General features: G+C 32.8%; 4 protein-coding genes, 1 non-coding gene and 1 pseudogene across 5 annotated transcripts in view; 5 read left to right on the top strand and 1 right to left on the bottom strand.

Annotated features, from left to right (window-relative positions):
* The window catches only part of LOC113865862 (proline-rich protein 4-like), a 689-nt gene extending 423 nt beyond the window's left edge, over positions 1-266 (top strand). Inside the window, exon 1 of the mRNA XM_027500641.1 lies at positions 1-266. This exon is cut by the window's left edge and continues 423 nt beyond it. Within this exon, the coding sequence (XP_027356442.1) occupies positions 1-143 (143 nt within the window). The 3' untranslated portion in view covers positions 144-266.
* Positions 267-5331: 5065 nt separating this feature from the next.
* On the bottom strand, positions 5332-8573 carry LOC113866143 (probable inactive serine/threonine-protein kinase fnkC). The gene is made up of 6 exons (XM_027501032.1): positions 8558-8573; positions 7774-7903; positions 7140-7309; positions 6147-6435; positions 5902-6071; positions 5332-5489 (listed from the first exon to the last, which is right to left on the bottom strand). Exons 1-6 carry the CDS (start codon positions 8571-8573, stop codon positions 5332-5334), a joined length of 933 nt encoding a protein of 310 aa, XP_027356833.1.
* Positions 8574-13988: 5415 nt separating this feature from the next.
* Positions 13989-14747, top strand: LOC113866144 (uncharacterized mitochondrial protein AtMg00810-like). Its single transcript, XM_027501033.1, has 2 exons — positions 13989-14373; positions 14593-14747. Exons 1-2 carry the CDS (start codon positions 13989-13991, stop codon positions 14745-14747), a joined length of 540 nt encoding a protein of 179 aa, XP_027356834.1.
* Positions 14748-23178: 8431 nt separating this feature from the next.
* LOC113866145 (cytosolic sulfotransferase 15-like) lies at positions 23179-24156 on the top strand. Its single transcript, XM_027501034.1, has one exon. It carries the CDS (start codon positions 23179-23181, stop codon positions 24154-24156), a length of 978 nt encoding a protein of 325 aa, XP_027356835.1.
* Positions 24157-44158: 20002 nt separating this feature from the next.
* Positions 44159-44265, top strand: LOC113866437. The gene has a single exon (XR_003505077.1). It is a non-coding gene; the product is annotated as a small nucleolar RNA R71 (small nucleolar RNA).
* Positions 44266-58206: 13941 nt separating this feature from the next.
* On the top strand, positions 58207-59188 carry LOC113866146 (annotated as a pseudogene).
* The last annotated feature ends 12901 nt before the right edge of the window (positions 59189-72089 follow it).

Below are 72089 nucleotides of genomic sequence, written 5' to 3' on the forward strand. Positions count from 1 at the left end.
TACGACCAAGAAAGCCAACCATACCCCCAGCCACCAACACATACGATGACCCATTGAAAAGTCAATTCTCCAAACAAGACAACACAGTGGTAGATAACTATCCACCAAAAATCCCACGTTCCAGGCCCCCGGGTACCAACTGACGAGTACGTGCTCAGTTACTCCAAGTGTTTTAAGTTGTGGTTGCTATTATCACTATCGTTAATATTGCTCAAAATTATGAATAAATAATGCAGTTGATGCCACCGCAATTGCAATCCCGATTATATTGCATCTACAGATCGCAATTTAAAACACTGGCTACCTCAATATCAAGCATCGGTGCTATGTATAATAAGCCAGTATGCCTAGATAAAGTTGGTAGTTTGAAGTGAAATGATGTGTAATTCTACATATTGTGAAAATTTTTAGTGTTTGTGTGCTTTGCATGATGGTTTGAGTATGTTTATTATGTTATCTCTGCTAGTTGCACTTTTAGCTTAAAGAAACAAATATATTATATATACTCTATTCTCAAGCCTCTATATAAATGTTTGAAAATTAAATCACTTCTATACATGCATACATGAATCGAATCAATCGGAAGTTTGACTAAAGCCAATTAAATTTTATGCTGCCAGTACCAGAATGGAATTTATATAGATATCAATACATGGATGTATACATCGGGAGAGTTTATAATTAACTTAATAGTGAGTCCGTTGGTCTCACTACAAAAAATTTGGGCTAAAAGCATGGCGTACTCTTTCTAAATAAATAAAATAAAATTTAAGGCAAACATAAATTTATCTATTTTGAGAATTTTATTGTTAAAACAAGACTGAGAAATAAAATAATTATATTTTTTTAGAAAAACTTAGATATCCCATTTAATATTCATAACCTATAATCTAAAGTTAAGCCAATATATATAATTAAAGTGTTTAATTTATACTAACTTACGAACTTTTATAAAATTAGTTTCACTTTTTTTTAACGTATTCTCTAATCAAATGAAATATGTTATATTTATATGTTTTCTTCTTTATTCATCGAAAATTAATTTCTTGACAAGTTCTTGTGTATATATAAATCTTTGTACTTATCTATTGTAAGTCAAGTTCTTTCAATAACCTTTTAATGCAAGTATCACAACACGTGCAAGAAGTTATGATCATATTTTTAGCTAACAAGTAGAAAGTTTAACAATAGTTTATTAGAATTACATTTAAAAGTATAATTGATATCATCCATAAAAAATTAATTTTGATAGTATTTTTTTTATTATTAATGTCGTTTACAACGTTATTGTTATAGGATTCTACAAGTTTGAAATCATTAAAAAGAGAATAAAATAATTTAAAATTAATTTTATCTTTTAAATAACGAAGAATTATTTTTACAACTTTTAAATGAATAAAAGTAGAAACTTTCATAAAGTTATTGATCACAGTCCTACCGTATACAAAACATCGAACCTTATACTTTTTTTAAGTATTTCAACCTTCTCATTTGGCTTTTGAAAAATGTGGGATATCTACCTTCTTTTTGTCATTAAACTTTAAAAATTTTAACTTACCATCCATGTGTGTTCTAATGAGGTAGTATTATAAACTTTATAATATTTCTTTTATTCACCTTTCTTGTGAGACTAAAAAACGTTTCTTCATTTGCTTCACTTTTAATCTCAAGCAGTAAGGTGTGATTCTCACATATATTTTTTCAATGAATTATGGTCTTTAATTCATAATCCTTTATCTTTGTAACTTATGCAATCTTTTATTTTTCTACTTTTATTTATATTATCTAGTCCGTTCATCTTGTTGAGAATTAATCGGTAGCCATAGTTTCACAAATATGAACAGATAACAACTATCATCCTAAGGCAAGATCAATGGAAATTAAGTGTGTTAATTTTTAAGAATAAATTTTGATTTCTAGACGGTTTTATTTCCTTTCCATATAGCTTTATCCATGCTTTAAGGAATGGGAATGTCATAACAACTTGATTCATTCTTGGTTGATTATTTTTATTTATGAATCAACAACTCAAAATAATGCTATCAATGTATGGTAGGATTTAAGTGAGAGATTTTTGCAAAGGGACTTGATTAGGGTTTGAATTTTGATAAGAGATATTCAACAATAAATATGCTCATCAATGGTAACAAATTTATTCTACATATATGCCCAGAGAGATTCTAGATAATTTTTTTTTCTTCCAAGAACAAAATAAAACTTAGATATTTTGTTGTTAGTACAAGGATGTAGACATCAGGTGGAGAATAAGATTAACTAAATGGTGAGTTGGTTTATCTGGTTGAGCTAAAAATAGAGTGGCATGAACTGGGTTGGCACCAAATTAATCCAACTTCATTTAAAATCTAATTATGATTTTTTTTAAAATTGATTGAAAATTAATTTTAAAATTCAAAATTAGTTTAAAATTAATTTTAATTCAATTTTAGTTGAAATTAGTTTTTAATCTAATTTTATATACTTGCTCTCTCTACAAAAGTAACTTCAACTAAAACATCTTGAAACAGACACATGAGTCCTTAAATCTAAGAGCAAAAACTCTCAACTAATTATCGGTTTCTTAAGAAACCATTTACTTCATATTTTTGTTACTCTAAAAATGAATCTTAATAAAATTTTACAAAGTTCAAATAATAAAAATAATATTAAATTGGTAACAGAAAAATGATAAAAATATTTATTACTCTAAAAATGAATTTTAATAGAATTTTACTAAGTTCAAATAATAAAAATAATATTAAATTAGTAACAGAAGAAATGATAAAAACATTCCGGTCACGATAGCTGCAAGTTCGTGACAAAGAGGAGAAGAAATTAGTATTTAATTTTAGTAAATAAAATCATGTTTACTGAAAGTTTCAAAAGAAATTATTATTTAACTTTTTTCCAACTTCTACGAGATTAACTAATTACATATAAATTATAACATAATAAAAACCAGTGAAGGGACATCTTTTTGTTGTAAAACACAATCATGAACTAACTCATTTTCAATTACGTAGTAAATGGGTTTCAATAGTTATGCTATAAATATTAAAGAAGCGACAATGTAACTAGGCCCTTTACTCATAGCGACAAATTGAATTCCGTGATGTATTTTCTTATTGGTAACACTGACAATATCTCAGCTTCCTCTCAATGCTCGAGTTACTGCAACAAATCCTTTGATGAGATTGAGGATACTCTATCATCGATCATGACATCATTCGCTGAATGTAGAAATTATTATTTGGTCTTCTAGTAAAAAGTAATGTAGTGTTGTGCAGTTGGCGATGAATAAAAAGACGTCGAAAGATGTAATAAAATAAAATTTTTGTCTGGGGTCGTGTGAAGTTTTGGTTAGTAGAGAAGAAAGAAGCTAAATACAAAGCCATAACACCTCTCTTTTGTTGAGATCATCAGCTTGAACTTGGCAACCTGAATCGATTTATATTAAAGCTTAAATCTCTAGTGGTAAGTTTCAGGTAAGCAATTCGAGTCGGATTCAAATTAAATCAAATCGGAAATAATAATAAAAAAAAGAGAATAGGATGATTATTGTTTGCTTGTAACAAAATTTCATCAGGCCTAGGTGAGGATACATATGGATCAAAGTAGTAAATTTTCTCATGCATTTGATCCTTCTTCCTAGTTTAGTTTTTGATATATTAACTGATCAAGAAAAAATAACATATTAGTGACATATATTATAATTTTATCGCATTCGGCTATTGTTTTGTGTTTCAATAAAATATTGTTAAATAACCTTTTGCAGGTTTAAAAATTATATTAACATTATATGCGTATGACACCCGTGAGTAAGTTAAGAAAGAGAATAGTAATAGTCAGATCCTTTTCCCATTTAACTCTATGGTTTTTCTTTTTAAATATTTTCTTAAATTAATACATTTAATATGATAAGTTTATAATGATTTAATTTGTGTATTCATGTGTGACGCACTTCTTTGAATTGTTTCTCTAAACCCAACAATTTTAACATAATTTTTTTTCTATACTTATATAAAGAACACGCAAGTATAATTAATAAATGATGAGTTTATATTTTAATATATTTTATAACTTATATTTTTATAATTAAAACTTATTTTATGGAAATTTTTCATTAATTTTAATGTTAATTTTCAAACATAAAAGAACTAGTGATTTTCAGAATATACTAAGTAAAAATTTAGATAATTTTAGCTCGTCTCATACTTATGTACGACCATGCTTTGCACTTGACATGGAGGTGCTTTGTTGTCTAGCATGGCTGTGCTGGATGAAGGTGCACAATCATGTTTAATGAATCTACATTCAAAAGTTTAAATTTAAAAGTCAAACTTTGTAAGAGTTCTTATCTAAATTCAGATTTAGAATTCAGATAAAGATTTCGATTGAAGTTGTGATTGAGGCAAAAAAAGTTGATTCTAAAAGATAGAGTTTAACCGACTGGAAACTTAGGGCACATCCTGTATAAAGAAGTCTTACGCTCTTAATAGGAGATCCTTCTACACATTTTTCTACACTTTGGCTACACACCTTCTTTCCTTTTTTAGTTTTAACTTAATTTACTTTTGACAGTTACTAGAGACCATTGACAAAGACAACGAGCTTATTTTTAGAGTTCGAGCGAGTGATTGAGCTCCTTTGTTTTTATGAATTTGTTCTTCACATTTTTTGTTATTTATTTTTATTATAAATAATTAAATTCATAACTAAGGTTATATCTTAAGCTCTTCTCATTTAATTAGTGCCAAAAATTACTTTAATTCCTTTTAAACTATTTTTGGATTTAAACTCTTTGTGATATTTAATTCGTTATGTACCTTTTTTATTTAAATAATTAAATTGAGGTATTATTGGTACTTGAAAATAATTTTCTTATAATAATAACTTAATAACTTAATTCTAAAACTTTTTATTACTTTTCTACGAGTACACTTGCCACAAAAAAATAACTTATATCGATAAAAAAAATTAATTGATAAATCTCTTATTAAATTAGAATGTAATATTATTTTATAAAAATATAGTAATACCACATTAGTATGACAATTGTGATTTTTTTTTGTTTTATATCTAATATATTTATCATTTTATGTTTCAATAAAATATTATTAAGCAACTTTGTGAATATTTAAAATTTATATATACATGTAATATATGACAACTGTGCATTTCACGTTCCATATCGAATATACATTACTTGAAATGTTGGTTATACATAAAATTATCCAGATAAATGTTGACTTAAGATGCTAGTGTCCTTTTAGAACACACATATATATACACCAAAGTTGGCTTTTCATGCCAAATACTTCACTGTTAACAATTTCAGGACAAACGATGAACCGTTCCAAGAATTGTAACCTCGGCTTCCACTACGCAAGTGTCGTTCACGACGTAACCATAATAAGTATTTAAGATACTACTTAACGAAGCAAACCTTGAATAACCAATTTCATGGCTCGAGGCACTAATCCAATAATTAGCTGCAACAAGAAGATGAGGAAAAAGAATCATGGTCAATTTAATTAAATCATGCCTTTTTGTCAATTATTCCTTCAACTATCTATAAATAACGTTTGGCAGAGAAATTATTTTCAACAGTTTTATCCTAAATCATATGTTAAAAATATTAAGTTTTTACAAATGTGGAAAAGTTTTAGATATTCCTTCAATTATTGCTTTTTTAAAAAAAAATTAGACATATTTAATTTATAGTATTTTGAAAAAGCATGGTTAAAGAAAAAAAAAATTATATATACCAAATTATAACATTTTATTAAAACAATGATAAAAAATACTTTAAAATATAAATTCTAAAAATGAAAAAAAAAATCTGGATACTAAATATCTATTTAAAGAATTACAGTACCCCATACAAGAGGATTCAACCTATACCTTTTCCATAGTAATGGTTGCTTTGCTTTTGGTCAAGGATGCGTAAAGTTATATATGTATATATTTTAGAACCAGGAAGAAAAGTTGATGGATCAGCTAAGGCCATATACAGAGAAAGATTATTAGTGCCTAATCCAGCACCTTTTGCATTGGGATATAATTTTAAAATCCTGCAAAAATTAACAAGGCAAAATTGAGCACCAAACAAGCTAGTTTAGAAACGAAACGGGGTTGATTCTTGATACCATTTATAGTTTCCAGTGTTGAACGGTTTGGAGACCAAGCATTCTGAACCCAATTTGGAGAAGTTGCCAATCCTCCAAACGTGTTTGTAGGTAATTGCATCCTTCATTGCTAAAGATTCTCCTTTACCTTGGTTTCTTTCCCTACAAACAAAGACTTCTGCTCCAAATGTGCATTCATCATCCACAAGATAACCATTGGAACCATCTTTGAAATCTTTGAGAGAAATAAATTGATCAAATCCCCATTCAACCTTTATTTTTGTAAATCTCCTTTCCTTTCCAAATGTATCTATCAATCATCAAATGCAATGTTCCAAAAATTGTGAGAGTAAAGATCATTGGAAAATTTATTTGAGAAACATATACCACTCTTGATGAAGAAAAAAGCAATAAATAAAAATGTTGTGCTACAAAATATGTTGAGATATACAAACAAAATTACACATTAATTAGAATTAAAGAGAATTAAAAGTATATAAATATGATAAATATCTCCATTAGTACGAGACTTTTTGGTAGATATTTATAAAAATTTAGTCTCAAAGTGAACAATATCATATTAGTATAGAAATATAATAAAAAAAATCTATATTTATTATAACAAAGTGATATGAAAGACAACTTTGTCATTGCAATAAAATTAAGGATACATTTTACTTTAGCTTTTACATTTTCATGTTTTCTCAATTTACTATCATTACTTTTTTTGGTCAATAAACTTTTCTTACATAATAAAGTGATGAAAAAATGACATTACATGAAAGTTTAGTGACATAAAAGAGAAATTATAAGAGTTCAATCATTTAAAAATTTAAGAAATAAAATGAAAAGGCATAAAACTACAAGTAAATAAAGTGTATTTTATCCTGAAAATATTTTCTTTTTCTATGAAATTGCAACACTTACATGCCGGGTGACGGGTTTTATACATACTTCGCAACTGATTATTACCCAAATGGACTCAAAAGAAAGGGTTAAATTTAAAAGAAATACCTTGGATCACTAAGTAATTGTCATTGTTCTGATCTAGCAAAAATAATCGAAAATTGACGTAGATTTCTATATCAGAATGAAGTGCACTTGCTCCTTGCAAAGTTAAGTATAGGGAAATATGGTCCGTCACATTCTTACTTTTGTTTCCGCTCGGATACAGAACCAACTTCCTGAGAGGTGCGAGCACATACAAGACACAGTAATTGACATACAAGTAAAGACAATAATTATATCCATGGAATCATGGTTGCTAATTAAGATGCATTGACTGAGGTTTATATAGTTAGACAAAAGGAAGAATATATCACTAAAAAAATCCATATACTTATAGAAAAATTATTATATGTTAGAATAACCTTTTGTTAGTATAGTTTCATCAAATAAAAACTAAATTGCTAAGAAACGCTTTAGAGTTCAGGAATAACAAATGCAATATATATTAATGTTTGTCTGTATAGTATATATTATTGTTTTGTACCAATAGAATTGTTTATTGGGATAATATATGATACTCTTAGTACAAATTTAAAATTCTCTAAGAATCTTTTTTCTTTGTTAAAAAAGTTATACTAATAAAGACTAATCAAATATTAAGTGACTATTAAATTAAAATTATTTTGTAGTGTACGCATACCACTTGTAGCCTCCAGCATCGAATTCTCCTGATTCGTATCTCTCTATTGAGTGTTTTGCAAGGAGTGAAAATAGTTGTACTTTAACTATGTAATGAGTTGGTGGGGCATTGGATATAAGTCGTGAAATTCCTACGATATATGGACATCACATATAATTAGCACAAAAGAGACCCCATTTTTTTCTACAACACTTAGGCTTGGTTTGACCTTATTCTAGCAACTGGAAGCCTAACGAAGGGCATTTCAATAACTACTAGAGGAGGAGATGGGAGGATCTCCTGGTTTGGTTAGTAAGGAAAGTGGAGAATTAATTTAAATGATATATTGTTATATATTTTTTTTATATTTATTAATAAAGAGGATGAAGGAAAGATAAATATATCACAAGATAATTTAGTCACCATAATCTAAAATATATGAAACATTTTTTCTTTCCTTGAGGCAAAAACCCCATAAAAAGTTAAAATAATTCCTCCCCTCCCCTCTCTATTTCCCTCAATCTAATTGTATTGTAACAAAAATAAATATTTAAAAAATATTAATTAGGATTATCCATCACTTTTTTTTTTTCATTTTTTTATGGGTAATTTGTTAATCCTATAGGAGATATGACCAAATATTAAACGTGAATAATTTTCCCTATCATTTTATATTCATTGGACTAAGTTTATTCAATATACGTTTGAATGTTTCAAGCATAAAAGGCCTAAATATAGACACACATCGACACAGATTTTTCAAAAGACATTACCCCAAAGGAAAAAAAGTTAGAGACAACGTTACCTTCTTGGATATCCATAGTGGCAGAGGTTAATTATAGATATGTGATAAGACGATTTTGTGACTTATATGAATTTTGTAGCATTTGTTTCCATATACTTTCCTTGAAGAATATTGAAAACGGTTCAATGAAGAAGACACATATTCTCTACTCTTAGCATGATACCAGGGCAAAAAAAGGTTCTATGGACTTTTATGAATGAGTTTTAAGATTTACTTTATTATGACGATTGCATTCTTGTCAATGAATATTCTCTGCTTCATGTTATATACCAAGAAAGCTTGTAAAATAATTACATGGAATTTTCCAATTTGGTGCACGCACGCCACACCCTCGTTAAACTTTCAGTCTCTTTCTTTCTTAATTGCTTTTCAAGTGAATTTTTTTTGTGTGTCGGTGTTTTGACGTGCACTAAGTTTGCTTCTAACTTCATTTTTTTAATTCTCTTGACTTATTTGAACTTGAATTCCTTTTCAAAGATTTTATAAAAAAATAAAAATATATAAATTAATTTGATTATCATATAATTTAAAATAAATTATTTTAAATATCTATATACTTATATTGCAAATAAAAGTACTTAATAAATGATAATTTTGTATACAAAACACTTATTTAAGAAAAATAATATTTATAATAAAATAAATTTCTATCAAAATATAGTATAAATGTGACTTTATCATTAATCAATCCTAATTGTGTTATATCTACTTTCATGAAGCAGTGTGCCTATGACATTATATATATATATATATATATATATATATATATATATTTATATATAACATTAACAAAATGTCTAGCATATAAAGACTTCCAACGAGGAAACTCATAGAAATGGACATTTTCTTTCACCTATTTGTAACAAGGTATTTTGCTAAAGGTGATGCTTATATCCTTATATCCTTTTGCTATTGAAACAATTGTTAGCCATTAATGACAAAAGAGTCCTACCTTCTTTTGTGTTCCCAACAAAATCCTTTTTCTAACCCTACTTACGTTAATTTGTAGGTAAAATTTTACGATTTCTTGAGAATTGTAACGCCTCGAATTTTGATAATATTAATTATTATTATTCTTATATATATATATATATATATATTCATATGTGTGTTGATTTATTTGAAAATGATGTTTTATGTGTATTAAGTACATGGATGTGTGTATATATGTGTATGTATGACTGTATAGGCTGAAAATGGGCTAAGTGCGGGGCGTAACACTAGGCTGTTCTCACTGCAGCGAGAGGATTCTCGCTGTAGCGAGAAGGCCCAGGGAGAAAGGACCAGAACTGTCGCCTTTTCGTTGTAGCAAGAGACATCTCGCTGTAGCGACAGAGCGACAGTTTGGGGTGCATTTCTGGGTGCAGTCTCGCTGTAGCGAGAGGGTCTTGCTGTAGCGAAATTCTGCAGAAACTAGAGTGCAGTTTTCTCTGGTTTTTTCGCTGTAGCGAGAGGGCGTGTCGCTGCAGCGAGGTCTAGAATATCTCACTGTAGCGAGAGTGTCGAGACCAGAAAAGGATTTAAAGGGGGTTAGGGTTCGGGGGGAGTTATTTCTTCCTCTCCCTTCAATCCTCTCATTCCCCAAAGTCCTATTTCACCGATTAATTGCCTCCAAAGCCGTTCGGGAGCTTGATTGAAGGTTGAATCTGTGTGGGAAACGCTTGGAGGTAAGTTTTAATGGTTAAGATTTTGGTTTTTAATTCCCTTTCTCTATTTTCGTGTTTCCCCTGGGTTCTCATGGAGTTTCTCCATGTGTTTAGGACGAAATCCGTGAGAGGAAACACTTCTTGGTGGATTTAGCGCGTGAGACATCAATCCAAGGTAAGGGGAGACTTTATCCTATCCCAATGTATTATAATTCTTGTGTGTTTGATGGAAATTGATATGCAATGTGATGTGTTGTAGAATAATTAGACCCCGTGAGGGTGATTGTGTGTGATGAAATGTCATTGATTGGTGAATTAATGATATTGTGAATAAATGAATGTGGGCCTAGTGCTGTGTATTTGAATACAATGTGGGCTGTGTGCCGTGTGTAAGCATGATTATTGCATGCGTGAATGGAATATGTGTGAATAGGCATGTTAGCGCCGTTGTAATGTGCTGGTTCAGCGATACACTGGGGATGTGGAAGATAAGGACAGTAGAAATACCTTGGGGAAGAGGGAGTGGTGATGACACCGACTGTGGAACGGGTGCACCACGGGCCACATACTCTCTTTCTGAGTAGACCTCTGACCATTACCTTTGTTGAGCGACCCGTGACTGCCCACGTAGTATCTGTGAGGCAGAGGTAAACGGCGACCATTCATGGTGTAAATCTGTGATCACAGTACTATAGTGAGTGTGGCTGGTATGCGTATGCATGGATTTGTGTTTTGTACTTATGGATGTGAATTGCTGCCTATGATTGTGTTTGTTGAATGTACTAGGAAGGTTCTGGAAGTGAGACTCTACGTTGAATGTGTGTTTTGGGTAATGTAGAGTACTCACCCTTACATTCATTTTTCAGGTAATTAAGACGATCAGCACCGGACTTAGTGAAGGGATGGATGGATTGCTATAAGACTTAGTTTTTATTTTAAAATTTGTTGTAACTAAACTAGTCTTGTAGCAGTCATTTGATATTAATTTGCTTTGTTATTTGAATTTGCGAAATTTTTATTAAATTGAAATTAAATTTAAGGTGTTACAATTTTGGTATCAGAGCAGGTCTCTCTCCCAGTACGTGTGGTTCGAGGATGAACCAAGCGGAAGCTGGTAGGCATGTGACACCCAGGTGCTAGGCGAGGGCGGGGAGTGATCGTCGCTGCAATGTGGCACGGACAATGAGCGGCTACCTGGCAGGCTTCCAGCAGTAAAGGGCACATGAATGAATCGAACTTACATCGGAATGAGAGGGAGATCCAGAGACTGTATACAGTTGAGGATACTTTAAAGGAATTGATTAAGACTACCTATAACAACAAAATGCATTTACTTTTCGGTGGCCTATTACTTAAGAACTCCAATATTATGGAATGGGTGACCTTCTGGGAAGTTCCTGGGAAGTATGCGAGTGAGGACAAACCACACTGAAAAATCTCGTATTAGTTTGTGGAGACAATCGTCAGTCTCGAATAAGTTGCCGGGCTATTACAAGAATAAATTCTTTTAACAGTTTTCAATCGTATAACATTTGTACTCTCTTCACGTATTGGACATGCATGTTATCCCATGATATTGTATTTTGACAAATTACTATTAGTTATAAAATTATTTATTCTTCAACTTGAATTTTTTACTCTTATATCCATTATATAACTCAACATATATCTGTCACATATCTTTCAAATTTTCAATTATAGGAGTCTAGTAAACATCTATAACATTTCCTAGTTGATCAACATAGATAACATCAAATACTTACGTTTCATGCATAGTCATAGAGTGAAGCTATAGATTACCAAAATTATCAGTCATGTACTCTATGAGGAGCTTTGCATACCATGCAAATTAATACCATTTGTAAACGACGCAAGATGAAGATTTGGTCTTTTCCCAAAGTTATAATCATAATTACTTTTACTCCATTGTGGAGCATCTTTCGGAGTGTCAATGCTTTTCATCTTGAATCCTCTCATTTACATGTCATGTCATATGTTCTGTGTCATTTGCATTAGAATACAGGCACCTAAATCTTGGTTTTATAAAAAAATATAACACAACCATGTCAAAACTTTTTTTTTTCTTATTTCGTGAGGCATTATACTTACTTAGGATATACATTTAAAATTTCATATTTATTTTAAAATAATATGCAACTATTAGGATATCTACGTATCCTCTTGTATCTCACATCAATAATCATAACATTTATTTAGCGTCACACATGGAGCAAGTTATCCTTTGGTAACATTTCTTTGAGAAGAATGTGTAACTGTATGAATCTTTTATCCTGATCCAAAAAAAAAAATTTAATGACATTTCTCCTTAGTTCTCCGAGTGCATAATTTAATTTCAGTGGCATTATTTGTCACTTAGGTTAATTATGTACCAAGCGAAAAATAAAAAATATAAACTAATTAATATTATTTTTTTAACATAAAAAATATTATAATTTATCCTAAATACAAATCAGTATTGTCAGTTATAATTTAGATTTGTAGAAGTTTGTCAAAGTTTCCTTTTATGGAGAGATTAATTATTGTCCAACTTGTAGTTTTAATCCCTAGTATCCTGAACTAGCTCATGTATAAATAAGTTACTGCCATTCAAAATAATTCATACTATCATCTTTGATTTTCAATAACTTTTATTACAACTCTCTATCTCTCATTTCTCTTGTGTATGTGAGTATAAGAGCACAAGAACTTATAGGTTCTAACAATAGTATCAGAGTTGGATCAATCTATAGATTGAAAGGAGTTGCACCAGAAAAAGCTTAGTCAGATACCAAGCCAGATGTTAGTCATTTCAAAATTTTTGGCTCATTGTGTTATAGGCACATTCCTAATCAATTAAGACATAAGCTTGATGACAAGAGTGAACAGATGATCCTGCTTAGATATCATGCAACTGGAGGTTACATAAGTAGGAATGTTGTATTTGATAAGTCAAGAAGCTGAAAGTTGGAAGAAGTTTTTGTAAGTAAGACAACTAGGTTACAAGTTGAACATGACAGTAAAGAAGGTGATGTTGTAACTATTGATGATAGAATTGAGTTCAGAAGATCTCATAGGGTCAAGCAGGCTTCACACAACTTAAATGACTATGAAACTTATACTGATAATGAGATCACAAATGAAGATGACTTAGTACACTTGGCTTTGTTTGCAAGCACTGAACTAGTGAAAATTAATAAAGCACTAAAAGATCCAAAATGGATTTGTGCTACGAAACAAGAATTGAGGTCTATTGACAAGAACCATACATGAGATTTGGTATCTTTGCCACAGGAAAAGGCTTATAGCTTTGAAGTGGGTCTTCAAAGTGAAAAAAAGTCTTAATGGTGAGGTTATCATGTACAAAGCTAGATTGGTTACAAAAGTCTTACTGCAGAGAGAAGGTGTTGATTTTGGAAAATCTTTGCACTAGTAGCAAGGATTGAAACTATTGGCTTTGTGCTTGCTTGCTAGTCTCAAAGGCTGGTCTATGCACCAGCTTGATGTGAAATCTACATTCCTTAATGGACCTCTTAGAGAAAAGGTTTATGTTGGGCTGCCACCAGGTTTTATAATCTATGGCCTTATATGGTCTTAGACAAGCTCCTCGAGCCTGAAAAAAGAAGATTAATAGTATTCTCATTCAGCTAGGCTTCACTAAATGTATCTCAAAACATGATGTTTATGTTAAAAGGAAATTTGAGCTTGATTTAATAATTTTATGCCTCTATGTTGATGATTTGCTTATCACAAACAGCAACAAGCAATAAATAGATAAGGTGAAGAACATGCTAATGAAGCAGTTGGAGATGACTGATCTGGGCCCCTTATCCTACTTCCTTGGCATTGAGTTCAAGGAAATAGAAGCTAGAATTTTTATGCATCAAGGCAAGTATGTTGAAGACTTGTTGAAGAAGTTCAACATGTTTGAATTCAACATGGCAGTCACACCAGCTAAGACAAGATTGGTTATGAGTCTGAAGAGTGAAGGTGAACATGTTGATGCTACACTCTACAAGCAGATTGTAGGGTCCTTGAGGTACTTGTGTAATACAAGACCTAATCTAGCCTTTAGTGTTGGCTTAACTAGTAGGTACATGGAGGCTCCAAAGACACCACATATGATGGTTGCTAAGAGAATTTTGAGATACATCAGGGGCACCATGAATTATGGTATTTAGCTTCCCAAAAACAATAGCATAATTTATGCAGAGTTGTTTGGCTATACTGACTCAGATTGAAGAAGAGATAATGATGACAGAAAGAGTATAGCAAGGTACATCTCAATGTTTAGTGAAGCACCAATCTCTTGGTGCTCTAAGAAAGAATCTCCAGTGGCCTTATGAACCTATTAGGCATAATACATTGCTGTTTCAATGGGTTCTTGTCAAGGTTTATGGCTTGGAAAACTTCTTAAAGAGTTGAAGATCCAAGAAGCAAATCCAATGAACCTATTTGTGGACAACAATTCTATAATAAACCTTGCAAAACATCCAGTTAACCATGGAAACAGCAAGCATATTGAGACAAGATATCACTGTATATGAGACAAAGTGTGTAACACCTTATATTTCTTTTTTCAATATATGATAAATTTTCATAAAAATTTAAATGGTAAAGTAAATTTTCTTTTAGAAACTTTCTAATGAGAAAGAAACAATGAAATGATATAAGGTTCATAGAGTAAAATTTCATTAATTCATAAGTACTTTAGAAAAACAAAGATTCTAGAATTTTCATCAGTAACAAAAAGAAATAGTAGTTTTACAATTGTTTCAAAAGAATGATATAGAACTGAAAATATCCATTACATAACTCAAAATAACTAAGTCCTATAGCAGTTCTCATCCATCCATGCACTATGAGCCTGGTACTATTTGTCTTGGTTTCCTAAAAATGTTGTGTAAGGGTGAGTCTCTACCCTACCACTCATACATAACACATATTCACCATAAAACACATCTTATCACGATTAAAGAAAACATCATGGCATTACATATCATAGTGTCATATAAAGCATGTTCTTATCTCAACACACGAACACATATTATATTCCACAGATTCACAATTTCTTTTACTTTTATCTGCGCTTACCGCACCCTGTGGCCACAGTTATCCGATGCCTCTATCCCGAGGTCTTACACATCCATGTAAATAGTCACTGAATGACTCAATGCAATACGGATACAACACATGCAATAGACAACCCCTTAGCAAAGGTAATGGTCAGGAGTCAAGTCGAGAAACAAGTATGTGGCCATGTGGTGCATTCTAACACAATATTTCGTGCACAATCCCAAATGTCACTCACCACCCTGCATTTCCCCAAGATATCCCATATCGTCTCCATCTTCCACTCCTCAGTGTATCTCTGTAACTATTTACATCATGTCTTTTTCCATCTCATACTCTTTCAAGTATATTCACATGTTCACATATGTCATTTCTCATGTTCATACATATTTTTCATCATATTTCCACATACTTTTCAACATATACATCAAACCATGGTATATTCACAATACACATCATTTTTACATGAAACACAATATATTCAAACATAAAACATCCATCTCTTTGTATATTTCATATCACAAAATCATAAAATCATATCATTCATCCTCAATATACCTTATCATGCCTTATTTGAACATAATATCACATTTTCACCATGTATTCATCATAAAATCACATAAACAACCAATTATTCTCACTTTTCACCAATTATTTATCATAAAACAAGGATTATTCCACATATAATCACATACATGACAAGATCTATGAGAATATAAGTAATAAACATAAAAAAATGATAAAGTAGAGCCCCCTTACCTCAAAATAGAGCTTTTACAAAGATTTAGCCAAAGATTTTAACTCTATAACGGAGTTTTTCCTAAGAACATCATAAGCATCTATAAGAAAAAGAATAAGAAGAGAAACAAACGGTAAATCTAACTTCAAACTTAGAGAAACTTACTTGAAATACTTTAGAACGGACGTAAAATCACAGATCTGAAGAGAAATCTAAGTTTAGAAGCGTTTAGTATGAGAGAAAATGGTGAGATATAGCCTTAGAACCTTTGAGAACATTGGATAGGAGTAAAGAAATGAAAATTTCGTGTGAAACCCCCTTTTTATAGAAAATTTTTGAAATTTACTATTCACCACCGGAATTACTGTTCATCGCAGGAAACATTGTTCACTGCCTTACTGTTCACGCCGAAAATACTGTGCAAGCGTACTGTACATGTACTGTACGCGTATGTGACGTCAGTCATGATGTCACTAATGATATCATCGGTCACTGTACATAGGCAGTTTCACTGTTCATAGGTAGTTTTACTGTTCACCGACACTGTTCATAGGCAATTTTACTGTTCACATTTTTTTTTTAAAAAAAATATAAATTCTATCCAAATCTATTTCAATTATACTGCAGGTCAGACGATAATCTTGCTGACATTCTTACCAAACCTTGAAAGAAGAGCAGGCTTAAAGAACCGAGGGACAAGCTGTTGTTTCAAGGTGTTTAAGGATCTAAATTATGAGGGAGTGTTAGGTATATTTCAGATTTTTAAAAGTTTGTTTAAGTTTCCTTTTATGGAGATATCAATTATTGTCTAGCTTGTATTTTTAGTCCCTCGTATCCTGAATCTCGTGTATAAATAGGTTACTGCCATTTAAAGTAATTCATTCATTCTTCTTTAATTTTTAATAACTTTTATTACAACTCTCTGTCTCTCGTTTCTCTTATGTGTTTGAGTGCAAGAACTCATAGCTAGGTTCTAACAACACAATGTACAAATTCTTCTTGAATAGGAAACTAAGTTAAATGTTTCTTGAATAATGTAATAAAAATAAATGTTCAAATATAGCAAAATCTATAATAAATTATATTTTTGTCTCTATTTTTTATATTTGTTTGATTTAAGTCTCTCAATTTTTAATTGCGCAATTTTAGTTATCATATTTTTTAATTAAGCAAATTTCATCATTTTGATAAGTTGTCATCCAATTTTTAATGACAACTGTACAATTTTTTTTATTTTTTTTTATTTTTGGTCAAAATTCACCATTGTCGATTAAGTTCTTCATTCTTCCCTCCTCCTAGCCAGACTCCACCATTTTGACGAAACTCTTCTTCCTCCTTTCTTTCTAGTCAAACTTTACCATTGTCAACAAAGTTTTTTTTCCCTCCTTTCCTCTAAGTCGAAGCTCAGCCATGAATAGTTCTCTATCCTTGCAACATCGTTTCTCTCTACCACCTCTTCCCATACTATTTATGTTTAAAAGACGGAAAGAGAAGAAAATACAGAAAGGTTAGAGGAAGAGAAAAATGAAAAAAAGTTGTAGGAAAGAAAAATGTGAATAATAATTTTTAATGGAGTTAACTTTTTTTACATATAAATAAAAACTTATTTGAAATAGTTTTGAAAGATGGAAGACAAAATAAAACATAAAAAGGAACAAATGAAACAAAATTGGAAAATCAATCTATTGATTAGCCTAAATTTAATTTTTTAAAATAATGTTTGTAAAATATTTCTTGAATAAATATCATTTTAGGATTTGAAATAAATAGGAAAACAAACGAAGAATATTCAATTAATTAACTTTTTTAGATAAATATTTTTCTTAAACAAACAAATTAATAAAAAAAAAAAAGTAGTGAAACAAGTATGCGTTGATTTATGTTGATTCACTCTTAACTATGGAGGACTATATTTAGTCCTTGTTACAAGTAAAACAATTTTTTTTTTTTATAACAAAATGTTTCTTACACTAAAAAAATGCATATAAATATTATTGGCAAGTCAAGTGTCTCTAGACTTATATAGAAACCAAGTATTTTTTTTGTAGAATAGCCTCTTCATGCTATCTTTCTTGAAAGAACATAAAGATAAATTTAAGGCAATCTAAGATAAGCTTTTAAGGTCAATACATAGACAAATTGAACAAAGAGTTCAATATATCACTAAGAGGAAGAGTGTTATAGATTGATCGTTGTAAACTTATTGATTTCTACTTTTCTATTTCATTTATATAGTCTTTAGAAGATGATAGTTAAGAAATATGAATGCCACGTTTAATGATTGCAAGCCATGCAACTGGTAAGCAAATCGTAATCCAGAAAATTTTTCCTATCATGTCTTCTAATGATCTATAAACTTTTAATATGATTTATCTAGTGTACGTGATGTGTATCTTAGAAGAGGATATTGATAACTTCTACTTTAGTACAATGCTTTGTTACTTCTTTCAGGCAATCTTTCGTGTAGTTCTTCAAACAAACCTTTAAATGATTCTGTAGATGGTCATTCAACTTGTATGCTTTTCTAATATAGGTTTTACTAACCATAAATGATATTTTATATTTAAATATTATGTAACCATCTTTTAGAGAGTACCATCTTTCAGATAGTATTGGTTGGTTCTAACAAGTTTTCCTTAGAGGTAAGTGCCTTCAATTTTCATTTTACATTTAGGGAGACGTAAGGGTGAGGATATCAATATGTTAGGCCCAAACAATATTTTTTAATTTTTCTTTTCCTTTATTTCAGAATAGATCCAAAATATAAAAAATATATTTTAAGATATTACATTCTTTTCTGTAAAATAAAAAATATTTTGAGTGAAATAAAAAAATGCTAATTTTAATTTAACACAATTTAATTTAAAAAAAAAACAAATACTTTTATGGATATTATAATTTACTAATACTTCCTTACATCTGAAAGACGCCCAAATTTCAAACTAGTTACAAAAAACTCCTTTTGTTTTTTTCTTTTACTTTTATAAGTTTTTTTAATTCTTTTTTAGAAGACTTGCAAAAGTGTTCTTTCTTTTATTTTTTGAAAAAAATTATTATTTCAAGCCAACTTATTTATTTATTTGTTGTTAGAAATAAATCAAAATATGGTTGACAAAAGTTTGATTCATTTGGATACATTAGAATGCTATTAGGGCGGCATATCTTAATTTGATTGGTACTATAGATCTCACTCGTGTCTAATCATGGAGTTGGGTCTCAGTACAACAATATGAAGTCTTTTGATTGTACCAAGCTTGAGTAACTGTGTGTTAAGCAAGGTAAAGATAAGTGTGTAATTTTGTCTAGCCAAATATTGTAGGTGAAAGGGTATGAATACTAAATTTTATCTTACTTCTTTTATCTTATTTTATTTTAAAATTAGAGTCTAATTTAAGGTAATTTTATGTATGAAAATCATTAAAAATATGATTAATAAAATATTTTTTTATTATAATCTTTCTTTAATTTTTGGTTTAAAATAGAATCTCTTTAGATTTGTTTTATTTTATAACAAAATCTGACTTTATTTATTAAAATCCCAAATAAATTTTATTTAATTTGTTTGTTTCAATTTATTTTTCTTTTGTATTTACTTTTGATTACTGTAACTGATATTAGAAAATTAAAAAAAAAGAAGAAGAAATGCAGAGAATAAGAGTACAAAATGGTCAGCCCCGAATCAGGTTCATTCTGATTCATGTTGAAAAGGGGCAAGCTTAATTAATTGAATACAGTAAAAGTAAGCTTGATTTGAAAGATAAGAAAATATGAAAATTGAAAGTTTTTATTATCAAACATCACAAGTAAACAGTCAAAGATCTGCTCTTAAAAACAGACTTTAAAATCAATCACAAAAGTAAAATAAAATAAAAAACAAATACTAACAGGAGAGAAAGGAACAAGGAAGGCTAGCTCAAAATTTTTCTTAAAACAAAAAAGAAAACACAAAAAAAGGGGGGCATAAAAAAAAGAGTAAGACAACAGAAAAAGATAAGAGAGAAAAAAAAAAAAAAACACGGAGGAGAAGCAAAATGAGGGGATCAGAGAATAAACAAGAAAAACAAAAATAGAAAAAAAAGGAAGAAAAGAGAAAGAGAAAGGCAAACCAAGGGAAAAGAAGAACATCTAAGAACAAGTGAACAACCACTGAGTACAAAAATATAAGTTTGGTTTCCAACTATCAACCTCTGAAAGTCCTCTAACCCACTGTGAATGTGAATCATCAAAACTCGTGCCAACGTCGTATCTTGTTTACCAATGCTGTAAAGTTTTATCTTCAAATGAGTTCTTCAAAATTTGATTGCAAAATAGGAAGCTTCCACACTGTTTCATTTTATTATATGCCTTCTTTTATTAGTTTATAATGATAGTAATGGTTTGCATTGTAGGATAGTAGATATTATTATTATTATTATTATTATGGGTCGTTAGGTGTGTGAACCCGATTTAGGATAATGGTAAAAAAAGAGTCTGAAATTAAACATGTTGCTTGATTTAATTAATTGAGCCCACTACCCATTTTTTTTAGAAAAGAAAAAGAAAACTGAGGTTAATAAGATTGGGTTAGTTTACTTACTTGAGCATAAAAAGGAGGCTTCATTTCTTTTACTCATTTTTATTATCTTATTTACTTTTAGTTTATTTTAGTGAAAATATTTTTCTTCTCATTTTAAATCCAGTCCTTTTAATTTTTATTTATTGATTATTTGAAGATGGTAGTGATATTAAAATAGAAAATTTAAATGGTATTGTATTTTGTATAGTAAAAATATCTTCTTTTTCATGTGAGTGCACAAGACTTAACCCTTTTTCAAAATAGTGGTATGGTCATTGACTTAGATGAATAACAACAGTCTTCATAGCAATATAGAAATCGAGCACATTTTGTTGATGACAACTAATGATATAAGTTTAAAGGAACATTATTGATCAATGATTCTCATATTCTTATTCTCATGTCTGGTAGATACTTGTTGAGAAAAAAAATTAAATGGGATTTGTTGAAGAAGAGTGTACTTAATGAAAGAAACTTATACTTGAAGGAGAGCTTAGTGAGATATCAAGTATAAATGAATAAGTCTCACAATTAGGTGTCAATAAAGAAATTGAGCAGCATATAACTGACAAAAACTTAAAATTTATAAGTGATAAGGACCAACAACCTTAAAAATTTTGATTGGGTGTGGTATTCAAATTTACTTGTATAATTTACTAATTACCTGTAGATAAGAGATTTCTCCAGTGTTTTAAGTAACTTCATATGCCTCAATAGTGATATTAGAGTGAGATTTTGACATTAGTGAAAAAAAAGTTTTTTACAACCGACAACCAATATATAAAAGTTTGCATAAATTTCAAAATTGTTATCACATGTTTTTTATTTCAATTATTTTTATAAATGATGTAAAAAGTATTTTTTACATTAATTTTTTTAACAACCAATATAAAAAAGTTTGCAAAAATTTTAAAAATGTTACTGCATCTTTTTCTACCTCATTTTACAAAAAATAAAAAAATAATGTAAAATTCTGTTATAAAAAATGTTTTTTTGTACTAGTGTGATAAAAAAGAAAAAAAAATAGTTGAATGGTTATTGTAATATATAATTTTTCTTAACATGCATGTATCACGAGTTAGGTTTTCTTACACTTTTAATTAATTAATAATTTTTTTTATAAAAATAAATTAAAATTATTGTACTTTGTTTACCGAATGCATACCTAGGTTGCACATGACATTATAATATACATAAACTAGATTTCATTTGAACGAAATAAACAAATACAAATGGGGAGAAAAGAAAAATATTCCATCTTGATGCATGGGATTAATAAACAAAACAAACGAAAGATTGAAAACATCCGTAAGAAAGTCACGGGAAAAGGTTCACTGAAACCTCCATTATTGCATGTAACGATGAAATCTACGGAGAAGAAGAAAAAAAGGAAAAAAGGGAAATTGAACTTTTACTTTATATGATTGTAGTATAATATAAAATACAGAATCCTGTTTATCATTAAAAGAAATTTTTTAAAAAAGTAGTTAGTATGAACCCAAATAATAAATTATATTCTGAACGAGGAAGAATCAGAATAAACTGAATAGTATAAGGTAGAAAGATGGAAATATGAATTCTACACATATATGAATAAAATTTTTGTAATTAATCTTAAAAAATTCTGTTATTTTTAAAAATAATATCATATTTTTATTAAATCAATTAATTATTAACTGATATAAGAAATATATAAAAAAATTTATGTTGAAAATTGTTCTCGACAAAATTCTCATATATATATATATATATATATATATATATATATATATATATATAGGTAGACGAAGCAATAATAGGAATTTAAAAAGAAAACATGAAATGAAAAAAAATTTGATAAAAGATATGATAAAAAAGAATAAGCAGAAATAAAAAAGGAGAGATTAAAAAACATAGAGAATAGATTTAAAAGTGTAAAAATATAAAATTTGCACCCACAACATGTCTGTCACTCTTTGAAATTTGTCAACATAACAATTAAAAAATATTAATATTAATTTTTATTATGGATTTTAATAATTAAAATTTTTTTTTATTAAAAATAAAAAGTATAAAATTATTTTATACAGTAAAATGATTATGTTATTAATAAAAATATACTACTTTAATCTTTAAATTAACCATGAAAGACTGATTTTAACAAAATCAGAAGAATAAATAGTTAATATGCACCACCGATGGATTGCTATAGAAAAATACTCCACGATAAAAAAGGGAAATGCTTTGTGCCCACTACATGTTTGCCATTGTTTGGAATTTTTCAAAGTAATAATTAAGAAAAATATTAATATTAATCCTTAATGTTCCTTTTATATAACAAAAATTATTGAAAAATATTTATTACATTAAAAATAAAAATATACTAATTTTTTATAATATAACAAATACTTCCCAATAAAAATTTATTTTTATATACTTAAAATTGACATAAACACTGATTTTAACAAAATCAAAAGAATAATGTGTAAAGGCCTCACGCATGCAAATATACAAATAACACATGATTTTCTTCAACTTGCACCACTGGTTGATGCTATAAAAGTATCATCCAACGACTATATTCTCATCCAATTCCTATTAGTAAATTACCATTCATATTCAACATAATCCAATGGCTTCCATGGGTGGACAAAAAGCAAATGAAGATCACAAGCTAACTCTCTCCCTTCCGAGAGAGAAAGGTTGGGCATCTCCATGTCTCTATTTATTTCAAGATTTTTGGTGCCCATCAGTTCATATTCATGGTGTAAACAATTGTCAAATATACTTTCAAGCAAAAGACAATGATGTTGTAGTTGCTAGCGTACCAAAATCAGGCACCACTTGGTTGAAAGCCCTTACTTTTTCCGTTGTAAATCGCCAACGCTTCTCTTCTGAGAACCATCCATTACTTACTTCCAATCCTCATGAACTCGTGCCTTTCCTTGAGTTTGTCTTTCGTGAAGGTATCAATGACCAAATTTCTCAGTACCTATCAAACATGACCGAGCCAAGACATTTTGGTACTCACATTCCATTTCCTTCATTGCCTAAATCAATCAAGGAATCTAATTGTAAGATCATTTATATTTGTAGAAACCCATTTGATACTTTTATTTCAGCGTGGACTTTCTTCAATAAAATTAGGCCAGAGTCTTCACCCAAATTAACAATAGAGGATGCTTTTGAAAGGTACTACAAGGGAATAATTGGGTTTGGTCCATATTCGAACCACATGCTAGGTTACTGGAAGGAGAGCATAGATCAACCAAACAAGGTTCTATTCTTGAAGTATGAGGATCTTAAAGATGATGCTAATTTTCAAGTGAAAAGAATTGCCGAATTCTTGGGTTGTCCTTTTACCCAGGAGGAGGAAAGTAGCGGAGTGATTGAAAGCATAATTAAGCTATGTAGCTTTGAAAAGATGAAGGATTTGGAAGTCAATAAATCTGGAGTTGTGGGTAGGAACATTCAGAAAAAGAACTATTTTCGGAAAGGTGAAATCGGAGATTGGGTACATTACTTTTCCCCTTCTATGATCGAAAAACTATCCAAAAGCATCCAAGAAAAATTAACTGGATCAGGTCTATCGTTTAAACTGTGTCCTTAAAGCCAGTGATCGACATATTTTGTGGTTAGTTTATATAATAAGCTTCTACAAGAAACAAGCATGTAGCAATAATGTGCAAGACAAAAGCTATTGTAGCTTTTGTTATAAGCTATTGTAATTATTTTCTCTTTCCTTTTCTTTCTCTATTTTAATTTAGTTGATAGCTATGGGAGTTAGTAAATCAAGTGACTTACCAATAAGTTAGCAAAATGATTTGTTATAACAAGTATAACATGTTTTAAAAATTATAATATTTATAATTTAATCCTTAATAAGTTTTGCATATTTAAGATTTTAATTTTTTAGATATTTAAAATAGATCCTTTAACACCTTGATATTGAAAGTAGTTATTATTTAAGAAGAACATAATTATTCATTGATATAAAATCCAATTATATTCTCTCAAACTCACTCTCATCTTTTTTTTGAAGCAAGTTCAATAATTTTTTTGGTGTTTTTAACAATTAGTTCAATAATAGATTGAGTGGTTGTAGTTGAATTTTACTTGATAGAAGTTTAAAAAGAGATACACAAGGTACTCTATTAGAATATTGTCGTAGAAGTTTTGTTCAATTTCTCCTTATTTCTCCCTCTTTAATAGTATGTAAGCTTGTTTCCCAAATCCATCCTAAACTTAAATAACCATGACTTCTTTGGATTGTTATGCTTTGATCTATGATCTTTGTAAGTGGAACCAATTAAATTTAAAATCATCATATATTCATTCCAACTATCTTAGATATTAACACTTTGGTTTAATCAAAATAGGGTTAATGAATAAAGAGATTTTGTTGAATGAGCAAAAAAAAAATAAAAATTGCAGAGAGTCAATTCATTCTAATTTTCGCTTAAGCCAATATTTATTCGCTTAAGCCAATAATAGATAGCAATGAATTTAAAATTTTTTTACACAATTTGCTTAAGTCTATAATCATTAGCTTAAGCAAATAATAGACCGTGATGAATTTAAAATATTTTTTAAAATTCATTTAAGCCAATATTGATACAAATAAGCTAGTTTTAGACAATGATGAATATAAACATTTTGGCAAAATTTGCTTAAGTCAATATGATTTCGCTTAACCTAATAATATCCTATAGGTGATTGTTTTCTTAGAACGTGACATGTTACAACTTAATGACAGTTTCTTTGGTGAGTGAGTTGGGTGTATGGTTTTATTACCCAAAAATATCAGGGTTGTTACTGACTAAGTGGAGAACGTGTGTGCAGTTTCATACACAACCATTACATTTTTGCTTAAGCCCTTCAGTCTCCTCTTAAGCAAATATAATACTGGGAGATTTTTTTTTGTAAAATGAATTGCAGGAGTAAACAAGATTAAATTATTATTATTTTTTTACTATTTTAACGTTTCTAAAAGTGTTCCACTCTAAATGCTATTATTGCATATTTCTTAAATAAAAAAACATATAAATTTGTGTCATTCTCTTGAGTTTGTGCTCAAAACGTCCATAATCCTGTATATTCTTGAACACATTCAGCTACAACAAATAATAAAGAAGTTAATCTAAAAATCCATTCAAATCAAGAATAAATGCATATGAATATGCTGAAAAAGTGTGTCAAAATACAAACTTATCAACTTTTTCATATTTAAGTATTGTTTCCCCTCAAGGAAATAAATCATGAAAAAGCATAATTAGACAATTTATAAACCTTATATCATAAAATACTTTTCATCAAGGAAGAGTGAAAAGAATATGGAAATATCATTGAATCTAAGTAATTAAATAGGTACTTAGTTAAACTCTTATGCTCCTTAGTTTTACCATCTACACACCAACTGAGATACTCTCCTCACCCTTTCTCTCAAAGTGTTTATGGGACATAAGATTTACTATCATATCCTTGACAATAAACCAACTCTCTACTGTATAGATTGAGTGCACGTAAAAATCATGAGGAATTACCAAGGTTATAATTAGACTAGGAGATTAACACATGGATGAGATATATGAAATAAAAGGATATACAAAGGGAAATAATCATCATAAAAATAGTTCATAAGTTTAAAATTGAAGCTTTAGAAATAATTTCACATTTATTCAGTCTCTTATTCAAGTTTTCCTCTCATTTGTTTTGTGACCACAATTGTTCTTCTTCTTCTTCTTTTTTACATTCAAAATACTTTCTTTCTACATGTTTAGGGGAGAGCAGAGACATATTTATATCATAACATTAGTTGCATAATTGCTCTAATCATAAACTTAAGGTCTCAAATAATTTATTCAATGTAAGGGACCAAGAAATATCAATCAAGCTCAAAGTAGGCAACTAAGTCAATTACAAATATGCTAAAAGTCAGGAATAAAATAATCTTAATTTTCCTCAATCATATTAAAACATGCAAACAATTAAAGTATTCTCAAGAAGGAAAGTGAATAAACTAAATAGTAAAATAAAAGTAGTAAGAGAACAATGAAAGATAAAAAAATCAAATCATTGGGAGGGGAAAGTGGTGCTAGAACAGGAGGAGGAGCTTTGCTAAGCTGAATAGTTGGCTAGCTAGATCTCAAAACAGTCCATCCGTTGGTTAAAGTGCTGCCCGAGCTAATGTCAATCTGGACAGGTGGGAGCAGGTGGTGAAGGGGGTTCCATGTGCGCATCATGGAACTCACCATCCTCATCTACTACAACGAATGGGATGGTTGCTGGCTTTGCTAGTGCTGCTAGCTCCTCCTGCTCCTAGCCATTAGGGGGCCAACATGCACTCCCCATTTCCGGCTTTAATGAGGACACCCATCCTATAAAAGGTGTCTATGGTCAACAACGTCATCTCAATGATCCTAGTGTCTCAGCCAAGGACTCGCTAAAGGCTGAAGGCGAGCCATGAGATGAAAGACCCAACACAGATGTAGTTGATTTTCAAGACACTCAATCTGGCTCCTAAGCCCATACATGAGAGGAGGAGGAAATGCCCAACATTGGCATGGCGCTGATGAAGCATACACTAGAGCATGAGCAGGTAATGAGAGCTGATGTTACCTGTGCTCTGGTTGCGTACAAAGATGGATTGGATGAGCCGTATTTGGACCACTCAAAGAGCAGGGTCACAGATGGTTGTGCTCTTGGCAAACCTAGCCTGATAGATGTCCCTGTACTTGTGATCTCTTGCCACGCTGCATCCTTAGAATAGTCAGCTGGCATCTCCACCAAGGCATCTTTGTATGTTGGGGTCTAGATGGAAGCCTTGGTCTCGAATTGGCAGTGGACGTTGAACTGTGCCAACATCATTTCCCGCTGGGTGGTCATGTGAAATATCACCCACAAGTTGTCAGGGAGCAAGCTTCTCTAGGTGGTGCTATAAGCTAGTGATCTAACTGTCTGGATTCCTTCCCAACTAATAGCAGCAATAAAGTGTGAAACATCCTCCTAAAGGCCATATTCTTATAGTACAGCCTCATCTAAGTAGTAGGTAGGGAGAAACTCAAACCTAAGAAGTTTGCCAAACCTTTTGCAGTTCCCTCTCATGCTTTTTACAAAGGCATTCTCTGCAAAATATAGAAAAATAGAAATCAGGTAAGGGTGGGAGTATATGGCCATAAAGCATGGCCTTGCTCAACAAAGGTACGCCTAAGCTAAGGGTGCTTGAAAGCGCAACACGACCATACTTATATGAAGCACGGTCGTGCTATATTTCAATGGTTGACCTAACCCGCAGCACAACCATACGATCAAGGTGCATGATCTTGCTTATAGACCTTAGTTCATAGGTATGATCGTGTTGTTCATGTGCACGACCTTGCAAATCAATTTGCAGCCCAGATTCGATCATGCATAGCCGTGCTATTCAAAGGCACGACCGTGCTCTTCGCACAAAAAACAAACAAATAAGAATTTTAAGATGAAGAGCAGTTCCTAGGATTTCTAAGCATGTAGACAGATGAAAATAAACAAGAGTTTTGTACCTTAAGCAGTAAAAAGTCAAAACTTGAGAGATGATAAAGTTAGGGTTTCAGAGATTTTAGGAGTGCTTCAAAGAGAAAGGGCTGTGTAACCCTTCTCTGAGCATTTCATCTCTTTTTATTTTCAAAATTCGTGACTAAGCATAACCATGCATGGACTCAGTACAGTCTCAGTCGCTTATGAGCACAGTGGTGCTCCTTTGAAAGCACAGACATGTATTAATTATTAGTATGACTTTGCATATGTGGAGCACAATTGTGCATTATGCGTCATTAGTTAGTGCCTCCTCATACTAAAAAAATCAGGCATTTCCTTAGTTTGCTTTAGACAAAAACAACGAATACAATGACAAATTGAAATAAGATGAAAAATCAAGCAAGTAACATAACACAGGGTTCCTCTTGGAAGCACTTGTGTAACGTCTCGAGCCTGACGTCCTGCTTAGGCTAACAAAGTCTCATGGTGTGACCTGGAAAAGTCACATTCTCGATGTACAACTTTAATCTTAGCCCATTGATTTGGAATTGTTCCTTTCCCTGTTTAGATACCTCAAGTACTCCATATGGCAGAACTTTGATTACATTGTATGGTTCATACCACCTTGATTTTAGCTTCCTAGGAAACAACTTCAATCAAAAGTTGTAGATTAAAACCTTGTCTCATACTTGAAATCCACTATAGGAGATGTGCTTGTCATGCCACTTCTTTGTGCATTCCTTATAAAGTTTGTCATTTTCAAATGCCTTAAGATACATCTCATCCAATTCATTGAGTTGTAGCAACCTCTTCTCACTTGTAATTTGTGAATCAAAATTTAATTCCCTATTGGATATCTTAGCTTGACTACTAGTTTGAGGGTGATAAGGAGTAACTACCTTATGGGTGACACCATATTAGTTTCAAATTGTTTATTGTAAAAATGAGTACAATTATTGTTAATAATAGCTTTAAGGGTTCCAAATCTTGAGAAAATATTTTTATTTAAGAACTTAAATATTGCTTTAGCATCATTTGTGGGTAGCACTATGGCCTCTACTCATTTTGAAACATAATCCATAGCCATAAGAATATATTCATTATTTAGGGACTTGGGAAAACCATGAAATCTATACCCTAAATATCAAATAATTCACAATTCATAGATTAAAAAAATATTATTAAGAGGAAATTATGTTTCCTAGATATGCTCCCATTTTTTTTTTACTTTTATCACATGATTTAGAAATGAATGAGCATTTTTAAAAAGAGTATGCCGATAAAAATCACTCTGTAAATTTTTGTGAGTAGTTTTTGAAAAGCCACAGTAGCCTTATACTTCTCTAGCATGTCAATGGTCAAGAATATAAATAACCTTAGTTTTTGGAACACACCTCCTAGTCATTTTATCCCCACAAATTTTAAAAAGATAAGGCTCATCCCAAATATAATGCCTAACATTAGACCAAGATTTTCTCAGCCTATGCTTCTCAAGCCCTTCGAGGAGATGTTACCTGCCAAGTAGTTAACAAAATTAGCATACCAGGGTGTATTGGAGATGGCGAGGAGTCTTTCATCAGGAAAAGATTCCTTAATTTCCTCCTTGATAGGTTCCCTTACTGAGGGGTTCGATGACTGATAAATCTACATTTTACTATATTTTTAGCCTAGTTTTTGTTAGTAGGGGAATTGAGCTTAAAAGATGAAGAATCAAGTGTTATTTGTTGGGCGTAGCCTGTAACATCCTGCATTTTGATTTAAATAAAATGAGGTTTGTTAAAGTATAATTGGAATAGATTTGAATAGAATTTATATTTTAAAAAAAAAATGAACAGTAAAACCGCCTATGAACAATGTCGATGAACAGTAAAACTGCCTATGTACAGTGATGATGACATCATCAATGACATCAGCATGACGTCATGGTTGACGTCACATCCGCGTACAGTCCGTATACAGTACGTGTGCACAGTGTTTCCGGTGTGAACAGTAAGGTAGTGAACAATGTTTCCGGCGATGAACAGTAATTCCGGCGGTGAACAGTAACTTTCAAAAAATTTCTATAAAAAGGGGTTTTCACATGAAATTTTCATTTCTTCACTCCTATCCAAGGTTCTCAAAGGTTCTAAGGCTATATATCACCATTTTCTCCCACACTAAACCTCCTAAACTTAGATTTCTCTTTAGATCTGTGATTCTACGTCCGTTCTAAAGGATTTCAAGTAAGTTTCTTTAAGTTTGAAGTTAGATTTACCGTTCATTTATCTTCTTCTTTTTCTTATAGATGTTTATGATATTCTTAGGAAAAACTCTGTTTTAGAGTTCAAATCTTCGGTTAAATCTTTGTAAAAGCTCTGTTTAGAGGTAAGGGGGACTCTACTTTATCATTTTGTTATGTTTATTACTTGTATTCTCATAGATCTTGTCATGTATGTGATTATATGTGGAATAATCCTTGTTTTATGAAAAATAATCAGTGAAAAGTGAAAATAATTGGTTGTTTATGTGATTTTATGATGAATACACAGTGAAAATGTGATATTATGTTCAAATAAGGCATGATAAGGTATATTGAGGATGGTTGATATGATTTTATGATTTTTTGATATGAAATATACAAAGAGATGGATGTTTTATGTTTGAATATATTGTGTTTCATGTAAAAATGATGTGTATTGTGAATATACCATGGTTTGATGTATATGATGAAAAGTATGTGGAAATATGACGAAAAATATGTGTGAACATGAGAAATGGCATATGTGAACATGTGAATATACTTGAAAGAGTATAAGATGGAAAAGGATATGATGTAAATAGTTACAGAGATACACTAGGGGAGTGGAAGATGGAGACGATATGGTATATCTTGGAGAAATTTAGGGTGGTGAGTGACATTCGGGATTGTGCACGAAATATTGTGTCGAATGCACCACATGGCCATACACTCATTTCTCGACTTAACTCTTGACCATTACCTTTGCTAAGGGGCTGTCTATTGCATGCGTTGTATCCGTATTGCATTGGGCCATCCGGCGACTATTTACATGGATGTGTAAGACCTCGAAATAGAGGCATCGGATAACTGTGGTCACATGGCGCGGTAAGCGCGGATAAAAGTAAAAGAAATTGTGAATCTGTGGAATATAATATGCGTTGAGATGAGAATACGCTTTATATGACACTGTGATATGTAATGCCATGATGTTTTCTTTAATCGTGATAAGATATGTTTTGTGATGAATATGTGTAATGTATGAGTGGTAGGGTAGAGACTCACCCTTACACAATATTTTTCAGGAAACCAGGATGAATAGTACCAGACTCACAGTGCATGGATGGATGAGAACTGCTATAGGACTTAGTTATTTTGAGTTATGTAATGAATATTTTCAGTTCTATAGCATTCTTTTGAAACATTTGTAAAACTACTATTTCTCTTTGTTGCTAATGAAATCAATCCTAATTTCATTTACATATCATTTCCTTTCTAAATTCGTAGCTTTATTTTGTTGTATTTTTCATATTTCTGCACTTTATTGTTTTTGTTCTCAAATGATTCAAAACATCTCCAAATTCGTTTGGTTCAACTAGTTATTGATTTGTGAAGTGGTAATTGATAGACCTAATCCCTGAGGACGATACTTGGGACTCATACTTGATTTCTAAAATTTTATTACTTTCTAGTTAGTTCTCCAATTTGTGTGACAGTGACGCCCTATATTTTGTAATAATATTTTGTTTATTAATATGAATATGTGAATTGATATTTGGATATGCATTTAACTGTGTGATTATGTGAATATATATATATATATATATATATAACGGATGTGTATAAATGAATTAGTATATGATGGTTAAAATGAGAATATTGACTTATGCTTGGTTTAGGTTGATTGGAAAATAGGCTAAGTGTGTGTCGCAGGGACATTCTCGCTGTAGCGAGAAGGCCTTGGGTGAGCTGGGTGATTCTGTTGCGTTTTCCCTGTAGTGAGAAGGCCTTGGGTGAGTTGGGTGATTTTGTTGCGTTCTTGCTCCTCGCTGCAGTGAGAAGGCCATAGAAGTGGATGCATTTCTGGGTACAATCTCGTTGTAGCGAGAAAGTCTACCTGTAGCGAGATTCTGCAAAGACCTGAGTGCAATTTTGTCTGATATTTTTGCTGTAGTGAGAGAGTGTGTCGTTGTAGTGAGGCGAAGGACATCTCTCTGTAACGAGAATACCGCGACAAAAGGGGTATTTGAAGGTTTAGGATTCGAGAATTGCATTTTCCACTCTTTCTCTTCATCCCTTCTTCGATTATCTCGATTCCTAACCCATTTACATCCATTAAACTGCCTCAAAGCCATTTGAGAGTAAGATTGAAGGCTGAGGTTATGTTTGGAGCGTTTGGAGGGACACAGCATTGTGTGGAGAATGTTTTCTGCTATTATTTTGTGTTAAGTCTTCATTTTGAAGTAAGGTGGGACTCTACCCTATCTCATTATACTTAGAAATTGATTATTGTGTGATGTATTGCAAGGTAATTAGGGTAAAGCGTAGAAATATGCATATTTGATGAGAATGGATTGATTATGATTGAATTGCGATGGAAACTTTATGTGGAATGCAATGTGAATGATAGTGAGCATTATATGTGTGATGTAGTAATTTGATTGTGATGGAGTTTTGATGAGAATTTAATGCTTAAGTGTAATGTGATTGAAGGTGGGCATATATGCCATATGTGAAATTAAATATTATGATGTGATTGAGAATGTGGGTGAAGTGTGTGTAGACATGCCATTGATTGATGTTGAATAATATGAAATAATGGAAAGTGTGTGGAATGGCATGTTGAATGTGAATATGGTGGTGTTTGAAATGTTAGAAAGCTATGAATCGTTCAGCGATACACTGGGGGTGTGAAAGATGAGGGCGGTAGAAATACCTTGGGGAAGAGAGGGTGGAGGTGACACCAACAATGAGCGTGGGTGCACCACAGGCCACACATTCTCCCCCTGCCTTGGTCTATAACTAACACCTTTGCTTGGGGGCTCAGTACCACACACGTTGTATCCGTGGAGCGGGAGCTATCTGACAACTAACCATGGTGTGACCTGAGTAAGTCCCTGAGGTTGAGGGCATCAGGAATCTATGATCACAGTGCCACAATGAGCGTGGCTACGTGCAGTGAGTGCATGTGTGGGTGTGAACTGATTGAGGGTGCAGTGAGCCCATTTGTGTGTGAATTGATATGCAAATATATGTGAGTATTGTTTAAAGGAATAGATTGATGCTTGTTTGAATGTGATTTTATCATATTAGTGATTGTTGTGAAATATGCAAGGTGAGTCTCTATGCTTGCGTGTGATAGTGTAGAATACTTACCTTTACATTTATTTTTCAGTGACTAAGACGATCAGCACTGGACTGATGAATCCATACTTTATAAATATTTTGTCTGGTTTTTCATAGAGTTTTAATAGGAAAAATAGACATAGAGATTGTAAATAACATAAAAACCTCATTTAGGTCAAATATTATAGCTTTCTTAATTTTTGTCTTATTTCCACTAATTTTTGTGAATATATTTTGCAATTTTGATCGTTTGAATAATTGTGCAGGAAATTCTAGACAAATTTCATGAATTTTTAGCTCTTGGGGAAAATATGAACAGAAAGTAATCACTCTCAAGTACCATAGTGATCACTCCAGGGAGCTGATTCCAAGGGATAGGCCAGAGTAACCACTTTCAGAAGCAGCAGTGATCACTTCAGAGCTAAAGAGAATCACCAGGCCTACGCGTAATCACTTTCAGAAGTGATAGTGATCACTCCAGAAAGCTCTAGGGTGTAGAACCTTGCGCGTAAACACTTTCATAAGTAAAAGTGATCACTCCAGTGAAGTCTAAACTAAAACACTATGTGCGTGTTTACTCTCATAAGTGAGAGTAACTACACACGTCTAGAGTGACTACTATTATATACAAGAGTGATCACTACATAAAGGGGAAAAGCCTAAGGAATGTTGTGCGTGATCACTCTTATTTACAAGAGTGATCACTATGAGGTCGCGTCAGTCTTAGTATATATAGATTTTTAGAAATTAGGGTATGGATCTTTTTCATAACTGTAGATTCTTTTGCCACTTTGGGAGCATTTTGCAGAGCTTAGGATCCTTGGGTGATAGCCAAGGCCAATCTTAGGGTTTGATTTACAATTTCTCTTCATTTTCCTTTAATTCTTGCATTGATGATATTGAATTTCCTTTGTTTTCATCTTGAATTTGTAAGACCCATCCTTGTGGAGGGCTAAACTTTCTTGTAATCCTTAGTGAGTTCATGGATTCTTGAATTCCTGGGTATGAATGTCAATATAATTCCCTTTCCTTTATGAATTTACATTTCCCAACTCTTTGAATTGAATTAATGGTTAAATGAGGGGGACATTGCTTAATTAACCCTAATTCGTTTTAATGAAATTCTTAACTTGGTTTGCTTAATCCAAAGTTAATTTCTAAGGTTGCGTAATCTTGGGGAAAAGAGTTGAGGCCCATGTAATTTGCTTAAATTCGTATGGGGTTTTAAGGTTAATTCTCGCTTGTTGAGTTACCCTAATTTAGAGGAAGAGGAAAAGTATTGAATCTTGAGAGAAATAGGGATAGAATCACATGAACAAACTAAGGATTGCACATTTCATTAATTGAACTCATTAATTTCATCATTTATTTTTACATTAAAATTGGAATCACACAAAACCTCCCCTTTTAATTGCTTTCATAGTAAATGTTTATAACATGTTCAATGTATGTTACTAACCAAAGTCATTGGAGACAACCTAGGCTTGCATCCTAGACTACATAAAATTCTGCATATTTTGATGAGATTGGCGACAAATCTTTATGCGAAACGAAATCGTTCATCATGGACTCAGTGAAAGGGAGGGATGAAACTGCTATAGGACTTAGAAAATTGATTTTAGGAAATTTGATGTATTTAATTTGGTCCTATAACACTTATTTGATGCAAACTTGTAACCCTCCCTTGTTTTTGAAATACTTCAGTGAACTATGTATTGGAAGCTAGTTAAATGAAATTTTATTTACTCCTATTTATTGTAAAAAATTATTTATTTAGAAATTTAAATTAAGGTGTTACATGTTCAATCTAGACCAGCTACAACATTCTCACTACCTTTCTTATCTTTAATTTCCACATCAACTTCATATAGTAAGAGAATCCATCGTATAATCCTTGGTTTAACATTCTGCTTAGCCAACAAATACTTAATTGCAAGTGGTTAGTGTAACATCCTCAATAAAATTTCCTTAGTTTTTCTTTATTTGTGTTGTTTTGAATGAAACTTAATGGAATTTGTAAATGATTGGTTAGTTGGAACATTATATAGATGTATAAAACATACTAACAAAATCAGAAAAATTTTAAAAGAAACTTCATCTGTATAAATTTCATTAATGACAAAATAAAATACATTTCATAACTCAAGTTTATGAATAAAAAAAATGAAAAAAACTAAAATTTCACATTATATTTTTTTATATACATATTCTGAATTCGTGGTACAAACAGACTATTAATTATTGAATATTACACATAAAACTTGAGCCATCATTGCCATAGGATTTATTGAAATGTCATAAGTTTTAAATAGAACTAAATTAATGTAATTACATTTTCAGAATAACTAATCTTAACAGAGCAGTTCTTTCCCATACAATCCATGACGAGTATGACCCTAGAACGAATCAATCTTCTTTATCTCTTCATTTTATTACTTAAAAACATTAGTAAGGGTGAACTTTGTTTTCCTATTAAACTCTCAGTTTAATAATATAGTCTTAATAACACAAAATATTTTCTAGTACAATATGCGTCAAATTGGAATTTATTTATAAAATCATTCTAAATCAAAGAGGGAACGTTCACATACATCATTCATTACTCAATCAAATAACATTTATTTCTCCTTTATTTAGCATAATCAATTTCTCACTTTATCAACATGGTCATTCAATTTCTCAAATCATGTCACTTTAATCATTTCAATTCCAAAATATTCAACAAATAAAAGTACTTATAAGTACTCACAAATCCCTAAATTGCTGCCAACATACTTGTCCTAATTATGATGGACTTATGCCAACATAGATAGTCACCATCTACCACCACACACGGATACAATGTGTGCTTTATTAGGCATTCATAGCAAAGGTATAGTCAGAAGAATCAGTCAGGAAATAAGTGTGAGGCCTACAAATGCTTTCGCTATCATTTGTGTACACATAAGCTATTAGCATTCATCACCCTCATTCTCCTAGATTTTCCCAAATCTCGTCCGGATTGTATACCCCCAGTGTATCTCTAAACTATCTATGCGATAACTCAAACGTGGCACATCACAATCATACTATTCCAATACATGTGTTGCAATTACACTAATCAATATATTCCAACATATGTGGTGTTATAATATCATTCATCGATGTATTATAGCACATACTATAATCGTATCAATCAGTGTCCTTATGACACATATATCAGTTACTTCCTTTTTATCTTTTCTTACACTTTCTTAGCATGTTTCACATATCACATAGATCTCCTTAATAACTTTTACTATCCATCAATTTTCCTTCATTTCTTTTACCTTATTAATTTCATTAACTCATATCCAATGAACATGCATTCCTACTTCATCTAATTCACACACAAGTAATACCATATCTTTTATCATTTAAAGACAACCAACCCATTTATATCAATTTTACCCAACACTTAACTTTTCAATCAAACATACAATGATAAAACAAGAAAACACATCATCACAAAACCAATGCAATGTGCCAAAGGTCAGACACCTCCAGACTCAAACTAGTTGCGCATTTCATAAATATTTTGCCAGAGGTCACATTTTTCCAGTCTTAATAAAAAAATCGTCTAACTTGAGATTTATTAATAATTATTATTAAATTAATTATGAAACTTATAAAAAATGGGTTTTTCTTTACAATTCTTATTATAAAACCTTACTCAAATAAAGATGCATATAGGTTTTACACATTCACAGATCCCTTTCTTTCAATGTCTTACAAGAAAACACCTTAGATTTACCTTTCAAAATATATATTTCAATTTTTTCAAGTTGAATATACAAATAGGACTTGGGGTATAAGGTTGGTTTCCTTTACCTGGAAATAGATCCCTAAGACTATGTTCTTCATGAGCTTTAAGAGGAAACTCCATGTCTTGACTGATAATACTACCCAAAGACTAGAGTTTTTCCTAGTATCACAAGGCAAGGTACTATTATAAAGAGAGGAAACAGAGAAATAGAAATGAGATTCAAGAGCTGAGCTCTAGAAACTTACTTGGATTTGAGTGAAATAGTCGTTGAAGCTCAGATTTGAGGGCGATCTTGAGTTATAGGAGGCTTTCTCTGGGAAAGGAGAGGGAGAGGTGGTTTCAATGAGAAATGATATTTCTCAATGCAGAAACCCTTAAATATCATTCAAACCGGCGTTCTCGCTTGACTGAGAAAACCAGATGATGGTTTTTCTGATATTCTCGCTTGGGCAAGAGGTATTCTTGCCTGAGCATGAATGAGTTTAGAAACCCCCTGTTTTTCTTGCGACTCCTTGCCTGTGCGAATTCCATCTCGCTTGGGCTAGTTATTTCTCACCTAAGTTATTTCTATCCTATCTCGCTTGAGTGACACTTATCTCACTTAAGTAAGAATGCTCCAGAAAGCCCAGTTTAGAAATATCTTTTATGCTTTAGCGAGAAACCTTGCACGAGAATTTCTATTTTTCCCCAAAACAAGAAAAAAAATGAGGGTGTTACAGTCAATAAAGACAATAACCTTAGACATAATCAAGTAAGAATGGAATTTATCAAATGGAAAAACAACAACGAGTAATTCCTTCTCTATAATGGTGTAGTTGTGTTGTCTAAGGCTTTACTCACATAGTAGATGGCTTGAAAGATCTTGTCTTTCCTCTGGCTTAGAACTGCGCCAACAGTTATATCACTAGCATCACACATGAGTTCAAAGGGTAAAGACCAATAAAGAGCTATAATCATAGGTGCCACAATCATTTTATTCTTCAAAGTGTTAAAAGTAGATAAGCATGTTCCATCAAATATAAACTCTATATCCTTTACTAGTAAATCAGAAAGAGGTTTGACTATTTTTGAAATTTTTTTTATAAACCTCCTATAAAACTCAGCATAACCAAGAAAACTTTTAAGAAACTTTGTAACACCCTCATTTTTTAGATGGTGTTAGTGATGAATTATTAATTGGTGATATATTTAATATTGGAGGGTGTAAAGAAGGATTTTAAGTGTTTAAGTATAGTTCTAGTGCAGGAGAATCTCGCTCAAGCGAGACATGCTTCACCCAGGCGAGATTGAATGCCCAGGATCATCCCTTTTTGGAGCATTCTCGCTCAAGCGACAATAAATGAGATCGCCCTAGTAGTCACCTTGATAAGTCTGTAATTAGACCCTATTTTACAGCCCATATATTCATATTTGACCTTTATTTTATTTAGTGCTCACACTAATTTATATATTAATTATACAGTTTGGTATAAAGATGTCATAGTATACTTTGGGCCCAAATTGATAGAAGATTAGAGCTTCGCAGCAGTCAGCACACCCAGACCTTTTCAACAAGCACGGGGGTGCTTCAAGCCCATGCACGGTCGTGCTTAAGCCCAATAATTAAGAGTCTTTAGAGTTTTCAAACCCTATTAAAAGGAGATCTCAGGCATCATAAAGGACACTGATTTTTACATCTAGTCTTTGGCTTTCGGATACACTTCTCATCTCATCTTTCTTGTACGGGATCCTTGGCACATGCTTGGCGAGACTTGGAGCTTTAAGCGATCATACTTGAAGACCGAGAACACATCGCATACTCTAGTTTGCTATTTCTTTTGATTATGGCTTTGTTTATGATTGTTTTAGTTCTTTTCTTTAGCATGAGTAACTAAGTCAAAATAATTCCACTTCTAGGATGATTATCATATTTCTTTGCAATTCTATGAAGTCAATTCCCCATACGTCAAATAATTCCACTTCTAGGATGATTTTCAGTGGCAGCTCATGCTTCCTAGAGATGTTGCTTATCCTTTGACACTTATCACAACTTTCAACATATTTCTTGACATCCTTGAAGAGTGTAGGCCAAAAGAAACCTGCTTGCAAGACTTTTGCAGTAGTCTTTGAACTTGCATGGTGGCCTCTATATTCTGAGTTGTGGCAATGCCATAATATTTCAGCTTGGTCACTTTATTGGATACATAATATCCATGTCGCAGTGGTACCAAAAGTAACTAGATTCCTCATAAAAATGTGCAGTTTAGGGAGCAACCTAGGTCATCTCACAAAGATGCAAATGCACATTGTTTCAATATCAATTATGCAGAAAAGAGTTATATGTTTGGGGGAGTTTTGTGATTAAATTGCAATTACAGAGAATTAAATTGCAAGTAAATCAAATCTGAGAATGAAAACCGAGAATGATCAAACACAATCAAAGATCCAGAACACACAAACACAAACGTAAGTGATTAAACCGAATTCATTTAAATCTCTTCTGCATAACAATCAATTAATCAATTGCTTGTTATACATAAAAAACAAGAGGCACAATTCAATCGAATCATCCTTTCTATGTAATCGCAAATATGAAAGGTCAGAAAACAAACTCGGAGCAATCACAAACTTATTGAACTGGTGCGATCCAAACTTTGACAACATAATTGAATGAGAAATGTAGAAGGAAAGGTCTTGGAATTGCAGGAACTTAAGTGCCTTTCAATTGTAAATGCAGAGGAACAGGAATTCGAAGTGAAAAGGTGCAAGAGAAGAAGACGAATGGGTAAAAAAAATTGGAAGCGGGAAAGTTCTACAAAACTGAAAAACAAAAAAAAAAAAGAATTAAAAGTGCTTCCAAATTAGCCCCTGGCCTCTATAAATACTAGTCCTAAAAGAATAAGATAAATGGGCCAACGATGGGCCGAAAATAAATTCAACAAAACTGGAAAAAGAAAGACAAAACAAAATCAATACAAAAAGTCAAACTAAAAGTCTAAAATTCTAAAAATCATAGAAAATAGCTCCAAACTCCAAACAACATGATCCAAATGTCCAAATTGAAGCCCCAGAATTAAGGAATTCAATACAAAAAGAATCATCCAAAAAGGATATCTATAGAAAAAGTTATAGCCAAATTAGGGAACAAAGGTCAGAAAAGCAAAACATGAGTATTTACAAGAAATTCCTAATTAAAGTGCAAAATGCAAAAACACACTAAATGAAAGAAATAAGGGAATGAAAAGACACTAAATGTGGGAACAAAATATGAGCCATCAATACACCTCCTAAGTAGACCATCCATCCCAATCTTGAACAAATAAGGGTCTTCTCACACATAAAATTTCCTGTCTTGCAAGAATTTCTTCTTTTCCTGCCAAGTAAACCTCTTTGGAATAAGTTGAGTGGCCTTAAAATTTACAATATCAGCAAACCAAGGCATATTTTCTACTGCAAGTAGGCTTTCATCTAGAAATTCTTCATTGATTTCTAAGGAGTTAAGGTTTAGACTTTCCAATGGAAGTCTAGATAGATGATCAACTACCCCATTTTCTTTTCCTTTTTTATGTCTAATTTCCAATTCAAATTCCTGCAGTAAGAGAATCCATCTCAGCAATCTTGGCTTGGTATCCTGCTTGGACAACAAATATTTAAGTGTAGAATAGTCAGTATACACTATGACTTTTGATCCCATCAAATATGATCTAAATTTGTTAAAAACAAACACAATAGCCAGGAGTTCTTTTCTGTAGTTGTGTAATTTACTTGTGCAGGATTTAAAACTTTGTTGGAATAGTAAATGACATGCAATTTCCTATCATTTTTTTGTCCTAGAACAGCACCTACTGCACTATCACTTGCATCACACATCAATTTAAAAGGTAAATTCCAATAAGGTTTTGCAAGAATAGGTGCAAAAATAAGTTTCTCTTTCAAAACAGAAAATGCATGCAAACAAGTATCATCAAATACAAAATCAGCATCTTTCACAAGTAAATCACTAAGAAGTTTTGCAATTTTTGAAATGTCTTTGATAAACATCCTATAAAAGCCTACATGACCTAGAAAACTCCTAACTCCCTTAACATTAATTGGTGGAAGTAGTTTACTAATAACTTCTATTTTTACTTGCTCCACCTCCATTCATTTTTCTGAAATTTTATGGCGAAGGACAATCCCCTCTTGGACCATGAAATGACACTTTTCCCAGTTCAACATAAGGTTAATATCTTGAAATCTCTGCAAAACAGTGGATAAATTAGCTAAACAATCATCAAATGAATTACCAAAAATAGAGAAGTCATCCATAAAAATTTCAATAATTTTCTCTACTAAATTAGAAAAGATGGACAACATACACCTTTGGAATGTAGCAGGAGCATTGCATAATCCAAATGGTATTCTTCTATATGCAAAAACTCTAAATGAACATGTAAATGCAGTCTTCTCTTGATCCATAGGATTCACTGCTATTTGGTTGTAACCTGAATATCCATCAAGAAAACAATAGAATGCATGTCCAACAAGTCTTTCCAGCATTTGGTCAGCAAATAGAAGTAAGAAATGGTCCTTTCTAGTTGCATCATTCAACTTTCTGTAATCAATACACATGCGCCAACCAGTGACAGTGCTAGTAGGTATGAGTTCATTCTTCTCATTAGGCATAACTTTCATCCCTCCTTTCTTAGGGACAACTTAGACTGGACTCACCCATTGGCTATCAGAAATTGGATAAATGATCCCTGCATCTAGTAATTTTATGACTTCTTTCTTGACCACTTCTTTCATGGCTGGATTCAACCTTCTTTATGGCTGCACAACTGGTTTAAATTTCTCTTCAAATAAAATTCTATGTTTACAAAAAGAAGGATTTATACCTTTCAAATCTGAAATGCTTCAGCCTATTGCTAATTTGTGTTCTCTCAAAATTCTCAACAACTTTTCCTCTTCTTTCTCCTTGAGTTCATTGTTGATGATGACTGGATTTTTGTGATTTTTATCCAAGAAAGCATATCTCAAGTGAGAAGGTAGCTGCTTGAGTTCTAACTTCTAATTTTGATCTTCTTTCACTTCCTTTTTCAGCTCTTCTTTGACTGAATTCTCTGCAGGGGTTACAATTGGTACAACTTCCAATTGTTGCTCAATTTCCATGATGTATTTTGCTCTATAAATCTTAGATTTAGTACTCCCTGCAGCTATGGTTTCTCTCAACACAAAATTTTCATCAAGCTCATTAATAGGATAATGTGTAATAAGAGAATCCATTATTTCTACTCTCATGCATGAATTATCTTCAACTAGATATTTCAATGCTTCAAAAACATTAAACATTACCTTTTCATCTTGAACTCTAAGCATGAACTCTCCTTTTTGCATATCAATAAGAGCTCTCCCAGTTGCAAGGAATGGTCTTCCTAGGATCAAAGGTATGTTTGCATCCACCTCCATGTCCAGAATTACAAAATCTGCAGGAAAAATGAACTTATCAACTTTAACCAATAAATCTTCAAAAACGCTATATGGATAAGTGTATGATCTATTAGCTAGCTACAGTGTGATGTTGGTGGGTTTCACTTCTTCTATGCCCAGTTTCTTCATGATAGCTAAAAGCATCAAATTAATGCTTGCTCCTAAGTCACACAATGCTCTTCCTACAGTACGTTGTCCTATTTCGCATGGTATGCTGAAGGATCCTGGATCTTTGAGTTTTTCAGGAAGTTTCCTTTGTAGAATGACACTTCATTCCTCTGTCAATGACACTGTTTTATCATGCTCTAACTTCCTTTTTCTGGAGAGTAATTCTTTCATAAACTTTGCATATGATGGCATCTGCTCCGAAGCTTCTGTAAAACGAATATTAATTTGTAATTTCTTAAAAACATTCAGAAATCTATCAAATTGTTCCTCCTGTTTATGATTTTGGACTCTTTGAGGATAAGATAGCCTCTTGTATTTTTCTTGATCCATTGGCTTGCAAGCATCTTCAAAAATTTGCTTCTTGGTCTTCCTCTTAGAATTTATAGGAACGTCTTTCTTTTCTTCTGAATGATCTCTCTTTAACAATTTGAAATTTTCTTATTGCAGATCTTGTTCAATTCTTCTTTCTTCTGCTGCATTACTTGCTTTCTTTTCTGCAGGTTTAGGACTTGCAACCACAGCTCCATTCCTTGTAGTTATAGCTTGACACTACTCTTTTGGATTTATTACTGTGTTGCTTGGAAATCTTCCTTCATCTCTGCTGGACAGTTGTTCAGCAAGCTGTCCAATCTGTGTTTCCAACTTCTTCATCGAAGCCTCTTAATTCTTGAAATTTGTTTGGGTTACTTTCATGAACTACACATAGTTTCCTCCATCCCAGTCAACCTTTCAGTCATAGTCTTGGAAAACTTCTGATTTCCTTGAGGTTAAGTAGCTGGATTCCTTTGGAAATAAGGTTATTGTGCTGCTGGACCTGCATTTGAAAAAGGCAAATTAGAATTAGAATTCTTGGCAGCAAAATATTGATTATTCCAATTAGAATACTGCTGATTTCTATTATTTGAAAATTGAAATCCAGGTGGGAAGGAGGGTTGTTGTCTCTGAAAATTGCTCATATAATTCACTTGTTCCTGTGGTTTACTTGTAGATGCATCACATGCACCATTGGTATGATTTCCTTCACAAAAATCACAGGTTAGTTGACTGGTTTGCACACTTCTTGCTTGAAGATTGCTAATCTGTTGAGTCAAGGTAGCTATTTGTTCTGAAAACATCTGGTTTTGCAGCTGATTCTGTGCAAGAAAAGTTTCTAAAATCTTGACTTCATATCCATTATTTCTCCCTTGATTTCTTGAGTTTGAGTTCTGGTACATTGATGATACCATCATCTCAATAATTCTCTGAGCTTCTTCTAAAGATTTCATGTTTAAAGAGCCTCCTGCAGCTGCATTAACCATGGTTCTTGTTGTTGCATTCATCCCATTGTAGAAAGTCTCCAACTACATCCAATCTAGAATACAATGATGTGGACACTTTCTCAATAATTCCTTGTATCTTTTCCAAGCTTCATACAATGACTCTCCTTCATGCTGCACAAAGGATGTAATTTCTCCACTCAGCTTGGCAGCTTTGGATGGAGGGAAGTACTTGATTAAAAATTTGTTCACAAGCTCTGTCCAAGTTGTAATGCTTCCTTGTGGTTGAGCTTGTAACCAACATTTTGCTTTGTCTCTTAGAGAGAATGGAAATAATCTCAATCTTATGAAATCTTCACTTACTCCATTCATTCTTATAGTATCATATAACTGTAAAAAATTTGAAATATACAGATTAGGATCATCAGAAATTCCACCTGAAAATTGGTCTTGTTGCACTGAATGTACCAAAGCTAGTTTAATTTCAAAATGATTAGCTTGAATGGTTGGCCTAACTATGGAAGAGTTATATCCCTGCATGGTTGAAATTGCATAGTCTCTTAATGTTCTCATCCTATGTTGCTCTGCCATCTCTATTTCTGGAGTTAACTGTCTTAGAGGTCAACTTGTTTTGTTTGAAGTAGGAGTAGTCTGAATTTCTGGAGAGTGGACAACCTCTGATTCACTATCACTTCCTATGAAATTTTTTGCTCTAGCCTCTCCTCTTAATCTCCTTAAGGTTATGTCTATATCAGGATCAAAGACAAGAGCTGATTTATTTTTATTTTTACTATGCATATACAATCACAAATACATATATAGTAGAAAGAAAACATAAAACTGCACTAATTCACAATATATAGATGCAAACTAACTACTTACAACAATATAAAATCAATCAAAAATCAAAACTACACATATACGAAATTAACTATTCAACTGATTGCAAACAAAAAAATTATAACTGCAACTAATATAGCAGAAACTTTAAAGAGAAAGAAATGCTCAATCTAATTACTTTCTTGTTACTAATGATAATGAAAACAATCTTCCTCGGCAACGGCACAAAAAACTTGTCACACTTCAGAGGAGAAGTAAGTTTGACTAGCAAGTGTACTAGTGTTGATGTAGCAAGTTATAAAAATGATAGAACTGTATTAGAGTCCCAAGTATCGATCTCAAGGAATAAAAGTATTCAATTACCACTTCACAAGGCCATAATTAGTTGAGCTCCACGAATTCCAGAGAGTGTTTAGAATTAAAATTGGCAAATATTAAAATCAGAAGAAAAATAGAACAATGAATATGCAAATGTGTGATGAACAGATGTGGAAGGCATAGCTAGGGAGTAGTTTCACCAAAACTTCAGTATTGAATCAATAAAGTTCTGAACTTTCAAGAAATTAGAAGGAATGACAATCAGTTTCACGTTGTATTATTCAGAGGTTAATTCCTTAATTCAGTAACATTCAATTAAATCACTCTAATTCCTTAGATCTGGTTCAATTCAATGTTGCTTTAAGTATAAGAAACCAGAAGATTGCAAGATCAAGTTCTCTTATCCCTAAGAAAGCTATAATCCTGGTAATTGATTTAGATCTGAGAAACAAATTCAATTTTCATTGATAAGAGTTTCTCTGTAATTAGTTAATCAAATTTCCATTCAATTACTATGTAAAGTGCAGAATCAACCACTCAATTCATTCCAATACTTGAAATCCAGATCCATAATCAATTTAACACGTTCGTTTTGGATCCATAATCCCTAACTATGAAGAAATTACACAGCCATTACAGCAGAGAAAGAAAAAGAAAGAGAAGAGAAGAAGGAACGCAAAAGAGCCATCTTCAATCGATCTTCAATCTGATTCCTCTAGGTTGAAGCTCGGTGTTCGTTCCTAATCTCTCTCTCAGATTCTCTCCACACCAAGGAACTAAGTGAAAATGAAAAATAAACAAAAGATGCAAAAATCTGAGCGTTTTTGCAATTTATAAGTTTTCTCGCCTTTGCGCGTTATCACTTTACTTCACAAGAGTAGCCACGCAGAGGCTTATGTGGTATTCTGGAAGATTGGAATGATCACTTTCATTCATAAAAGTAGTAACGCTGGGGGTCGAGTTATCTGCATGTTCACTTTCATGAGGAAAAGTGGCCACGTGCAACTTGCAAATGTGAAGGTCTCTCTGGAACACTCACTTTCGTTAGCGAGAGTGACTACGCGCTTCTCGCTATGTATGGAGTCTCTCTGAAACATTCATTTTCACTGACAATAGTGATCACGCCCAGCCTAAACTCCATAAACCTTGTTCTTTGAGTCCAGACTTGCTACTTTTCTTCTATCTTTTCATTGATCTTCCATCTTCATGAACTTTGCTCAGAATTTTCTACAAAAACATGCTTGAATTATTAATTTCTGCACAGAAAATTCACAAATGCTAAAATAACTATTTATTTAAGGAAAACTTTCAATCATTCTATTTTTATAAGTTTTTCTGCTTTTTTTAACATATTGTCTTTATTAATTGGATTAAAACTATAGTAAACTACTAGTAAAAATATGGATTCATCACCTATTAATCACCACCAGGGCTATGATTGATGCCGCAGTAAGAGGGTCACTCATAAGAAAAGATCCAGATGATGCATACAAGCTAATAGATAAGATGACATCTTTTAACTTTTAGTGGCACATCGCTGACTCTTACAACATCAAGAGGAAAGAGACCGCCCCAGTCCACCAAGTAGAGAGCAACAGTCCACTAATGAACCAAATGGCAGCCCTTGTAAAGCAACTAGAATCTTTAATGAAGGCTCAAGACTAACCTGTAAGAGCTCGTGCAAGCCCATAATTTAAGCAAGAAGAGGCAAACTTCATGGGCAATCATAGTTCGGGATGGAAGAGCAATCATCTTAATTCTTGGGGGAATGCCTTTGGAAGTCAAAATTCACGTGTTTATCGCCCTCCTCATATGCAAAGTCAGGGAGCAAGATCAGAAGGAAAAGAAGCTCGTAGTTCTCAATCCAACTTTCAAGAACAGATGATGCAATATGTGTATTACTCTAATAAGAGGATGACAAAGCTTGAATCTAATTGGACCAACATATTGAGAGAATTGATAAGAGGTTTGTAGAGGTCAAATCTGAAATACAAGCCAACTCTTATAAGATGAGTGCACAATTGGAGCAAATTATGAACCTTTTGAGTCAAAAAGTGATGGGAATACTGCCATCTCAGCCTGAACTTAATCCAAGGGAGCAATGCAATGCCATCACCCTTAGAAGTGGAAAGAAATTACAAGAATCGCAGAACAGAAGCACATGCACGCCCATGCTGATTCTACATGCACACCCGTGCTTACTGATGAGCACGCCCCTGCTACAATAGAAGCACAACCGTGCTTATACAAGCCCGCCCATGAAAGTGATTAAAACACGGCCGTGCATCACTATGAGCAAGACCGTGCGTCAAGCGAGGAGCCTGAAAAAGAAAAGAAGGAAGAGTCTCTTGTTCAACCAAGGTCCTATGAGCCTAAGATACCTTTCCCACAGCGGCTGTAAGGTCACCCTCCTTATGATGAAGAGTTCCACAAGTTCTTAGACTTATTGGAAAGTGCACATCAATATGTCTTTCATTGATGCTATCTCAAAAATGCCCAAATATGCTAAATTTTTAAAGGAGATTTTGACCAATAAAAGAAAGTTGAAAGCACATGAAACTGTGAAGCTCACCTAGGAGTGCTCAACTATAGTCCTTAAAAAGCTCCGACCTAAGCTTAAGGACCCAGGGAGTTTTACTATTCCTTGCACAATTGGAAAAACTCATATTGATAAGGCTTTATATGATTTAGGAGTAAGTATTAATCTTATGCCTTATTCTGTTTTCAGGAGGCTTGGAATGCATAAACTTAAGCCGACCTCCATGTCACTTCTGCTGGGAGATAGATCGATCACATACCCTAAAGGCATAATGGAGAACGTACTTGTAAAAGTTGGGGAGTTTATATTTCCTACTGACTTTGTGGTACTTGACATGGAGGAAGATGATGATGTCCCCATCATACTAGGGAGACCGTTCTTGGCCACTGCTAGGGCCATCATAGACGTATAAGAAGGGAAGCTCACACTGAGGATAGATGATGAGGAAGTTGTATTTCAAGATTTCAATTCTTTCAAGTACCCTTCTAGCCAAGAGTCTTGTCACTTTGTGAACACTATAGATGTTGCTTCTCTTCCTCCAATTTATATGGAGCATGAAACCATATGAAGAAGGGCAAGGAGGAAGCAATATAAGAAGAAGAAAAAACAAAAGCTTAAACCATCCATTAATAAGTCTCCTAATTCAAAGCTTAAATTTTCTTCTCTTTATTCTAATCCCCATCTTATGAATAATTTTTCTGATGTAATAGGTGTTAGAGAGGCAAAACTGCTGGGGAGACAATTGCATATCAAGGGAGTCACCTTTGAGACTCATACCTTCTTCCCACCATGATTTAACAGGAACGTCAGGCTCGTGACGTTAAACAAGCACTCTCAGGAGGCAACCTGCTTATTGTTATTTTATTTTTAGAATAAAGAATAAGCATATTGAAAGATTGCAAGAACGGAGTTGATTGTTCCCGCACACACTTTTGAGCTCTGATCTGAAAGCACGCCCGTGCTCATCCCATACACAGCCGTGCATTCAGTCGCAATTGTGAGAGAAGCTTTACATCATAAGCATGGGTGTGCTTAAGATTTCAGCATGACCGTGCTCCCTCACTCGAAGCCGTCGCGCAAGAATTATCAGGGAACTTCTTTCCTTTTATTCAATTGCCCTCTTTCCATGCTTTTAATTTGATTGTTTTCAAACATTGAGGATAATGTTTTACTTTAAGTATGAGAGAGTAATTCCTGATTATATAATTGTTATTGCATGTTCTTGAGTAAAGTGTGTATGCTATTTTTTTTATGATAATTTAAAACTTTTTCCCTCATGGAACCCAATTTTTCCAAATAGAAGAGCATGTTGAGTGATTATTATTGGCATTATACTTTCATTTTGAAACTAATAATTAGCTAAGTTCCTTACTTTTATGCTCTACATTAAATTTTAACCCACATATGTGAGTTTTGAGCCTTAAAGGGAATTTCTATCTTAATTTAATTAATTGTACCCCTTTCCTCATTGTTTTGTGTGATTATCTCCTTAGGATTTGTGCTCTAGAACTTGACTTGGAATTGACTTAAGACTTCTCTTTTTAATTGCATGTTTTAATGTGATTGAGGCATAATAGGATTTTTATTCTTGGCCATCAGCATGTTTGAGATACAACTAGTTGCCCACTTTGAGCTTTATTAATTTTCTTGGTCCCTTACATTAAATTTATAAAATATTTTGATGACCTTGAGTTTATGAATGGAGTAATTGAGTTGTTGAATTGCTTGATAAATTCTCCTATATATCTCTCATGTGCAAAAAGAAAGAAAGAAAGTATGAAAAAGAAAACAAAAGAAAAGAAAAAGGGTTATATATGATTGAAAGGAGAGAGGAGTAAAGATATTGTTTACATACAAAATATAAAAATTACTCCAAGAGCTTCATTTGTAAACTTAGGGGATGTTGTAATTGTTATAATTTATTACCCCTTTGTATATCCCCTTTCTTTCATTTATCTCACCTCAATTATTATAACCCCTTGGGCGCATTATAATTTGAAAAGACCTCATAATTTTTACTTGCATTTAATTTATATAGTGGAGAGTCGGTTTATAGTCAAGCCTATGGTAGTACACTTAGGAGAATTGAGTGATATCTTATTTTGTCCTTTAGTGAGAGAGGAAAGTAGAGTACCTCAGTTTGATGTTTGAGTAAAAAGTATGAAAATATAATATTCTAATTAGGAATCCTTTTGATTGTCTATGCTTAGTGATAATACTCTTGTTGCTCTCTTTATCCCCTTCATCTCGGGTTCCTTATGTGGTATTATGTTTCAAATTATTATGTTATTCTCTTAACCAGCACTTTGCTTGAGGACAAGCAAACAGATAAGTATGGGGGAGTTGATAAATCTGTAATTAGACCATATTTTACAGCCCATATATTCATATTTGACCTTTATTTTATTTGGTGCTCACACTAATTTATATATTAATTATGCAGTTTGGTATAAAGATGTCGTAAGTATACTTTGGGTGTGTTTTGGGCCCAAATTGATAGAAGATTAGAGTTTCACAGCAGTCAGCACGCCTAGAACTTTTCAACAAGCACGAGGGGCCTTGCACGGCCGTACTCATCTGCGAGAAGCCCAATTATCAAGAGTCTTTAGGGTTTTCAAACCCTATTAAAAAGAGATCTTAGGCATCGTAAAGGACACCAGTTTTTACATCTACTATTTGGCTTTCAGATACACTTCTCATCTCATCTCTCTTGCACGGGATCCTTGGCACATGCTTGGCGAGACATAAAGCTTCAAGCGATCGTACTTGAAGACCAGGAACACATCTTATACTCTAGTTTGCTATTTCTTTTGATTATGACTTTGTTTATGATTGTTTTAGTTCTTTTCTTTAGCATGAGTAACTAAGTCCATAGCTAGGGCTATGGGAACTATTGTTCATGAATTTATGAAATTTTGATATTTGAATCTAAATTTGATTTCCTTTTTGTGATTGGATTTTATCCTATTGTGCTTCTCTCTTAATCTTAATTAATTATATCATCAGGCGATCGTACCTCAGTTAATTAATAGATCTGTAGGGTAAAACGAGACAAAGGATTAGGTGGACCAAACCAATCTTTCTCTTTTAATCGTTATTAAATTAATAAGTTCATAGGTTCCTTAAGCTTTCTCAAATTGATGTCTTGCATGACCATTGGGGATGTTAATTTAGAGAAAAGAATATTAATATTGCATGACCATTGGGTATTAATAGTATTTGTATGAATGATTGGTAATCACAAGGAAATCAGATTTAGAGTTAAACAGAAAAATAACATAAAGGATTGAATGAGAAAACTCATATGCCCTAGGTTCCTCTCCGATAAGTTTAATCAAGACGTGCATTGTATTCCTTACTCTTAGTTTTATAATTAATTTTATAAATTCTTATTTTTAATTAATCTCGTATCTTTGAAACTTAAACAATTGAATTAAGAAATTCTTAGTAATTAGAAATCAATCCTTGTGGGACGATATTTCGAGAACTTAATTTAAGAACCCTTTATTACTTCTCGATGGGTACACTTGCCCTCCGAACACACCTCGCTCAGGCAGATGGAACTCGCCCAAGCAAGGAGTCGTAGGAAAATTTTGAACTTTGTGGGCACCTCCTCGCTTAAGCAAGAATATCAGGAAAATGGGTGGGATACCATTGTCTGCACAACTCGCTCAGGTGAGATGTGTCTCGCCCAGGCGAGGTACTCCTCACTCAAGTAAGAGCGTGCGAACTGAAGGTTATTTAAATTTTTAGAGTGAGATATTTCATTTCTCTTAATCCTGTTTAAATTTCTCTCATTTTCTCTGAATTCCCACTTTCTTTTCTTCGAAAAATCTCCTCCAAACTCTGATTATTAGCTGAATCCAAGTTTGGACACTCAATCTAAGCAACTCTACGTAAGTTTTCTTGAGTTTAAATCTAGATTTACCATTCATTTCTGTTCAAGTTTTATTTTTAAAAGTTATCTCGTGTTGTTTAGGAAGAACTTTCATTTTAAACAATCCTTTCCATCAAACTCCCTATAGATCTTCACATCGAGGTAAGAAGAGTTCTATCCCATCGTTAGAATATAACAATTATTTGAATTCATGAAATCTCAGTAGTATTCTTTTCTTGTTGTGAATAAATATATTATAATAAAGTTTGGGTATTGTGATAGGGCAATGATGCATGTTTCTCTGAGCTTAAATGCCTTGGTTGATGTATAATTAATTGTAGGAAATATAATTGGTTGTAATATACGATTTGGATTGAGTCTAGAGGTATCCGATCTCTGACAAAATTGATTGATTGATAGTTAAATTATACGTGTGAATCGCATGATAGTGTGGTTATTGAATTTGATCGGAAGTTAAGTATAGGTGAAAATGAGTTAAATGATGAATAGTATGTATGAAAAGTATATGTAGGATATGCATTGTTTTGAAAATGTTTGAATAGAACTGAAGCAGGAAAGTGTGAAACTTTGATGAGATTGTAGAGTTATGAGATGTGTGCTTACAATACATGAGTTGTAGCCAATTAATTGATGCGATTATGATACAGGTATTGTGACATATCAACAGGTGTATTCACAATAAATGTATTGTAATACATTGAATTATATGGTCATAAGACGTGTATTGTAACATGCTGATCTGTGAATGTATGGATTGATGAGAAACGAATTAGTGTGAATAGCCACAGCGATACACTCAGAGAATGGAATATGAAGCTGATTATGGAGGTCTGGGAAAAACGTAGGGTGATGGATGACATTCACTGAGTGTGCACAACTTATAAAAATGTGAATGCACCATATGGCCACACACTCATTTCTTGACTAACACTTTTCCTAAAGGGCCATTTAAGTGTATACGTTGTATCCGTCTGCATAGGTTAACCGACAGCTATTCACCTATTGTGTAAGACCTCATGAAATGCTAGAGGCAACTATGAAATGTGATCATGTTATACGAGAAATTGTTAAACTGGAAAGGAAGAAAATGGAACATGTTACTGATTTGTGTAAGAGTGACTATGTAATTGGCTCATAATTAATGGTATAATATTTTATTGGAGTCTGATATAGATATCACTATAGAGATTAATATACTCGTCTTTGCATACAAAGTTGTAAATAGATTTACATATGCACAAAATATATATGTTGTTTATGTTTTAATGATGAAAATGGAACTTATCCTTACAAGTATTTTAGGAAACAAGAACGACAGTTAGATCAAACCCTCAGCTTTGGGCATGGATCAGAATTGCTCTTAGAAATTTTGCTCATGTTGGCTTTGTAATTACGTATTCTAAATTATATATATATATATATATATATTTTGGTGGATAGTTTGTAAAAGTATACTTTTATATACAACTTAAATTTAATGCCTGTGCACTTTGTATTATTTTAATTTGGTATTATTATCAAATTACAGTTAGATTCTGATTCTTTTACTGTTTAAGTTAATTGTAAATATGTTTGAATGAAAAAAAAGAAAAAAATTTGATTTCTCACATATTGAAAATACCCGATTTGGAAAAGAACCAATTTGTTCTTTTGGCTTGCAATTTCTAAATATTTTTATGACTTGTAACGAAGAATCAACTTGTTTAGTTGGTTTGCAACAAATTGTTATTCATTTTTCAGAATTTAAAAAGTAGGGTGTTACTATGTAAGGGGAGTTTAGCAATAACCTCTATCGTATCAGGGTCTACCTCAATACCTTTACCTAACACCTTGTGCCCCAAGACGATACACTCATCAACCATAAATTGGCACTTTTCCTAATTTAGAACTAGATTAGTGTTCCTAGACCTCTACAAAACCAAAACTAAGTTATGCAAACATTTATCAAAAGTGGTGCCATACACAAAGAAGTCATCCATGAAGATCTCTATATAATTTTCTTTTCTTTAGTACAACCTACACAGGACTCACCCAAGGGCTATTAGAAATCACCAAAGGGCTATTAGAAATATGAAATATAATATTCGTACCTAGAAGCTTAATTACCTTCTTTTTCACTACTTCCTTTAGATTGGGGCTGAGTCTCCTTTGAGGTTGCACCTTTGGTTTGAACTCTTCCTCTAAGTGAATCTTGTGAATATTGTGCGTGCATATTAAGAGGCTAAGACCCTTAATGTCATGAATGTTCCACCCAAAGGCTTCCTTGTTCTCTCTTAAGACTCTTAGAAGTTCCTCCTCCAAAACAACTATCAAATTAGAAGAAAAAATCATAGGTAGGTGAGATAGATGGAATATAAAAACATATTTAAGGTTAGAAGGGAGAGATTTGAGTTCCAATTCTTGGGCATTGGATGTTTGGGTTTCTGTTGGAAACGCTCTACCAAATCTTCAAAGGGTCTATGCTCAAACCACCTTCCTAGAATGCCACTATTTAATGCAAGTATCTCATCCATCACTTCTTCAGTTTCATGTACAATCTCCCTATCAAGTGAGTATCCTTTCTAGCGCATCTTCTATTGGGCCATCCAAAACCTATTTAGAGTTTAGGGAGAGAGAAACAATATCCATAAAGCTCACAAAATTACATGAGTTAAGATTAGAAAGAGGTTTAAGTGAATAAAAAACTTTAAAAACTATTTCTTCAACATTTAATCTTAGAGTGAGCTTTCTTTCTTGGACATCTATAATGGTTTTTCTTGTGGCCAAGAATGGTCTTCCTAGGATGATGGGCACCTCATCATCTTCTTCCATGTCAAGGACAATGAAATCTACAAGGAAGATGAACTTGTCCACTTTAACCAGAACGTCTTCTATTATGCCTCGGGGGTAAGTTACTAAACTATCAGTAAGCTTCAAAGAAATAGAGGTGGGTTTGGGTTCTTGCATACCCAATCGTCTAAACACAAGAAAAGGCATTAGATTAATATTCGCACCTAAATCATAGAGTACATTATCATAGTGGGAGCTACCTATGGTTTAAGGAATAGTAAAACTCTCAGGATCTTTGAGCTTGGGTGGTAACTAATAAACTTTTTGGCAAGTGCACCAAATCGTTGAAGTAACAAAATAGATTTGTCATTCACATGGATTAATGTTAAGTACCAAACCATAAGAATAATACTAGTTGGGTTAAAAATAGAATTGTAATACAACTGAAAAATTAAATGAAGTGATTAATATAAAAACGCAATGCTTGAAAGCTATAATTAACTATGGAAATGAAATTTTAGATGTAAAGAACTAAGTACTAATGAAACTAAACTGCAGTATATGACTAAAGAAGGTAATGAACTGAGCTGTAATTTAATTAAACAGATGGGTTGAGTTCAAAATCCCTTATCCTTTTGTCCTTACATAAAATATGTGTATAACCCAAAATACAGCTCAATCTAATGGTCAGGTTTCTAAAATAAACCAACCCCAATTCATTGCTTAATTGGTTCTAAAACGCATTTAGCTTCCTAATCCTTTAGATAAAACAAAAAACGTTCAGCATTAATATTAAAACCCAAATGACCACATCATTATAAACTTCGATTCCTACATAATTTATAGCAAATATTTTGATCCAGTCCAAGAAAGTTCACAACTTTCCAGCAATAAACTCCTTTTCATCAACCCTATTCATATAAAACGAAGAGGCATTAAGTTCAGAATCAAAATGTTAGATTAAAGCTTATATCTTGAGTTACAGTCAATGCTTAGTTCATAGCAATAGGTAAAAGAATAAGTTCATTCTCCATCAACCCCAAGATATTTAGTAAGACATAATGGAAGTAAATAAAATGAAAATGAAATATATTTAGAAAGGGAAATCATGTTTAAAAGAAATAGCTTAAAGCAAACTATAAAGTGTAAGAAGCTAGTGTTCCATTACAAATTAAGGAGAAAGAAGGGATGTAACCTAACTTCGCATCAAAATCTTATAGCAAAGAAGGAAGAAAATGCCCTAACTGACATTCCTACAGAGAACTGTATGAAAACCTAAAATTTGTGCTCTGAAAACGTAATAAAAGTGAAAATAAAGATGTTGTCTTTTTCAGAAAATTCTGCTTTTATATGCTCTGTCAGCTTTGTGTCTCCACAATCAGAAGTTCATGTTCCCATAAATGTGTCCTGTAGCAACTCAGCTTCTGCTCTTTAAGTCTAATTGTCAATTTCCTTCTAATCCCTTCAAAATTCAAATGTCAACCATCAATACATGAATGATTCATCAATTTTTCAGCATTTACAACATTCCATTGAATATTCCAATTAATTGCATTAACTTTCAATTTTAATTCAATGAAATATGTCAAAAACCTTTAATTTTCTATATGAGTCAATGACTCATCACAACCCAAACTTAAATGTTTGTTTGTCCTCAAGTAAAATTCTTTTCTTTTTCTACATGAACAAATAGTTTTAGAATTCTAGCAAATTTCCATTTATCTTTTTTGCAACAACAAAATAATTTTTTAATATCACAAGCAAACATCAATTGTCTTGACATCGAGGATTGAATTAAACTTCCTCTCAGGATTACTATTTCACTCTTTGCTCTCAGAGTATCAGCTTGTGTTTAACTCTCTTCAATGCCTTTGCTACTATTTTTCAGCATAGATTTAGCAAATTTCTAACTCACATCTATTCATGCAATCAATTACAATCAAGAGAACTTTAGAAGGGTTAAAATGTGAACAGGGTTCAGGTGGGAAATTATTTTTAACTGTTGGCTATTCCCTATATCAAAGAAAGGATGAGGGATAACTTAGATAATCTAAGTCTTTGGATACTTGTTTGCACTTCCTCATTGGTTATTCAATTTTTCTTCCTTTCAATAATACAGAACCAAAATTACCTTTTTGTGATTTTTCTTTTCATCTCTGTTTGTTGTTTCTGGTTTCTTTTTTCTTTTTTCCAGAAAGGATTATTCACTCCCTTTTAACAAATATAAATTTATTCTAAAACTCAATCATGAATCATCTCTAATTAATTTTATATTTAATTGCTTGATAAAAGTACACTTCTTTTAATTTTATTTCAATGACTGGTCAAAACATTATCTTAAATATTTCTCTATTTTATTACTAAATATAATTCATTTGTTAATTAGTTAGTTAAATTAAATTTGTTTCACTTGATTAATGCAGTGATTTACAATGGTAACTTACGACTCTACTTTTACATGTTATAAATCGCTAAAAATATTATCTTGAGTATGATGCATATATAAAATTAATCATATTTTAACTTCTTTTAATCAAATAATTATCTATAATAATTAACCTAAATATTTCTTTTTCCTTAAAATCTTCTTTTGTTAAATAAAATTAATTATATTATTAAAAATTTCAAGTCATATTTATAACTTTAATAAATATTTATCATACCTGTTTTATAATACCACTGTCTGATTTATATTGCATTCGAATCAATTATAAAGAATTTATGTATAACATTTTTACCTTAAATTCTTTGTAATGAGTTTTTTAATGAAAATATTCAAAATATTTTCATTAGAAGGGGAGTGCACATGATGAAACAGACTTATACTTAATGAGGAGATTATTGAGATATCACGTATAAGTGAATAAATCTCATACTAGATGTAAATAAAGAAAGTGAGCAACATAGTGAAAAGAAGCCAAAATTTATGTGACAAGGACCGACAACACCGACAACTTTAAGGATTTTGATTAAGTGGCATTTAAGTTTGTTACCATGATTTCTCAATGAGTTATAGATAAGATATTCCATCTTGATGCATGGGAGTAAATAAACAAAACAAACAGACAGAAAACATGTACGTAAGAACGTCACGTGGAAAAGGTCCGTGAAACCTCCATTATTGCATGTAACGATGAAATCTACGGACAAGAAGAAAAGAAAGAGAAAAGGGTAATTGAACTTTTACTTTATATGATTGTAGTATAATATAAAATACAGAATCCTGTTTATCATTAAAAGAAATTTTTCAAAAATGTGGTTAGTATGAACCCAAATAATAAATTATATTATGAACGAGGAAGAACCGAATAAACTGAATAGTATAAGTTAGAAAGATGGAAATATAAATTATGCACAAATATGAATAAAATTTTGTAATTAATCTTAAAAAATTCTGTTATTTTTAAAAATAATTTCATATTTTTTTTATCAAATCAATTAATTATTAACTGATAAAAGAAATATAAAAAAAATTTATGTTGAAAACAAAAATTTTCTTTTATATATATATGTCAACGTCAACGTACAACCAACGTAAGAAAGTCACGTGGAAGAGGTCCCTGAAACCTCCATTATTGCATGTAACGATGAAAATATTATATTAATCCTTAATGTTCCTTTTATAAAACAAAAATTATTGAAAAATATTTATTACATTAAAAATAAACAGGACATGATTTTCTTCAACTTGCACCACTGGTCGATGCTATAAAAGTATCATCCAACGACTAAATTCTCATCCAATTCCTATTAGTAAATTACCATTCATATTCAACATAATCCAATGGCTTCAATGCGTGGACGAGAGGCAAATGAAGAAGAACACGAGTTAATCCTCTCCCTTCCGAGAGAGGAAGGTTGGGGATCTCCATATTTCTATTTCTTTCAAGATTTTTGGTGCCCATCATTTCATATTCATGGTGTAAACAATTGTCAAAAATACTTTCAAGCAAAAGACAATGATGTTGTAGTTGCTAGCGTTCCAAAATCAGGCACCACTTGGTTGAAAGCCCCTACTTTTTCCGTTGTAAATCGCCAACGCTTCTCTTCTGAGAACCATCCATTACTTACTTCCAATCCTCATGAACTCGTGCCTTTCCTTGAGTTTGTCTTTCGTGAAGGTATCAATGACCAAATTTCTGAGTACCTATCAAACATGACCGAGCCAAGACATTTTGGTCCTCACATTCCATTTCCTTCACTGCCTAAATCAATCAAGGAATCTAATTGTAAGATCATTTATATTTGTAGAAACCCATTTGATACTTTTATTTCAGCGTGGACTTTCTTCAATAAAATTAGGCCAGAGTCTTCACCCAAATTAACAATAGAGGATGCTTTTGAAAGGTACTACAAGGGAATAATTGGGTTTGGTCCATATTCGAACCACATGCTAGGTTACTGGAAGGAGAGCATAGATCAACCAAACAAGGTTCTATTCTTGAAGTATGAGGATCTTAAAGATGATGCTAATTTTCAAGTGAAAAGAATTGCCGAATTCTTGGGTTGTCCTTTTACCCAGGAGGAGGAAAGTAGCGGAGTGATTGAATGCATAATTAAGCTATGTAGCTTTGAAAAGATGAAGGATTTGGAAGTCAATAAATCTGGAATTGTAGATGTCAACGTTGAGAAAAAGAACTATTTTCGGAAAGGTGAAATTGGAGATTGGGTAAATTACCTTTCCCCCTTCTATGGTCGATAAACTATCAAAAAGCATCCAAGAAAAATTAACTGGATCGGGTCTATCGTTTAAACTGTGTCCTTAGAACCGGTGATCGACATATTTTGCGGTTAGTTTATATAATAAGCGACTACAAGAAACAACCATGTAGCAATAATGTGCAAGATTAATGCTATTGTAGTTTTTTGTTATCATCCATCCATGTTTCGTTGGATAAGAAATGTGTGTTAAAGTTATGAGTAGAGCCTTTGTTTTCTTTTCTTTGTCTATGTTAATTTAAATGCTTTATTTACTTGTGTTGTGAAATTATAAGATGCTCACACTCTATCATTTTTATTACTTTTTAAAAAATAATAATATTGCGTTTATATTAAAATGATAGCAATAAAATGGACACAGCATCACTTGGTTCAATATAATTATTTTCTTTTACGAATATCTTTGAAATATTTATTAGTTGTTAGTTGTTACATATATTCAATTCACTCTATTGACATGGGTTGATTCAAGATATATACATTGTTAATTTTCTTAAATAGATATATCTGGTTGACACCAGAAGAAGTAAAAATAAATTCTGCCGCAATAATTATATCTACTATTTTTTTTTTTATAATCACAAAGTTAGAATTAATAGGAGCACAGATTGTGCTCAAGGTTACAAACAGAACAGTATAATTAACACCAATAATTAAGTAGACCCTATTCAAAGACACAACTGATAGTTTTGAGGATGTTCTACTCACAGCAAAACAATCCACCTATCCATGTTCTAATTAATCCTCAAAAGTATATACAAATCCCTATTACTATTGTATTCAAACCAAAATAACAAACTCCCTTCCTTCTTTCTTAGTAATACGGAAGAACTCATGAAGCAATTGACCATAAACATCACTTTCTAGCAGAAAACTGAGGCTAGTATTAAAACTTTAAAGAATTAAGTGGGATAGTCACTTCCTCTCTAAACTAGATGCAATCTCAAGGTTCAAGAAACCTCCCTGCACAGACTGTTGTAAATCTTAGAAATATGAGTGCAATCACCCTAAGATCTGAAAAAGTGATGCAAGAGTCCACAATGCCTATGGAAAAAGAAGACTCAAGTTGTACTCCAGCTACAGTTAATCAAAATGGAGAAGAAAAGACTCAAGAACAACCAGAACTTGTACCTGCCCAACCAAAGGTGGTAGAAAATGTTGAAAGAACAGTTTCTCTACCATTCCCTCAGAGAGTCATTCAGCCAAGCAAGAAGCCTGAGGAAACTGAAAGAGATTTTAGAGCCCTTCAGGAAGGTAGAGGTGAATATACCTCTACTAGAGGCAATCAAGCAAATACCCAAATACGTCAAGTTCTTAAAAGATTTGTGCACCCACAAGAGGCATCTTAAGGGTAATGAAAAGGTAAACATGGGTAGGAATGTTTCTGCATTTTTTGAGAAATAAAAGTCCATAATGCCTGAGAAATGTAAGGACTCAGGGACATTCACTATCCCATGCATCATTAGTAATAATAGGATTAAGAATGCCATGTTAGATTTAGGAGCATCCATAAATGTCATGCCATTGTCTATTTTTACTTCACCATCTCTTGGCCCTCTGCAACCTATAGGTGTAGTTATCCAGTTAGTCAACAGGAGCATAACAAACCCAGCTGGGATTGTTGAAGATGTGCTAGTTAGAGTAAATGATCTCATTTTCCCAACTGACTTCTACATTTTGGATATACAAGAGGGAGAGTCAATGAAAAGTGTTGCATCAATTATCCTGCGAAGACCGTTCTTGAAGATTGCAAGAACGAAAATTGATATGCATGTCAAGACACTTACCATGGAGTTTGGGGATAGCATTGTGCACTTTAACATATTGGATGCCATGAAGCACCCATCTGAAGAACATTTTGTCTTCCAGATTGATCTCTTTGATGCTCTGATAGATGAACAATTTTCTGAGTTTTTAAAAGAGGACTTTTCTCATCATTTTTTTGAATGTATAGACACTTCCATTTGTGAATATTGTAATAATTCCTCTATGTGTGACACTTGTATTTCTGACTTTTTGAATGTAAATTCTGCAACTTTTGATATTGAAGAGATTGAAAAACTAGCAGGGGCAGAAAGTGATTTATTGAATTCAATAAAAACAATTGAATCTAACCCCTTTGATTTGAATGTTCCAGAAATTCCTTCTACTGAAAGTGCCAAATCACTTCCCTTTGTGGAGCAACCTCCTACACTGGAGCTAAAACCTTTACCAAAACATCTGAAATATGCCTATCTAGAGGTAGATAAAAAGCTCTCAGTTATAATCTCTACTAAGCTGAATGTTTGATGAATCCACATTTTACTACATTTTTATACATCATTTATTACTTTTTATAGAAAAAATAGACTTAGATAGTGTAAATAAGATGAATATTCCAATTAGGCTAAATAATATAGGTTTCTTAGTTTTTTGTTAATTTACATGAATTTAGATAGTTTATTTTACATATTTTGATCATTTGAATAATATGGCAGGAATCCCCAAGCTTATTTTGAAGAATTATTGGATTTTGAGGAATTTGGGGTGAAAGTAACTACTTTCAAAATTGATAGTGACAACTACAGCAAGCCACTTCCAACAAAGGGACCAAAGTGATCACTTTCAAAGCTTAAAGTAACAACTACAGCAGCCCATAATCCACTAAACTTGCACGTAGTTACTATGAATATTCATAGTAATCACTCCAGAGAGGAAAAATCCAACTGATGCTGCGCGTGGTTACTATGAAAGAATGAGAGTAATTACTTTGGGCGGCGTCAGCTTTAGTATAAATAGATTTTTACCAAATTAGGGTAGGGAACTCTTACACTTTTCGTTCCTTTTCTTCTTCTTTACTCAATTTAGAATACTTTCCAGAGCTTAGGGCAACCTTGGGTGACAGCCAAGGGTCCAACCTAGGGTTTGATTTCTCATTTCTCTTGCTTTTACATTAATGTTAATGAGTTTTCTGCATTTCCCAATTGCGTTTTTGACCCCCATTTTCATGGAGGGCTAAGTTTGTGTAATCCTTAGTGAATTCACATGGGTTCTTGAGTTCCTTGAATTTAATGATAATATAATTCCTTTCTTTCATGAATTACTTCTTCCTTGTCTCTTGAATTGAATTAATGGTGAATGAGGGGGGTATTGCTCGATTAACCCTAATTTCATTTTAAGGAGATTCTAAACTAAGGGTTGCTTAATCCTAGGTTTAATTCTAAGGTTGCGTAATTTTGGGATGAGAGATTAGAGCCTAACAAATTGCGTAATTTCGTTGGGACCATAAGGTTGATTTTCGCTTGTTAAATTAACCTAATTCATGGAAGAGAGGATGAATGTTAAATCTTGAGTGGAATGAGGATAGAATCTATGTGGATGAACTAAGGATTGCTATTTTCTATTATTTGAATTAATTAAACTCATTTGCTCATTGCTCTTTATTTTGATTTGAAACCACAAAACCCCCCAATTTAATTGCTTGTTTAATTAATGCCTTCAACATGTTTAATGAAGATTAATAACCAATGTTCATGGGAGACAATCTAGGGTTACCCTAATACTACATTAATTTGTTTAAATTTTGATGAGGATTTACGACAAATCTTTTAAACACCTCGAAATAGATCATCATCAATGTTGATCAAGAGGAGAGACTCCTTGAAGTGATGAAGAGGCACAAGAAAGTCATAGGCTAGACACTCGCTGATATTCCTGGAATCAGCCCTTCTTTGTGCATGCACAAAATACTGTTGGAAGAGGGTGCTAAACCAGTGAGACAGCCTCAGAGGAGGGTGAATCCCATCATTTTGGACGTGATGAAGAAGGAGGTCACCAAGTTACTACAGACTGGGATCATCTATCTTATTTCAGACAACACTTCAGTCAGTCCAGTCCAAGTAGTTCCAAAGAAATTTAGACTCACTGTAGTGAGGAATAAGAAAGATGAATTAATACCCACCAGAGTTCAGAACAGCTAGAGAGTCTGTATAGACTACTAGAGACTAAACCAAGCAACCTGGAAGGATCATTTTCCATTGCCCTTTATTGATTAAATGCTGGAGAGGTTAGCTGGTAAGTCTCATTTTTATTTTCTTGATGGTTTTTTCTATTATTTTCAAATTTGCATAGCACCTGACGACTAGGAAAATATCACTTTTACATGTCCTTTTAGCACTTTTGCCTATAGGAAAGTGCCTTTTGGCCTGTGCAATGCTCCTGGCACATTTCAAAGATGTATTTTAAGCATTTTTTTCTGACTTAGTGAAGTATTGTATAGAAGTCTTTATGGATTATTTGACTGTGTATGACCCATCTTTTTCTGCATGCTTAGTTAACTTAGAGAAAGTTTTTGAAAAGATACATAGACACTAACCTTGTGTTAAATTTTGAGAAATGTCATTTCATGGTAGAACAAGGTGTAGTTTAGGCCATATTATATCTAAAAAAGGCATTGAGGTAGATCCTACAAAATTAGATGTTATTGCATAATTGCCTTACCCCTCTTGTGTCTGAGAGGTTCGTGCTTTCCTTGGTCATGCAGGATTCTACAGGAGATTCATCCAAAACTTCTCCAAGATTATCATCCCTCTTTCCAAACTTTTGCAAAAAGCAGCTGAGTTTAACTTTGATGAAAAGTGCAAAGAAGCATTTAATATTTTTAAGGAAGCCTTGACCACCACGCCTATCATTCAACCCCCAGATTGGACCAAGCTATTTGAATTGATGTGTGATGCATCAAATTTTGCAGTAGGAGCTGCCTTGGCACAGCGGGTTAGTAAGCTTCCCCACATTATTTATTATGCTTCTAGAACCTTTGACCCAGCACAATGTAATTACACCACAACTGAAAAAGAATTGTTGGCCATAGTCTTTGCATTGGATAAGTTTAGGTCATATCTTTTAGTGTCAAAAGTTGTAGTTTTTACTGATCATTCTGCCTTGAAGTATTTGCTAAGAAAGACAGATTCTAAGCCTAGACTGATAGGTGGATACTTTTACTTCAAGAGTTTGATTTAGAGATAAAGGACAGAAGTGGAACTCAGAATTTGGTAACAGACCACCTGAGCAAAATAGAGGGAGTTCCTGACCCTATTCCACTTTGAGATAATTTTCTTAATGAGCAACTTTTGGAGCTGTATGTTTCACAGGTACCCTGGTATGCTAACATTGTGAATTTCCTAGTTGCAGGGGCCTTTCCAGCAAATGCACTAAGAGCTAAAAAGGATAAGATAATGAGTGATGCTAAACATTACGTTTGGGATGACCTTTACTTATGGAAATTTTGCAACGACCAAGTGATCCGAAGATGCATACCTGATGAAGAGATTCTATCCATACTATAGTTCTTCCATACCTCAGTTGTAGGAGGTCATTAAAGACCCCAAAGGACAGCAAGAAAAGTGTTAGATGCAGGACTATATTGGCCTTTAATTTTTAAAGACTCATGGGAAATATATTCCACTTGTGAAAGATGCCAAAGAGTAGGCGAAGTGATTACTTAGAGATAGGAGATGCCCCAACAACCCATACTATATCGTGACATCTTCAATGTCTAGGGTATTGACTTCATGGACCATTCTTATCATCTTTTGATTTTTTTTAGATACTGCTTGTTGTTGACTATGTCTCAAAATGGGTGGAAGCTAAGGCCACCAGAACTAACGATGCCAAGGTTTTTGCAGATTTTGTCCGTAGCAACTTGTTTTGCAGGTTTGGAATCCCTAATGTCATCATTATTTATCAAGGGAGTCACTTCTGCAACAGGACAATGGAAGTCTTGTTGAAGAAATATGGAGTTGTACATAAAGTTTCCACTGCCTATCATCCATAGACAAATGGGCAAGCTGAGCTCTCTAATAGAGAAATCAAGAAAATCCTTGAGAAATTAGTGCAGCCCCACAGAAAAGATTGGAGTCAACAGCTCGATGACGCATTATAGGCGCACAGAACTACTTTTAAGACACCCTTGGGAATGTCACCATAAAGGGTGGTATATGGAAAAGCTTGCCATTTACTAGTTGAGCTAGAACACAAAGCATATTGGACAGTGAAAACTTGTAATATGCATTATGACTGAGCTGGAGACCAAAGGAAGTTACAACTATAAGAGTTAGAGGAGTTGCGTCTTGAAGCTTTTGAGAACTCAAGGATTTATAAAGAAAAGACCAAGAGGTACCATGATAAGATGATATTAAGGAAAGAATTCTACACTGGTCAAAAAGTTCTCTTGTTCAACTCTAGACTTAAGCTCATGCCTGGAAAACTTAGATCAAGGTAGATAGGTCCCTTCACAGTTACAAAGGTGTTGCCTAATGGTGTAGTGGAAATCAAGAGTGATTCCACTGACAAGAGTTTTATGGTAAATGGACACCGCTTGAAGCATTTCTTGCAAAATTTAGTTTCCTTGGAGGATGTTGAAGAGATTGACCTACATAGCCCTTATCTTGAGTAATCCACCCTATACGTCAAGCTAGTGATGTTAAAGAAGCGTTATGTGAGAGGCAACTCACAATGTTCTATTTGATTATCTTAATACTTAAGCATTGCTCTCTGCATTTTGCCTCAGCAATTGATAGTATTTTTCTGCATAATTCCCAATTTTGTAGGATGAGATTGTGATTATAGGGGCTAAGTACTGCACAAAGTCAAAGAAGTTTAGATGCAGTAGGATGGTAACTATTTTCAAGGCTTAAAGGCAATCACTTTGGTAAGAAAATAAAAGATCACCTGAAAGTAATCGTTTTCCTAAACAAAAGTAATCACTTTCAGCTCTAACCTGCATACTCGCTCTCTGTAGTGAGCACTCTTCTAGTTGATAGTGACTACTTTCATAGCATTTAAGCTAAAGAAGGTGCGCGTGTTCACTTTCATTTGTAATAGTGAACATGCCCAAACATTAATGCACAACACACAGGGTGAAGCCCTCTGGAGTGTTCACTTTCATTTGCAAAAGTGAACATGCAGGGTCTTTTTCTAAGAATATGGGTGCGCGTGTTTACTCTTGTGAAGGAGAGTGAACACGTGCAACACTTCCTGTTAATTTTGAATTTGGGTGCCTGATCAATTGGAATTTTTACAATCTTATTTCCTCTCATTCCTAGCTTATTAATCCTCTTTTGTGCCTAATTGGTTTGAATTGGATCATTTTATGATGTTTGCATTTTATTTGGGCTTTATTTAATTTTTCTAGCATTAGGCAAATTATGATACTATTTTGGTTTCTGGGCCATTTCTTGAGTTGTAGAGCTCATTTCATTATGATTCTTGATTTGTAGGAAAGCTGAGAAAAAGGAGCACAATTCCTATGAGAGGTCAGAAACCAATTATGATGATAAGATGATGAAACTGGGCCTGGAAAAAGTCAGAAATATGCACTCGCGATTTCTGACACTGGTGCAATATTTGGGCCATATCTCAGTCCACAGATGTCCATTTAAGCCCATTCCAGTTGGATTTTGAAGTTAACATCGAGGGCTACAACTTCTCTTCATATCAGAAATTGAATTGGATAGATCTTCATGGCCAAAAATACCATACAATATCTTCTCAGATTTAGCATGGATATTGGGCAGCAATTATAAGCATAACTTTCCCTCCAAAATTCAAACTTGAACAAATAAGGATTCCAGAGATAGCTATTGAGTAGAGGATTAATGTAATTGAATAATTATTAATTAGTTTTTATGTTTTGACCCTTAAAAGGCCTGTATTTAAATTAGGGCAGCAGGTTGAAAAAGGGTTGGTTGTTTTTCTTTAGGAAAAAACAAGTTTTAGGGTTTGTCTCTTCTTCTTTGCCTCTTCTCTTCTCTCACGTTTTTACCTTTCGTTTTCCTCCATTAATAGAGGCTTAGACTTTCATCTAATCCAAGGATTGAAAAAGGGCTGTGACATTCTTGAGGATAGGTTTCGTAATTCATTCAACAACAAATCAGGTTTCATCTCTTCCTTCTTTCCCTTTTGCAAATTATGATTTCGAATTGAAGTTATTCGTTTGGATTGATAATTGTGCAGCTGTTTGATTGCATATTATTCAGTTGATGTATGTAATTAATTTTTGAAGGAAACTAAATTAGATTTTCAGGTTTAAGATCTAAGATTAATGGCATTGGTGAATTAAATTAAAACAAATCGATTAAGTTCTAGAGGTTTCTGAACTTTGACCGACTGTGTGTTAATCGAAATCATGAAGGTTTTCATGTGAATGCTTAATTTGAATTGAGGTTTCATTCAAATTTAATGTTAATTACTAGTTTGTTCGTTGATGCATATCTTCTTGGAATCCAGTGATAGAATGATCATAGTTCTTCTAAATTCTTGGATTAGAGTTTTAAATTCTTGTAAACTTTTTATTCTAATCAGTGTTATTTTATAAATCAAACCACATCCAAATTCATAATTATATAACATTATCATCATTGGGAGATAACTCGGATTGCACCTCTTACTATATAATTTTTATGCAATTTTGTTTTTAATAATTTGTCCGAGCACGACACTCGCAATCAGTGCCCCTATAGTGATTACTCTTGTGAACGACAGTAAGCACGCGCAGCTTGATGAACGGAATTTTCATTTGCAAAAAGATTTATCGTCAACCTTCATTAAAATATGCAAAAAAAAATTATGTAGTCTAGGATGTAAGCCTAGGTTATCTCCAATAACTTTGGTTCGTAACATACATTGAACATGTTGTAAACATTTACTATAAGAGCAATTAAAACAAGGGGGTTTTGTGTGATTCCAATTTTAATATAAAAGCAAGTGATGAAATTAATGAGTCCAATCAATGAAATGTGCAATCCTTAGTTTGTTTATATAATTCTATCCCTATTCCTCTCAAGATTCAATACTTTTCCTCTTCCTTTGAATTAGGGTAACTCAACAAGCAAGAATTACCCTTAAAGTCCCATATGAATTAAATAATTTTAATGGGCTCCAAACCTTTTCCCTAAGATTACGTAACCTTAGAAATTAACTTAGGATTAAGCAAACCAAGTTAAGAATTTCATTAAAATGAATTAGGGTTAATTAAGCAATGTCCTCCTTATTCAACCATTAATTCAATTCAAAGAGTTGGGAAATATAAATTCATGAAGGAAAGGGAATTAAATTGACATTCATACCCAGGAATTCAAGAATTCATGAACTCACTAAGGATTACAAGAAAGTTTAGCCCTCCATAAGGATGGGTCTTGCAAATTCAAGATGAAAACAAAGGGAATTCAATATCATTATTGCAAGAATTAAAGAAAAATGAAGAGAAATTGTAAATCAAACCCTAAGATTGGCCTTGGCTGTCACCCAAGGGTCCTAAGCTCTGCAAAATACTACCAAAGTGGCAAAAAGAATCTAAAGTTATGAAAAAACTACGTACCCTACTTTCTCAAATTCTATTTATAGTGCAGAAATTTTCGCCCATAGTAACTACAATGGTTTCTTAGTGATACGCAATGCTTCATAGTAGTTACTATCACTCCATAGTGGCCACGCACAAGTCCTGTGATTTGGGCCTCTTTGGAGTTATCACTTCAGTGTCATAGTGATAACGCGCAGTGCTCCATAATAGTTACTCTCGCCCAATAGTAGTCACGTGCAAGTCTTGAGCTTTTGGCCTCTCTAGAGTCTTCACTTTGGTATCAGAATGATAACTTTGGCTGCTCTAAAGTGTCTAATATGGTTCCAAAGTAAGCACGCGCAGCACTTCTTCAAAATAGGTCTCTGTAGTTGTTACTATGGGTTCATAGTGATCACTTTAGTCTGCCTTTCTGGGCTTAGCTTGCTGTAGTGTTCACTATGGGATCTAAAGTGATCACTTTCATCTCAAACTTTCTCAAATGCTAAAAATCCATGGAAAAAATTTAGAAATTCCTGCATAATTATTCAAATGATCAAAATTGCAAACTATATCTATGTAAATAATGTAAATTAATCAAAAATTGAAAAACCTATGATATTTGACTAAAATGATGTTTTTATGTTATTTACACTTCTTAAGTTTATTTTTTCTATTAAGAAACATCAAAATGACAAGTAAAAATCCAATAAAATGTGGATTTATCATAGCTTCAATTTGCCAAACTACCTTGCGCGTGTTTACTATTATTTGTGGGAGTAAGCACTTTGGTCATTTATATATACACAGTATTCACTCTCTCATTCACCCTCACTCTATTTCTCAGCATTCTCACTCCCATTCTCCAATTCCTTGCCTTTCTTGCCCCTGGCATTTAGTTTCTTGCACCAAGGATTCAGTTTCCTTACATTTTTCCGCAGTCTGCACATCTGATTCAGCTAATTACTTAACCCTCATTCTCTTGAACTAGGGTTTCCTGCTATGAAATTAGGGATTTTGAATTGGAGACCTCTAGACTAAAATTGATAATTAACAACTATAATTCCAAGGATATTTCTGTGATTGAGGGATAATGGAAGCATTTGATTCAATTAGTTTGTTGTATTTGGCTATGTTGAACCCTAAGGTAGCCACTCCCGTTTGCACAAAGTGCTTTCTTTGAATGTTCTGATGTGTTAGTGCTTAACCTAGTTTCATAGGTTGTGTAATACTTAATTTGTGCTGCATTTCCTAAGTCCATAGCTAATCACACAATTCTCTTTTATGGTTCTGGTTGATTTGGTAACAAATAAGCCCCATAGTGTTTACTGCCATATACAAGGGTAACCATTTGGTTTGCAAATGCTCCCAACATAGTGTCATTTTGGAATTTTTGATGCTTTGAATGTTGAAAGATTTTATCATTGCTGCACTTCCACTATACACACACAATCAGCCATGTGCATCTCTTTAGTGTTGCTGGAAATCTGCATAATTACACACTGGACACACATCAATTTTTTCTTTTGTTGTGCATATTAAGAAAGGTCATCTCATATCCAGACGTATTCCCTGTTTGTGTGTGAAATCTCTGAAGATAGAGTAGTTACTTTGTACTGTACTCCACATGCTTGACCTCATTGTTTTTGCAATCTGTTGCACCAATTCACCTTCTGACAGATGCATTCTCATGCATTTTCATTAACTACTACAATTTTTCACATTATCACACCTATGCTGGATTGCTGCTGCATAACACTTGATAGATCTAAGTTCCAAAGTAATTACTGTCATTCCTCATATTGAACACTTGGGTTCCATAATCATCATTCTACAATGCACTTTACTATAAAAATATAGCATATCTGCCACCACACATGCATCAGTTTTTCTGCATACTGTCTAATGTCAAGTCTACCCTTTTGGATTGATTTGTACTGACTTTTATGCATCAATTGCTTGCTTCAATGTACTCCAGAGTAATTACTATCACCCTCCATAGTGAACACTTTGGAAACACAAAACTTCACAGTGCTCACTCTGATATCCACTTTCACTGTGAATCTGATGATAGTCAACTTTAATGTTTGTGGTTATTCCTTTTTACAACTAGCTCACTATTTCTCTTCATCTCCTTGCAGCAATATGGTGAATAATCCAAGGAAGAACACTTCTAGACCCAAGAGAGCTACAATTACTGGAGCATCATCATCCAAACCTCCTCCTATGCATGATCCCAAGTTCTGGTCCCTGGCTCATGAAAATTACTTCAGGGCCAACATTCTGAGAAGGAAAATAGTGCAGAACCGTAATTTTGAAATCCAGGAGGGCACTTACACTCAATTCTAGGAAGAAATTCAGAGAAGGGGTTGGGAGCTTTTTACCACCTGTGCTGAAAATGGGTGGAAGGAAATCACCAAAGAATTTTATGCTAATGCAATGAGGGTGAAAGGAGACCAGCTACCCCTCAGACACACCATGGTGTGGAGTGTGGAAGTTGACTTCACCCTATCCAATATTCAGAGAATTATGAATATACCCCTAATGGAGAGGCAAGTTGGGCAACTTGACTTTTCCACTTTCAGCTATTTGGAGGAGAAAGACTATAAGCCCATACTCTAAGCAATCTGTAAAATAGGGAAAGATTAAGAGCTTGACATACAGCTCCAACCCAAGAATTTGACCACATGGCACCTCCTTTCACCAGTCAAGGTGTGGAGCATCTTCCTTTTGAGTTCCTTCATGCCAGTGCACCATTTATCTACATTAGCTGTCAAGAGAGCTAAACTTATCTATGCCATCCTCACTGGCATGCCCATCCACTATATAACTTCTTCTATATAAAATTTCAAAATACAAGGTAAAGGACTTTAATGCAAAATCACTTGATTCCAGCCATCTAACACTTCTTCACTGGCCCATCAGTCTGTCAAGTAAATGCAACACTTGTTACATCTGTTCATGTACCACCGTACGATCATCGCAGTATACACATACAACAACATAGACAGAAGTGCAAGTGTGAGCTTACAAAAATAAAATAAAATCATATATATATATATATAGAGAGAGAGAGAGAGAGCAAAATATTACTCACCGCAACAGCCGCATGCAGTCCCAGTCCATTTAATGCACAGCATTAAAATGATTTCCAACTAGTTTCACAACCTAAGTAATCCAGAAGGAACTGAACCGGTTTGGGAGCGACCCATTCTGGTATCTGGATCCAGACAACACAGCATAGCATAGCTCAGCATGCTCTATCATTACACATCTACCCACCTAAATGTTTAACTCAGCTCTATAATGATGCAAGACATATATCTCAGTATGATGCAGCATAGACAAAATTATTCTCAACAGCTTAGCTAAAACGATTCATAATATTTAAGCCAAATCTCAACATTTTAAATCATTTAAAAGCAGTTAGAGCTTAGAAAATAGTTTTTATCCAAAAGATCTGATAAAATCATATCAAAACTTCTTGTAATAGCATATTAAACCATTCCAAACATCGTTTAATAGTTAAAGTAAGCCCCCTTACCTTAGAACAACGATTCACACCAGATCTATCAAATATTACTTGTTTTAAAGCAAGATTTAGCTTTACAACAAAGTTTCTCCTAAGATATCAT

This window comes from Abrus precatorius, unplaced genomic scaffold, assembly GCF_003935025.1.
Source record: "Abrus precatorius isolate BTA unplaced genomic scaffold, Abrus_2018 Scaffold4, whole genome shotgun sequence".
Taxonomy (NCBI): Eukaryota; Viridiplantae; Streptophyta; class Magnoliopsida; order Fabales; family Fabaceae; genus Abrus; species Abrus precatorius.

Excerpts from the sequence above, each read along its gene's own strand:
- LOC113866143 (XM_027501032.1), bottom strand. Across the intron at positions 6,436-7,139 it reads CAATTACTTAGTGATCCAAG|ATACATTTGGAAAGGAAAGG; the intron begins GTATTTCTTTTA and ends GATGATTGATAG. Across the intron at positions 6,072-6,146 it reads AACACTGGAAACTATAAATG|GATTTTAAAATTATATCCCA; the intron begins GTATCAAGAATC and ends TAATTTTTGCAG.
- LOC113866144 (XM_027501033.1), top strand. The coding sequence starts at position 13,989 with ATGCTAATGAAGCAGTTGGAGATGACTGATCTGGGCCCCTTATCCTAC. Across the intron at positions 14,374-14,592 it reads CAGGGGCACCATGAATTATG|GTTTATGGCTTGGAAAACTT; the intron begins GTATTTAGCTTC and ends GTTCTTGTCAAG.
- LOC113866145 (XM_027501034.1), top strand. The coding sequence starts at position 23,179 with ATGGCTTCCATGGGTGGACAAAAAGCAAATGAAGATCACAAGCTAACT.